Source organism: Oncorhynchus nerka, linkage group LG22 (genome assembly GCF_034236695.1).
Source record: "Oncorhynchus nerka isolate Pitt River linkage group LG22, Oner_Uvic_2.0, whole genome shotgun sequence".
NCBI lineage: Eukaryota > Metazoa > Chordata > Actinopteri > Salmoniformes > Salmonidae > Oncorhynchus > Oncorhynchus nerka.
The window spans coordinates 10352608-10413555 of NC_088417.1; the positions used below are offsets into that span (position 1 = coordinate 10352608).

The following is a 60948-nucleotide window of genomic DNA, read 5'->3' on the forward strand; positions in this document are numbered from 1 at the left end:
CTCACACGTACCAATTCAGGACACAACATGGAAATTGAGACGGGACAAACGAGTCGGCAACCTCCTCCCTTCCCGCAGCAGAGAAAGAACTAGGTCCAGTTCTATTGATGCAAAATCCAGATGACTCCACTTATTAGTCAGACATTGCGTAACGCATTGTCCCACATGTTTTAGTAGCTATGCAAAGACATCCACTTCCACACACTGTAATGACCGAGGACAAGGGGCCAAGCAGTAAAAAAAACAAGCTCAGACAACTCAGCCCGGTCATCATATCACAGGAACAAGGGGAGAGAGGATTGAGGGAGTGAAAAGGGAGGGGGAGATGAGAACAAGAGGGGGAGATGAAGGGAGAGGTGGGAGGAGAACAAGAGGGGGAGATGAAGGGAGAGGAGGGGGAGATGAAGGGAGAGGTGGGAGGAGAACAAGAGGGGAGATGAAGGGAGAGGTGGGAGGAGAACAAGAGGGGAGATGAAGGGAGAGGTGGGAGGAGAACAAGAGGGGGAGATGAAGGGAGAGGTGGGAGAACAAGAGGGGGAGATGAAGGGAGAGGTGGGAGAACAAGAGGGGAGATGAAGGGAGAGGTGGGAGAACAAGAGGGGGAGATGAAGGGAGAGGAGGGGGAGATGAAGGGAGAGGTGGGAGAACAAGAGGGGGAGGGGAGATTAAGGGAGGGGTGGGAGGAGAACAAGAGGGAGAAGGGAGAGGTGGGAGGAGAACAAGAGGGGAGGGGAGATGAGAAGGGAGAGGTGGGAGGAGAACAAGAGGGGGAGAGGAGATGAGAAGGGAGAGGTGGGAGGAGAACAAGAGGGGAGGGGAGATGAGAAGGGAGAGGTGGGAGGAGAACAATAGGGGAGGGGAGATGAGAAGGGAGAGGTGGGAGGAGAACAAGAGGTGGAGGGGAGATGAGAAGGGAGAGGTGGGAGGAGAACAAGAGGGGGAGATGAGGTGGGAGGAGAACAGGAGGGGAGGGAAACGTGGGAGGAGAACAAGAGGGGGAGGGAGAGTTGGGAGGGGGAGATGAGAAGGGAGGTGGGAGGAGAACAAGAGGGGAGATGAGAAGGGAGATGTGGGAGGAGAACAAGAGGGGAGGGGGAGATGAGAAGGGAGAGGAGAACAAGAGGGGGAGGGGGAGTTGAGAAGGGAGAGTTGGGAGGGGGAGATGAGAAGGGAGAGGTGGGAGGAGAACAAGAGGGGAGGGGGAGATGAGAAGGGGAGGTGGGAGGAGAACAAGAGGGAGAAGGGAGAGGTGGGAGGAGAACAAGAGGGAGAAGGGAGAGGTGGGAGGAGAACAGGAGGGGAGGGAAACGTGGGAGGAGAACAAGAGGGGGAGGGAGAGTTGGGAGGGGGAGATGAGAAGGAGAGGTGGGAGGAGGACAAGAAGGGGAGATGAGAAGGGAGAGGAGAACAAGAGGGAGAAGGGAAACGTGGGAGGAGAACAAGAGGGGAGATGAAGGGAGAGGAGGGGGAGATGAAGGGAGAGGTGGGAGGAGAACAAGAGGGGAGGGGAGATGAGAAGGGAGAGGTGGGAGGAGAACAAGAGGGAGAAGGGAGAGGTGGGAGGAGAACAAGAGGGGGAGATGAGAAGGGAGGTGGGAGGAGAACAAGAGGGGGAGATGAGAAGGGAGAGGTGGGAGGAGAACAAGAGGGGAGGGGAGATGAGAAGGGAGAGGTGGGAGGAGAACAAGAGGGAGAAGGGAGAGGTGGGAGGAGAACAAGAGGGGGAGATGAGAAGGGAGGTGGGAGGAGAACAAGAGGGGAGATGAGAAGGGAGAGGTGGGAGGAGAACAAGAGGGGAGATGAGAAGGGAGAGGTGGGAGGAGAACAAGAGGGGGAGGGGGAGATGAGAAGGGAGAGGAGAACAAGAGGGGGAGGGGGAGTTGAGAAGGGAGAGTTGGGAGGGGAGATGAGAAGGGAGAGTTGGGAGGGGGAGATGAGAAGGGAGAGGTGGGAGGAGACCAAGAGGGGAGATGAGAAGGGAGAGGAGAACAAGAGACTTAAATGTAAATGTAAATGTAAGAGGGAGAAGGGAGAGGTGAGAATGGAGAGGTGGGAGGAGACCAAGAGGGGGAGATGAGAAGGAGAGGAGAACAAGAGGGGGAGGGGGAGTTGAGAAGGGAGAGTTGGGAGGGGGAGATGAGAAGGGAGAGGTGGGAGGAGACCAAGAGGGGGAGATGAGAAGGAGAGGGAGAACAAGAGGGGGAGGGGGGTTGAGAAGGGAGAGTTGGGAGGAGAACAAGAGGGAGAAGGGAGAGGTGGGAGGAGAACAAGAGGGGGAGGGGAGGTGAGAAGGGAGAGGTGGGAGGAGAACAAGGGGGAGGGGGAGATGAGAAGGGAGAGGTGGGAGGAGAACAAGAGGGGGAGGGGAGATGAGAAGGGATAGGTGGGAGGAGAACAAGAGGGGGAGATGAGAAGGGAGAGGTGGGAGGAGAACAAGAGGGGAGGGGAGATGAGAAGGGAGAGGAGAACAAGAGGGGAGGGGGAGTTGAGAAGGGAGAGGTGGGAGGAGAACAAGAGGGGAGGGGAGTTGAGAAGGGAGAGGTGGGAGGAGAACAAGAGGGGGAGGGGAGATGAGAAGGGAGAGGTGGGAGGAGAACAAGAGGGGGAGATGAAGGGAGAGGAGGGGAGATGAAGGGAGAGGTGGGAGGAGAACAAGAGGGGAGGGGAGATGAGAAGGGAGAGGTGGGAGGAGAACAAGAGGGGGAGGGGAGATGAGAAGGGAGAGGAGGGGGAGATGAGAAGGGAGAGGTGGGAGGAGAACAAGAGGGGGAGGGAAAGGTGGGAGGAGAACAAGAGGGGGAGGGAAAGGTGGGAAGGAGAAGGAGGGAGAGATGGATGTACCCTCGCTCTCTCACAGACTCACAGAGCAGATAATGCTGTCGATGGCGGTCTTGTGTTGCCTGGCTGAAATAGTTGTGGAAAGTGTGAGTGTCGCGACGGGCATTTCCAGACCACATGATCAGAGCATCCCTGCCAATGGAAACTAAGAGCAGGGAATGAAACCTCATGTGAGACGTTAAGGGCCGTCGGAGCGGAGTGGTGCTGCTCAGTCACAGTAGAAGAGGCCTACTGATAGAGGACGCGGTGACACTGCAGGGTTCTGCCAACACTCAACACATGCTTAAAGTATACAGTACTCACTGCCAGCAGACAACAAAATATGGAAGCAGTGGGATTGTATTGTGCAATCAGAGGAGTCCAGTAAATGATTTTGCAAATATTTCAAGTCATTAGAACATGTATACAGTTGATTCCCGTTGAAGTGAACACTGGAGGACTTCCAACTCAGTACACTTAAGTTCAAAATGCATTTAGGCCTGCTACAGACCGTCCCAAGCTATTGAGTAAGGAGTCTACAGTGTTTTCCAGCAATCGTTAGAATGATAATTACTAAATGTAATAGAGATGAACTTTGGCCTTCATGTGAAGAGATGCATCTGCCTGGAAATTAGACAGCAGTATCAAACATTCCTATGTACTACACATGACACAACACTTCCCTCTCATATGTCTATAGTGTATTTTATACCATCTATTGCATAGGTCCAGTTCTTTGCCGCTCGCTCATCCATGTATTTATATGTATATATTCTTATTCCATCCCCTTTACATTTGTGTGTGTTAGGTAGTTGTTGTGGAATTGTTAGATTACATTCTTAGATATCACTGCACTTACTGTCGGAAACTAGAAGCACAAGCATTTCGCTACACTCGCAATAACATCTGCTAACCATGTGTACGTGACCAATAACATCTGCTAACCATGTGTACGTGACCAATAACATCTGCTAACCATGTGTACGTGACCAATAACATCTGCTAACCATGTGTACGTGACCAATAACATCTGCTAACCATGTGTACGTGACCAATAACATCTGCTAACCATGTGTACGTGACCAATAAAATTGGATGATTTGATTCCCAATGCGTTGGTAAGAGAATAAAAAATATGCAGACTGGATTGTGCCATGTCAGAGGCCAGAAGGGAGGGAGGAGAGCAGGGAGTATGGTACTCACAAAGAAATTATCCTGTTGCAGGGCAGGCTGGGATTAAAATGTTGTTACCTGGAGAGGTCTGGAGATAGTGGGAACAACCATCAGAGCTGCCTGGAGTGGGTCGCCTCAGGACAATCCTTCCCACCCTCCACGGGGTCTCTAAGTCCAGAGGTCGGTCCCGGAGCTCCTAAACGAAAGAACAGAACCCGGCTGTCTCAATGGATAGTTGCAGGGGTCATTTCCTCTAATAAAACCATTTGATACCATATAATAGAATACACAGATCACATTGGGTTTATTCATTAGTTGGATTCAGTTGCAAAACGTTTCGTGCCGCAACGGAAACAGTTTACTCTTGAAACGGGGCAGGATCTACCTGAATTTGTCCAATATAAACTCTGGTTTGTGTTACTAAATGTTTTACGTTTGAAGTAAACGGTTTCTGTTGAAAAACATTTTTATAAAAAAGCAGAAAAAACGTTTAGAGACGGAATCCGACTAATGAGATCACTCCAGGGCTTTATAATGTGACTAATGAGATCACTCCAGGGCTTTATAATGTGACTAATGAGATCACGCCAGGGCTTTATAATGTGACTAATGAGATCACGCCAGGGCTTTATAATGTGAATAATGAGATCACGCCAGGGCTTTATAATGTGACTAATGAGATCACGCCAGGGCTTTATGATGTGACTAATGAGATCACTCCAGGGCTTTATGATGTGATTAATGAGATCACTCCAGGGCTTTATAATGTGACTAATGAGATCACTCCAGGGCTTTATAATGTGACTAATGAGATCACTCCAGGGCTTTATAATGTGACTAATGAGATCACTCCAGGGCTTTATAATGTGACTAATGAGATCACTCCAGGGCTTTATAATGTGACTAATGAGATCACGCCAGGGCTTTATAATGTGACTAATGAGATCACGCCAGGGCTTTATAATGTGACTAATGAGATCACGCCAGGGCTTTATAATGTGACTAATGAGATCACTCCAGGGCTTTATAATGTGACTAATGAGATCACGCCAGGGCTTTATAATGTGACTAATGAGATCACTCCATGGCTTTATAATGTGACTAATGAGATCACTCCAGGGCTTTATAATGTGACTAATGAGATCACGCCAGGGCTGACTAATGAGATAAGGGCGTGACTAATGAGATCACGCCAGGGCTTTATAATGTGACTAATGAGATCACGCCAGGGCTTTATAATGTGACTAATGAGATCACTCCAGGGCTTTATAATGTGACTAATGAGATCACTCCAGGGCTTTATAACGTGACTAATGAGATCACTCCAGGGCTTTATAACGTGACTAATGAGATCACTCCAGGGCTTTATAATGTGACTAATGAGATCACTCCAGGGCTTTATAATGTGACTAATGAGATCACTCCAGGGCTTTATAATGTGACTAATGAGATCACTCCAGGGCTTTATAATGTGACTAATGAGATCACTCCAGGGCTTTATAATCACTCCAGGGCTTTATAATGTGACTAATGATATCACTCCAGGGCTTTATCACGAGATCCAGGGCTTTATAATGTGACTAATGAGATCACGCCAGGGCTTTATAATTGTGACTAATGAGATCACTCCAGGGCTTTATAACGTGACTAATGAGATCACTCCAGGGCTTTATAACGTGACTAATGAGATCACGCCAGGGCTTTATAATGTGACTAATGAGATCACGCCAGGGCTTTATAATATGACTAATGAGATCACTCCAGGGCTTTATAATGTGACTAATGAGATCACGCCAGGGCTTTATAATGTGACTAATGAGATCACGCCAGGGCTTTATAATGTGACTAATGAGATCACGCCAGGGCTTTATAATGTGACTAATGAGATCATGCCAGGGCTTTATGTGACTAATGAGATCACTCCAGGGCTTTATAACGTGACTAATGAGATCACGCCAGGGCTTTATAATGTGACTAATGAGATCACGCCAGGGCTTTATAATGTGACTAATGAGAGATCACGCCAGGGCTTTATAATGTGACTAATGAGATCACGCCAGGGCTTTATAATGTGACTAATGAGATCACGCCAGGGCTTTATAATGTGACTAATGAGATCACGCCAGGGCTTTATAATGTGACTAATGAGATCACGCCAGGGCTTTATAATGTGACTAATGAGATCACGCCAGGGCTTTATAATGTGACTAATGAGATCACGCCAGGCTTTATAATGTGACTAATGAGATCACGCCAGGGAGATCACGCCAGAGCTTTATAATGTGACTAATGAGATCACGCCAGGGCTTTATAACGTGACTAATGAGATCACGCCAGGGCTTTGTAATGTGACTAATGAGATCACGCCAGGGCTTTATAACGTGACTAATGAGATCATGCCAGGGCTTTATAATGTGACTAATGAGATCACGCCAGGGCTTTATAACGTGACTAATGAGATCACGCCAGGGCTTTATAATGTGACTAATGAGATCACGCCAGGGCTTTATAATGTGACTAATGACAGCGGGGGAGTTCCAGGACAGGACTTGTCTTTATGGTTTTATTAATCTACTACAAAGATCATCCATTTGGTTAGGCCAGCCATGTTCTCATAAAATACTAAAGAAGAGCCAGACTAATTCATAGTCCTGACGTAGCCTACCTTCGACCCAGAACACGTCCTTAGTGATGACATATCACAAAACAGTGGAACATTTTATGATCTATTCTAGCATCTCTTAGGACAAACACTTTGGCCGGGGCATAAGCCTCCTCTTCTGGACATTGTTGGAACACTTATTTCCACTGAAAATAAAAATTCCATTCATAATTTTATCATGTCAATTTATAGTCAGTGTCGTGGTATGGTCATTTCGCTAATTCGTGTTTTTTGCCAGTTAAGATGTTTCACTGATAAATTCATTTGGAAATTGAACTACAATTAAATACGTTTTTCAATTGCAAACGAATTGGGGAACGGAGTGGCGCGCGCTCAGTTATTCCCAAACGCAAACCCTTTGTGACGCCGTGAATAACGAACGTTGTTAACGTTCCTTCCGTACTGCTGACACAGGTCTACAAACACGCTCCCCAAAAGGTAGGATTTTCCTAAACTGTCTTATTTTAGTTCGTTTTGTATTTCATTTTCACCTCATGTAGTTTCTGTTCTGCGTGTTCTTGCGGAGTTCCAACAGGTGTCATCGGGGATGGTGACGAGGACAGACGTGTGAAGGGCGTGCTTAAAGGTAACGTTTTGGACGAGTGTTTCACTGCAACAGTAGTGTGCAACTGTAGCCCGCCATTCGGTTGTTCCTACGTGTGGGTATTCCCCATCCCTCGAGCATCCCATTGGTTCCAGCATGACACCCCATATAGAACTAATATTGATAGCCATATAGATGTCATCTTGATAGATACCCATTGATTAGATTGTATGAAGGGCAACAACACAATGCCCTCCGCTCTCGGTTGCCAAGCACTTATGTCCTGCAATGGCGTGTGAAGTAGCTAGTATCAGGTTGACAACCACAAGTCGTAGCATTATATATATATAAATCACAACTTTCTGATCCATCACATCTGTTAAGGGAGAATTTCATAAATGCCGACAAAGAATTTGTTCGTTCGTATGTTGGTGAAGTTAATTATGCGAGAAATTTGTGCAAATATTGAGAACCATATAGAAGTAATCTTGGAGTCACTCGATGATACGATGTGGTCGTCCCACTACGACTCAGGGAAACCATGCAGTTTATTAGGCTACAGGTTCAATACATTCTGATGAACTTCACGGGGTTATTTAACTCAAGTCAGTTAAGAACAAATTCTTATTTTCAATGAGGGAGCTTGATGCACTTTTCCAATAAATATTGAGTAGCTTATTCTAGTGACGTGATGATCGATGTGTGATTGCCGCTTGACAAATAGAAATATTCTCGCTCTTATCCATGAAAATCATCACTAGGCTGTATTTGAGAGTTGTTGGCTAGAGCTCACTGTCAAGACCAGATTAGGCACATTTGCTATTTAACCATTTTTTTTGTGACAAAACTATCGGTATGGTTTGAAAAATGTAATGTAAAAACACACTGAACTTAAGATTTAAATTCGGTACATAAAATTTAAGTGAAAGAGTACATTTTGTGCGCACTTCCTCATCACGGACTGATTGTTACCCTTTGGGAAAATTAGCATCAAAATCTGGTCGTCAATTGGATGAAAAACTAGGTAGTCACAACACTCGCGCATACATTCAAGATTTTATAGAAACCCTGGTTTGCGAATGCTATGTTTTGAACATGGAGAGTCTTTGAAGCCACCTATTGGCACTCCACAGAAAAGCAATACCCTACAGGAATTGTACAGTATTTCATCAATGTTTCAAGGACAAAATTACATATATTTAAGTATTTTTGTTGTTGTAGTGGGGACAGTAACATTAGTACTTTCGAAAAGTGATACTAAAGAAAATAAAAAAGGTTATTTGTATGTTTAGCTCACATCATATAAATGTAAAAGTATGCATTAAGGTGTCTGTAATAGAATAGACATGGCAACAACAAAAAAGATTAGTAAATGCATTTCTACAATATATATATTTTTACATCGGTGGGGTAGTGCCAAGATGGAGGGATGGCGGCTTCAAAATAGCACCCCAGCAGTCATCTATGTATAAATCATTACATAACAAACAGTACATCCATGAGTAGGCCTATTTTTTTTTTTTACGACAGACATCCTCTCACTTTTAAAACCAACTCTTGTGATATGGTAGCTCAAATGTCTGGTATGGTTAGAAACGGAAGATAACACAGCTCAATCAAAACCGTCTAACCCATAGCAGAGCACTTTCCACACGCCCACCACTTTCCTTTCCACACGCCCACCACTTTCCTTTCCACACGCCCACCACTTTCCTTTCCACACGCCCACCACTTTCCTTTCCACACGCCCACCACTTTCCTTTCCACACGCCCACCACTTTCCTTTCCACACGCCCCACCACTTTTCCACACGCCCACCACTTTCCACACGCCCACCACTTTCCTTTCCACACGCCCACCACTTTCCTTTCCACACGCCCACCACTTTCCTTTCCACACGCCCACCACTTTCCTTTCCACACGCCCACCACTTTCCTTTCCACACGCCCACCACTTTCCTTTCCACACGCCCACCACTTTCCTTTCCACACGCCCACCACTTTCCTTTCCACACGCCCACCACTTTCCTTTCCACACGCCCACCACTTTCCTTTCCACACGCCCACCACTTTCCTTTCCACACGCCCACCACTTTCCTTTCCACACGCCCACCACTTTCCTTTCCACACGCCCACCACTTTCCTTTCCACACGCCCACCACTTTCCTTTCGACACGCCCACTCACCGGTCGCCATATTGAGATGCAGCTACCCTCTGCTCATCTTTATCCAGGTGCATCAAATTATGCTGATTATGCGGATGTAAGAAAAATACCATATAAGGCCACCTTTTATAACTGTATATGCCTATTGGATCGATAGGCTACACAATTATTTGACCACAAATAATTATTCACCAATGTAATCATGTTGCAAGACTCATATTTGAAATATATTTGAAATGTTACAAGACTCCCTTCTACTTGAGTCCTGATGTAGCTAACATCAACACAAATGTAGCCTGCCCTGGGCATTAGAGAGAAATATAGTAATTCCAACGTGCATGACGCGTACACCACACACACCTTCCTTTGTCTAACAGTTGAAGCAGCCTACTGTCCTCCACCGTCCTCATGGCTGAAGAGATCAGGAGAATAGCTGCTCTGCTAGATCAGCCTCTGAGTGAGAGAGACCACGAACTCATCACTTACGTCAAGCACAAGTTTGCCACAGACTTCAAAAAAGGTGAGCGAGTGGACTACTGTACAACGTCACCTTACTTCATCAAAAGCCACTAAAGAGTGAAATGGAATGTAATGAATCACTACTGACTGCTACCACACTTTGCTTGGTGTTTTCCAAGAACACAGTTACTTCCCTGAGAAGGTTGTTACCCGCAGTGACACACAGTATGGCCTCGTACAAAATGGCCAGGCCAGGAAGAACTACTACAGGAGACAGGAGCTGCTCAGTAAAGGCTTTTTCTCCCCTGTCAACAAGTATGAAAAATAATACACTGAGTATACAAAACATTACAAACACCTTGGTATCCATGATGTGTGTGTTTGTGTGTATATATATATATATACACTAAACTTAAAGCATTGCCTTGTTCCTTGGATAGACCATACAAAACAGTGGGAAGGCTTTACTCTGACAACGTTGATCTCTTCTCAACCTGGCTCACATCAGAGGACCAAAAGTCACTGAAGGTGACACACATCTCAATGTGTTTTGTATAGTTGTTTAAAATGGCTTGTACTCACTCGGAGTCATTTTATGACAGACACAGTGGGACAAGAAGTTTGGAAAAAATACAGTCATCTCCAGCAAATTCACTCAGGAGAAGACTAAAAAGGTGAGGTGGGGAGGGGGGGACTTACCGTATAATTACGACCAAACATAATTCATTATCATGCAGTAAATCATTATTCCTTATCACATTCATTGATTTTGAATTGTATATATTTCAACTGTCCCCCCCCCAAAAAAAAAAAAAAAAATTCCCCCAGGAGGAGAACGTCAGAGCCCCTCCAGTGGAGAACCTGAATGGTTTCCTCCAGCTGAAGCAGTACATGAGAGAGATGGTCTCCATCAGACGTGCTCTCCACACTGGGCGCCCCCTCATATATTGCCTCAGAGACCAGGTAAAGCCGTCTCGCTGTGACAGGGTGTTGGAGCCCAGCTCCAGCTCTCAGAGACCAGGTAAAGAAAGCACTGTGGGGAAAACAGACCTCAGAAGAAACCCAGTTAAAAAAATAAAAAATAAATGTTTTAACTTCAAAATCCGTTTTTGTTTAGTAGATAGCCTGATTGTACTTCGGATGTGTGTACTTAACGGCACCGGAACATGTGGGCTTCCCGGCGATGCGGTTTTGATATAATTTCATCCTTCGGGTTTTATTCATACTTCTTGAAATGTACAGGGTGTTGGAGCCGTGACAGGGTGTTAGCGCCATCTCGCTGTGACAGGGTGTTGGAGCCGTGACAGGGTGTTGGAGCCGTGACAGGGTGTTGGAGCCGTGACAGGGTGTTGGAGCCGTTGGAGCCGTGACAGGGTGTTGGAGCCGTGACAGGGTGTTGGAACCGTGACAGGGTGTTGTAGCCGTCTCTCCGTGACAGGGTGTTGTAGCCGTCTCTCCGTGACAGGGTGTTGGAGCCGTCTCTCCGTGACAGGGTGTTGGAGCCGTCTCTCCGTGACAGGGTGTTGGAGCCGTCTCTCCGCGACAGGGTGTTGGAGCCGTCTCGCCGCAGGGTGTTGGACAGGGTGTTGGAGCCGACGACACAGGGTGTTGGAGCCGTCTGTTGGAGCGCAGGGTGTTGGAGCGCGACAGGGTGTTGGAGCCGTCTCGCCGCGACAGGGTGTTGGAGCCGCGACAGGGTGTTGGAGCCGCGACAGGGTGTTGGAGCCGCGACAGGGTGTTGGAGCCACGACAGGGTGTTGGAGCCGTCTCTCCGCGACAGGGTGTTGGAGCCGTCTCTCCGCGACAGGGTGTTGGAGCCGTCTCGCCGCGACAGGGTGTTGGAGCCGTCTCGCCGCGACAGGGTGTTGGAGCCGTCTCTCCGCGACAGGGTGTTGGAGCCGTCTCTCCGCGACAGGGTGTTGGAGCCGTCTCGCCGCGACAGGGTGTTGGAGCCGTCTCTCCGCGACAGGGTGTTGGAGCCGTGACAGGGTGTTGGAGCCGTCTCTCCGCGACGTCTCTCCGCGACAGGGTGTTGGAGCCGTCTCTCCGCGACAGGGTGTTGGAGCCGTCACTCCGTGACAGGGTGTTGGAGCCGTGACAGGGTGTTGGAGCCGGTTCGCTGTAACATGAAGAATTCATGTTGTCTCTATTTTCTCATTGTAAAGGATAAACCGTTATTGCTAATGAAGAAACCTGTGCCTCCCAAAACACCATGTGACCGAGCCATATCAGGTTGGTCACCTAAAGCACAATGCAGAATGAATTACAGTGCTCTACTACGGAGACATTCTACTATGCTGACCACATGCTCAACCTCCGATCCTTCTGTCTCCTCAGCTGATAAAGAGACTGTACCACCACTGTCCATGTCCATGAACCAACAGGCACTGGACCCAGAGGAAGAGGAGAACCTACAGTACGTTGTGTACGGTCTATTTATGTGACTTGGAAATCAAGTTATAACTCACACCCAATACTACAAAACATTTATACAACTACAGGAATCTATCCTACTCCCACACGATGCAGGATTACTTACTGATAGGAAAGTTGTCTGCCACTTGCTATAGGCCTTTGTATTTCCTGCTCTCTTCCTAGGAGGATACAGTACAGGAAGCAGAAGCTGTTCTCCGAGAAACTCCAGTGGATTTACATGGTCCTGTGTGGCATCTCTCACATGCGAAACAGAGATCTGAAGACACTGGTGAGCCTGAGATAGTGCAGTCATGCGTCATATTGCAGAGTCTACCGGACTACCTCTGGGATGTGTTGGAAGGGATTTAATAGTAACAGAAGCTTCCAGGTTCCTCTCAACAGCAGCTATGTGAACATCATCATGAAGGACACAGAGAAGACCAACATCCTGCTGAAGCAGTCGCACAGCTACAACCCTCCGTTGAATTACACCTGGCAGCTGGTGTCCCTGGCCCCAGAGGACTGTCACAGCATCAGCCGTGACGTGTGGGACACCTTCATCAGTCACCAGGACACCACAGGTGACAATATGACCTGGTCGATTGGAACAATCTATTGCGCGTCACCTGAATTGCAATATTCAATTATCAAAACAAACAATGATGCCCACTGTCTCACCCCACGTTGCCACTGTCTCACCCCACGATGCCACTGTCTCACCCCACGATGCCACTGTCTCACCCCACGATGCCACTGTCTCACCCCACGATGCCACTGTCTCACCCCACGATGCCACTGTCTCACCCCACGATGCCACTGTCTCACCCCACGATGCCACTGTCTCACCCCACGATGCCACTGTCTCACCCCACGTTGCCACTGTCTCACCCCACGATGCCACTGTCTCACCCCACGATGCCACTGTCTCACCCCACAATGCCACTGTCTCACCCCACAATGCCACTGTCTCACCCCACAATGCCACTGTCTCACCCCACAATGCCACTGTCTCACCCCACAATGCCACTGTCTCACCCCACAATGCCACTGTCTCACCCCACAATGCCACTGTCTCACCCCACGATGCCACTGTCTCACCCCACGATGCCACTGTCTCTCCTGTGAATCTCAGAGCCCTCGAAGTTAACCACCACCCGAACCACAGGGTAAGAAAATGACCAATAAAAACACATTACAGTCCTGTTCTCCCATACCGTAATACGTTGGTTTGTCTATAATCATAGATATAAAGCTCTGCAGTCGGGGCCCAGGCGCAAGGTGCCAGACGGAGATGGATACATGCCCCCATGGCTGCTACTGCTGCTGGATGAGAACAGTCAGTCCACACAATATCACACACACATGACTGAGAGTAGAGATCACACACTCAAACAGACCTGAGTGTATATATACACACACAGGACTGAGAGTAGAGATCACACACTCCAACAGACCCAAGTATATACACACACACAGGACTGAGAGTAGAGATCACACACTCCAACAGACCCAGTATATATATACACACACAAGACAGAGTAGAGATCACACACTCCAACAGACCCAAGTATATACACACACACAGGACTGAGAGTAGAGATCACACACTCCAACAGACCCAAGTATATACACACACACAGGACTGATATATCCAACAGACCCAAGTATATATACACACACAGGACTGAGTAGAGATCACACACTCCAACAGACCCAAGTATATATACACACACAAGACTGAGTAGAGATCACACACTCCAACAGACCCAAGTATATATATACACACACAAGACTGAGAGTAGAGATCACACACTCCAACAGACCCAAGTATATATATACACACACACACACACACACATCATGTCCTATGTTGTTCCCACTTGGACACATTGTGACTTGGTAACACTTCATTGTGTTACTAAAGGCTAAGGAAATACAGAAAGCCAACACTGAAAGCACAGCGCCACTGGTGTCACTGTTGGTTGTGGGCTTTTTGAATCCCTGAAGGATTGTGGGATTTTTATACCTCACCAACTACATTCCACCCATGGCCAGGCTGTGTTCATGTGTTGCCATTATTAAACACATCACTTCAGTACAAATCCTTTGAAATACCAAAATTATATGTTGTTCTAGGAATGGCAATCAATTCTACATTAGATAAATAAATTCACTGTTGTGTGTACAGTATGTTGTGTGTACAGTATGTTGTGTATACAGTATGTTGTGTGTACAGTATGTTGTGTATACAGTATGTTGTGTGTACAGTATATTGTGTGTACAGTATGTTGTGTGTACAGTATGTTGTGTGTACAGTATGTTGTGTGTACAGTATATTGTGTGTACAGTATGTTGTGTGTACAGTATGTTGTGTATACAGTATGTTGTGTGTACAGTATATTGTGTGTACAGTATGTTGTGTGTACAGTATGTTGTGTGTACAGTATATTGTGTATACAGTATGTTGTGTGTACAGTATGTTGTGTATACAGTATGTTGTGTGTACAGTATGTTGTGTATACAGTATGTTGTGAGTATCTCTCATTTTTGCTTCTATACTCACCTCATTTTGCCTTTTTCCGACAGCGTCCCTAGAGAAGAAAACAGTAAAGTGAGTTTAAAACAAAAACTAAATGTATTGATTTCTTATACGTAAAATGTATATTTTATTTCCATAATTGTGATGTAGAGATAAAACGAGTCTTTTCCATTCCCTCACCTAGGCCTGGTGTAGACCAGTCAGGCATGCTGGAGAGAGCCAAGGAGCATTACCGGGATGTGAAGAAGGTTCTGAACATCCCAATGGAGTCAGTAGTGTTTCAAAAGAGAAAGTGAGTAGGACACTGTCAATCTACAGCACCTGTCGCAGTCAGACAGTGTTTTTGTAGAGGATCGTTTGTTCTGGATGATCAACCTGTTATTTAAGCAATAAGGCACGGGGGGTGTGGTATATGGCCAATATACCACAGCTAAGGGCTGTTCTTATGAACAACGCAACGCTGCTCCATGGACACAGCCCTTAGCCGTGGTATATTGGCCATATCACAACCCCCCCGAGGTGCCTTATTGCCATTATAAACTGATTATCAACATAATTTGAGCAGTAAAAATACATGTTTTATCATACCCGTGGTATACAGTCTGATATATCACGGCTGTCAACCAATCAGCATTCAGTGCTCGAACCACCCAGTTTATAATATACTAATATATGCCATTTAGCAGACGCTTTTACCTTAAGCAATTTACAGTCATGCATACATTTTACGTATGGGTGTCCCCAGCGGGAATCGAACCCGCGCTCGATCGACTGAGCCACACAGGAACACGCCTGTTGAAGTAAATTATTAGAGGCGCAATCTGTAGGTTAACAGGAAGTACAAACACCAGCAATCTGTAGGTTAACAGGAAGTACAAACACCAGCAATCTGTAGGTTAACAGGAAGTACAAACACCAGCAATCTGTAGGTTAACAGAAAGTACAAACACCAGCAATCTGTAGGTTAACAGGAAGTACAAACACAGGAACACAAACACCAGCAATCTGTAGGTTAACAGAAAGTACAAACACCAGCAATCTGTAGGTTAACAGGAAGTACAAACACCAGCAATCTGTAGGTTAACAGGAAGTACAAACACCAGCAATCTGTAGGTTAACAGGAAGTACAAACACCAGCAATCTGTAGGTTCTCGGTCCCATATGGCAATAACAGGAAGTACAAACACCAGCAATCTGTAGGTTAACAGGAAGTACAAACACCAGCAATCTGTAGGTTCTCGGTCCCATATGGCAATAACAGGAAGTACAAACACCAGCAATCTGTAGGTTCTCGGTCCCATATGGCAATAACAGGAAGTACAAACACCAGCAATCTGTAGGTTAACAGGAAGTACAAACACCAGCAATCTGTAGGTTAACAGGAAGTACAAACACCAGCAATCTGTAGGTTAACAGGAAGTACAAACACCAGCAATCTGTAGGTTAACAGGAAGTACAAACACCAGCAATCTGTAGGTTAACAGGAAGTACAAACACCAGCAATCTGTAGGTTAACAGGAAGTACAAACACCAGCAGTCTGTAGGTTAACAGGAAGTACAAACACCAGCAATCTGAAATGACAAAAAAAGTTGGATTTTGGCCAAAATGCACTTGCAACCCCCCCCATGACCAAAAATTGTTACTTTGTCATCAAGATGTCCTCATTGTAGTCCCATTCTCTGTCCTCAGGAACCGAGAGGAGAGGATGAGAACTCTTTTCAATGCTCTAATGGCCTCAAAGTCCGACGCTGGTCTGTCCTCACTCCTTACCTCTCTGAAGAGTGGGCTGAAGGAGCCCAAATCCACCACTGGTCTCTGGTAAGGCCCCTTCTCGCCTCTCTCATATAAACATCATGTGGTGTAACTCAATACTTTCAAGTGGCTTGAAACGCTTTCCTTCATCCTCAGTTCGTGTCAGAAAGTTGGAACAGAATCAGAAATGTAAAATAATAAAATGTTAATCATATGAACAGGTTTGCGACACTGCAGAGTGATGCCACAGAATTGTCTGGAGACAGAGACTCCCAATACAACCTCATACTGCAAAAGATCTCAGAGTTTCAAAGCTTCTCCAACAAAAAGCTCCCCTACTCCAAGGTATAGAACGTGACCGAACGCTCAGGTAGAAATACAGTGTAGAACAGACCTTTGTCACAGAGAATAGGCAACCGTTTCGGATCTATGCGTGGCAATTCTATCTGCAGCATTCTGAAAGTTTCACCTGTCCTAGAAGACACAGAAACACACTCATTATGTACTCGTTTGGGCACACTAGCAAAACGATCTGAAACTAAAAAAACAAGCGGCTCTTACTGGACAAGATGAACCCTGTTTCAGTACTGTTTTCTTCTGTTTGATGCCTAATGAACATGACCCTGTCTCTCTCTCTCTCTGAAGGAGAAGTTCTGTCTCCTGGTCCTCTCCATGTCACCCAATCAGCTGCTTCGACCGGCCATGCAGGAAGCACTGCTCTTCCTCACGGAGAACGTGCTGCTGTTGTTGCCGCGGCAACTCAAACAGTGGTACCAGTACCTGAAGCTCCCCTTCCCCACCACGGCAACCGCCTCCTGAAAAAGAAAAGGGATCCGCCTACTTGCACTGGTGCTCTATCTGTTCTTCACTACCTGTCTACAATGTGGGCCTGGGACTTACAGGCCTGGGTCTGAAATGGTTCCTTATCCTCAACATAGACCTGTAATATTGGGGAATATAGTCATTTCAGACAGCCCTGGGTTCTTGGTGGGATAGCCAGTGTTGGGGGCTCAGGTCAAGACGATCTGTTAACTGGTTGAGACATTAAAACGTGAAAAACTAAACTGATTTTTTTTTTTTGTAATGTTTTTGAATGTTAAGTAGGGTTGTGAAGCCCCATCTTTTATTTATATATATACGAGAGAACTAGCCCAGTTCCTCTGGCTACAGACCATGAAAGTGGAACATAAATATTTAAGTACCTAGCAGAACATGGGAATAACCACAGAACCACTGGTATGTCTTCATCTACAATGCCTCAGGTGTTGCTGCTCTTACACACACACACACAAAACACAGAGGGGGAGCTTTCAGCTAGTGCCTCACTACCTGTCCATCTGAGTGTCACTCACAGTGATGAGAGAAGGTGGAGAGAGAGAGAGAGAAGGTGGAGAGAGACAGAGAGAGAAAGAGGGTGGAGAGGAGAGAGGTTGAGAGAAGAGCGATAGAGAGGGGGGAGGGAGAGAGGGTTGAGAAACAGCGTGAGGGTGGAGAGGGAGAGAGAGGGGGGGAGGGAGAGAGGGTTGAGAGAGAGAGGTTGTGATTCCCCTACAGAGAACCATGGCAGTGTTCTATATCCTCTCCCGCTTTGTCAAACTGTTTTAATATCTGCATCAATCTGGGTTAATCTCATCCTGTCATGGTGTTAGTAGATTCAGCTTCAATATGGAGATAATGATCTCCCATGGGGAGGGAGAGAGCGATTGGTAGAGAAAAAGGGGACAGAGGGGCACGAAAGTCCATCACACAACTTTGCAACCTGCAAAAAAAAATCATGTTTTTGATTGGTCTGGCCCCCCCTTGAACTCGTTATAAAGTACTACAGCAACACATTTCATTCAGTTTACAGCTGGTTTTCTCATGCATTGCACACACACTTGCCTCTGAGCTCTACTGTCTGCTTGTTGTTTGGTGGAACAGTGGTTGTGGACCTTAATTAATTCCTTTTGCTTCTTTCCTGTCGCATATTCTTCTGAGTTAAATGTGAGGGTTATCTGAGGTGAAACAAGAGAAGACAACTTTCATAAGAGATAGAATTAAGCAGGCCAAAACTGTTGAGTTTACACCGAGTCCATTGCTTACAGATGTCTGATTTAGCACCTGATTAGATGTAAAGAAGGAAACTCAGAGGCATCTTAGCCCTTAACACCAATAGTTGTGCATTATGTTAGTAGTGGGTGTTGAGAGGACAGGCAGTTTTCTGTTCTGGTCACTAGGTGGCAGCAGAGGATCTCGGTCAATGTCTCCATAAAGATGGTCTAACTGCTGTCAGGAGGTTAAAAAACACCAAATGGAAAACCAAGTCAGCTGTGAAATGTGTACAGTACCAGTCAAAAGTTTGTTCACACCTACTCATTCAAGTGTTTTTCTGTATTTTTACTGTTTTCTACATTGTTGAATACTAGTGAAGACATCCAAACTATGAAATAACACATATGGAATCATGTAGTAAACAAAGAAGTGTTAAACCAATCAATATATTTTAGATTCTTCAAAGTAGCCACCCTTCGCATTCTCTCAACCTGCTTCATGAGGTAGTCACCTGGAATGCATTTCAATTAACAGGTGTGCCTTGTTAAGTTACTTTGTGGAATTTCTTTCCTTAATGCGTTTGAGCAAATCCGTGGTGTTGTGACATGGTAGGGGTGGTATACAGAATATAGCCCTTATTTGGTAAAAGACCAAGTCCATATTAGGGCAAGAACAGCTCAACTACGCAAAGAGAAAAAGACAGTGCATCATCACTTTAAGACATGAAGGTCAGTCAATACGGAACATGATGGAGGGAGAGGATGAAAGTGTGAGTGGTAGAAGGACCCGAGCCGTCTTTCAGAATCACTACAGGTCATACTCTGCTAGCGGAGCAGCACAGTGCAACTCGCCAGAGCAAACCACTTCCTACACACTCAGATGGCCCATATATGCTACACACACACACACACAAGACTGCTCTCCCGGGTCCCGGGCAATAAGGCTGTGATGCAGCAGCGATAAGGCTGTGGTGATGCAGTGATAAGGCTGTGATGCATTGATAAGGCTGTGATGATGCAGCGATAAGGCTGTGGTGATGCAGTGATAAGGCTGTGATGATGCAGTGATAAGGCTGTGATGCATTGATAAGGCTGTGATGATGCAGCGATAAGGCTGTGATGCATTGATAAGGCTGTGATGATGCAGCGATAAGGCTGTGATGATGCAGCGATAAGGCTGTGATGCAGCGATAAGGCTGTGATGATGCAGCGATAAGGCTGTGTTGATGCAGGGATAAGGCTGTGATGATGCAGCGATAAGGCTGTGATGATGCAGCGATAAGGCTGTGATGATGCAGCGATAAGGCTGTGATGATGCAGCGATAAGGCTGTGATGATGCAGGGATAAGGCTGTGATGATGCAGCGATAAGGCTGTGATGATGCAGCAGTGATAAGGCTGTGATGCAGGGATAAGGCTGTGATGATGCAGTGATAAGGCTGTGATGCAGCAGTGATAAGGCTGTGATGCAGCAGTGATAAGGCTGTGATGCAGTGATAAGGCTGTGATGATGCAGCGATAAGGCTGTGATGCAGCGATAAGGCTGTGATGATGCAGCGATAAGGCTGTGATGATGCAGCGATAAGGCTGTGATGCAGCGATAAGGCTGTGATGCAGTGATAAGGCTGTGATGATGCAGTGATAAGGCTGTGATGATGCAGCAGTGATAAGGCTGTGAAGCAGCAGTGACGCAGCAGTGATAAGGCTGTGATGCAGCAGTGATAAGGCTGTGATGCAGGGATAAGGCTGTGATGATGCAGCAGCGATAAGGCTGTGATGATGCAGCAGCGATAAGGCTGTGATGCAGCAGCGATAAGGCTGTGATGCAGCAGTGATAAGGCTGTGATGCAGCAGTGATAAGGCTGTGATGATGCAGCGATAAGGCTGTGATGATGCAGCAGCGATAAGGCTGTGATGCAGCAGCGATAAGGCTGTGATGATGCAGCGATAAGGCTGTGATGCAGCAGCGATAAGGCTGTGATGCAGCAGCGATAAGGCTGTGAAGCAGCAGTGATAAGGCTGTGATGTAGCAGTTATAAGGCTGTGATGCAGTGATAAGGCTGTGAAGCAGCAGTGATAAGGCTGTGAAGCAGCAGTGATAAGGCTGTGATGCAGCAGTGATAAGGCTGTGATGCAGTGATAAGGCTGTGAAGCAGCAGTGATAAGGCTGTGATGATGCAGTGATAAGGCTGTGATGCAGCAGTGATAAGGCTGTGATGCAGTGATAAGGCTGTGATGCAGCAGTGATAAGGCTGTGAAGCAGCAGTGATAAGGCTGTGATGCAGCAGTGATAAGGCTGTGATGCAGCAGTGATAAGGCTGTGATGCAGCAGTGATAAGGCTGTGATGCAGTGATAAGGCTGTGAAGCAGCAGTGATAAGGCTGTGATGCAGAGATAAGGCTGTGATGCAGTGATAAGGCTGTGAAGCAGCAGTGATAAGGCTGTGAAGCAGCAGTGATAAGGCTGTGAAGCAGCAGTGATAAGGCTGTGAAGCAGCAGTGATAAGGCTGTGAAGCAGCAGTGATAAGGCTGTGATGCAGCAGTGATAAGGCTGTGAAGCAGCAGTGATACGGCTGTGAAGCAGCAGAGATAAGGCTGTGATGCAGTGATAAGGCTGTGAAGCAGCAGTGATAAGGCTGTGATGCAGAGATAAGGCTGTGATGCAGCAGTGATAAGGCTGTGAAGCAGCAGTGATAAGGCTGTGAAGCAGCAGTGATAAGGCTGTGATGCAGTAGTGATAAGGCTGTGAAGCAGCAGTGATAAGGCTGTGAAGCAGCAGTGATAAGGCTGTGAAGCAGCAGTGATAAGGCTGTGAAGCAGCAGAGATAAGGCTGTGATGCAGTGATAAGGCTGTGATGCAGTGATAAGGCTGTGAAGCAGCAGTGATAAGGCTGTGATGCAGTAGTGATAAGGCTGTGATGCAGTAGTGATAAGGCTGTGATGCAGCAGTGATAAGGCTGTGAAGCAGCAGCGATAAGGCTGTGAAGCAGCAGCGATAAGGCTGTGATGCAGTGATAAGGCTGTGATGCAGTCGTGATAAGGCTGTGATAAGGCTGTGATGCAGTAGTGATAAGGCTGTGATGCAGCAGTGATAAGGCTGTGATGCAGCAGTGATAAGGCTGTGATGCAGCAGTGATAAGGCTGTGATGCAGCAGTGATAAGGCTGTGATGCAGCAGTGATAAGGCTGTGATGCAGCAGCGATAAGGCTGTGATGCAGCAGCGATAAGGCTGTGATGCAGTAAAGAAAGGAAACCCATGACAAGGGGCAGGTAGGTATTTATTTTTTTAATCTTTAGAAACTGCAGCATCGGATAAGTTCTGAAGCGGTAAACCATGTTGTTGAACACCAGGACGATGGGGTCAGAACAAGACATTTCCCCCCAAGCAACACGCACACACTTTCTCTTACTAGTAACACACACACACACACAGTAGCGGTGCAAAGTACTGGAGCGGGGAGATCAAACAGTAGAACACTGACACAGAGCCAGGCTAAGGAATTAAGGGGGACTCCATTTACAGCCTTTCCAAATACAGCGAACTAAGAGGACAGATATTACTGACACCCACCCTCCCTCCCCGTCAACCCAACTCCCAAACCACAACGGTCATTTTCTGATATATAGAAAATAGATAATTCCTACAATACATTCTCTTGTTTAAGACTGATCAATATGAGCCGGTTGGTTCAATATATACCAAAAAGGTCCATGCGTCCACAATACACATACAGTACAATAAAGAGTCAACAAACGTCAATACAGTATCAAGATGGACATTACCTTCAGCAATTATATTTACTGTACCAGCATTTACAAACCTGTTGAGGGAGGGTTCCTGTGTGTGTGTGTGTGTGTTGCCCTTTTCAGCAGTCATCACCTCTGACCTCCTCCCAGGAAACGAAGGTGCCGGGAGTCTGGGACTATCGGGCCAAATAACTGCCACTCCAGCCTGTAGTCAAGGAAACAGACACTAGGGCAAGGAGTAGGGTTCAGCGTTTCCCCAGTGTGAAGGGTAAACGGTCACCCAGCAAACAGCTATTCTGACTCTAGTCTACTGCCATCATTGCCATTGGACATAAAATCTAAAATGACCATCATAATAAATCAACAACAATCATTATATTTTCATCAAAGGAAGGAGGCACAATGTAAGCTTCCTTGACCAGAGGTTGCTTCGTCTGTGCCATAATGAAAAGGGGCCACTGTATGGTGAGAGGAATGTGGGGGAAATCTATCAATATCATATTTCATCTTACAGTTTCAAAGGCAAAAAAAACAAAAACAATTGTGAGTGAACGGTGAGTTTAATGAATAAGCTATCAGGGGTCTGCAGAGGCACCAAGTCCATTTATCCTTCAGGCTGAGAGAGAGAACGAGGAGGGAGAGAGAGGGGGTAAGAGAGAATGAGAGACAAACAGAAAACAAGAGAGAATGAGAGAAAGTGGAGAGAAATCCAAGATGGCCGAGTGTTGGCACAGTGGATGCCACAGTTGCTAGGTGACGAACTGAGGGTGCACAAGAACCACCTTCTGAGGTTGCTTCTCATTATGAACAGAGTGACCCCCTTTAGGGTACCAAAGGCAGGGGGTCATGTATCCAAACCACATTCTAAAGTCTTTGTTTCCCAAAATCTATCTAATCTAGATCCCACTGAGCTAGACTACCATCTATATTAAATCAGGAACCCCCAATCGCCCTAAGTTGTTTGTAAAATGTTGGCACAGCACGGAGAAGATCAGCAAACAAAGCCGAACAAACAAACTTAACATATTAAACTAACATCTCCCCCCCCCCCCCCCCCCATGTTTACAGTGTCTTTTTTTTAAGCCAAGAGGATGCACCCTAAAAAGCCACAGGCAATGACAATAAGGAATTGGCAATATGACTCGTCTTTTCTTTTGTCATACCACAGTCCCGCAGAGAAGGGGGCGTACAGTCAAAGGAGAATCTACAGTGCGCTAAGGGTATCACCTTCGGGTACAGCTATAGACACACACACTACGATATTAAAATCTCAGTTGTTGCAGTTTGATGTGGTACAGCAGTTGTCCATTTTATCATAGAACTTAACCAACATTGGCTGTGACCTGAAACGTTCACTTTATAAAAAGCAAAAAAGCAAAATAATAAAATTGCATGAAGACATTAAATTAAAATGTACAAATGAGTCATGGGACACCAAATGCATGAAATCATCCACAACATTAATTTCTAATTTCACACATTAAATATTCAACCACTTAAATACCCAAACTCAATTTTCATCAACTGGCCTAAAAAATGTTGAAGGAAATGGCATCTAGAGCACCTCGTCAAAATGTAGGCTTACGGCTAAATACGCCGGTGTGCCAGATCAAACCGCTAAACTCTACTTGGATCCTTTCTGTCCTTCATAGATTCTGATAAGATGTCTGATTTAGCGCTGTCACGTTTAATGTGACGCGTTAGCGATCTTCACGGTCAAGTTCAACGGTTTGATTTGATCTAATAAAGCGAATCGGGCTCCATCCTGGACTGGAAGACTGGGGACTAAACCATAGTTCCTAACACCTCCTCCCTATAAGGCCTCAAAAGGGAATCCTCACAGACTTCTTCTCTGGGTGCAGCTTTAGAGGTGCATGGTTTGGAACAAGGCCATAGACCCGGCTTAGGAACAGAGGGGACTAACTGAGAATTGGATAAAGAATTAGGATGGTCAAGTACATAATACCAAGACTGGATCTTGAATCTCTCCTTCTCGCTTACTGACGATCGGAAAGGCCAACATGCAACAGGGCTTCAATACACTGAAGACCGCAACTCTTTATGAGACCAAGGCCCGTATTCACAATACATCTAGGATCAGTTTTACCTTTCAGATCATAACGAATAAGACAGGGATTGACCTGATCCTATATCAGCACTCTTACTCTGAGACACCCTGTGAATATAGGCCCTGGAATGTCCAGAACTGAGAACTTCGACCAAAATTCTAAATCAATATCACAGTTCCAGGTTTCATTGAATAGGCGAAGGCATCCCACTTGGCACGGATGTCAAGTCAATGTTGGTTCAACGTAATTTCATTGAAATAATTTGGAAACAACATTGATTCAACCAGTGTGTGCCCAATGGGTGACTGACTGGACAGATGAATAGCTACAAAGCGTGCTTGTTGAGCCCTAACAAAGCGTGCTTGTTGAGCCCTAACAAAGCGTGCTTGTTGAGCCCTAACAAAGTGTGCTTGTTGAGCCCTAACAAAGTGTGCTTGTTGAGCCCTAACAAAGTGTGCTTGTTGAGCCCTAAGGGAAGTTGATTTTCTGCACCTATCAAAAATGGAATACAAATGAGGACCACGTGTTTCAAAAAGGTTTCTATAACTCCAACCAAAATAGTCATTTTCCTCAGAGATCCCACAGACAGGACCAACGCACGTAGGAGCTGAACGCTCAAAGGCCTCTCTCACCTCACCTGTCTCCCACTAACTAGACACCCCCCCTCACCTGTCTCCCACTAACTAGACACGGATCAGTCCAAAACGCTCAAAGGCCTCTCTCACCTCACCTGTCTCCCACTAACTAGACACCCCCCGTACGGATCAGTCCAAAACACTCAAAGGCCTCTCTCACCTCACCTGTCTCCCACTAACTAGACACCCCCCGTACGGATCAGTCCAAAACACTCAAAGGCCTCTCTCACCTCACCTGTCTCCCACTAACTAGACACCCCCCCCGTACGGATCAGTCCAAAACGCTCAAAGGCCTCTCTCACCTCACCTGTCTCCCACTAACTAGACACCCCCCCCCGTACGGATCAGTCCAAAACGCTCAAAGGCCTCTCTCACCTCACCTGTCTCCCACTAACTAGACACACCCCCGTACGGATCAGTCCAAAACACTCAAAGGCCTCTCTCACCTCACCTGTCTCCCACTAACTAGACACCCCCCGTACAGATCAGTCCAAAACACTCAAAGGCCTCTCTCACCTCACCTGTCTCCCACTAACTAGACACCAAAACGCTCCCCTCTCACCTCACCTGTCTCCCACTAACTACGGATCAGTCCAAAACGCTCAAAGGCCTCTCTCACCTCACCTGTCTCCCACTAACTAGACACCCCCCCGTACGGATCAGTCCAAAACACTCAAAGGCCTCTCTCACCTCACCTGTCTCCCACTAACTAGACACCCCCCGTACGGATCAGTCCAAAACGCTCAAAGGCCTCTCTCACCTCACCTGTCTCCCACTAACTAGACACCCCCCCGTACGGATCAGTCCAAAACACTCAAAGGCCTCTCTCACCTCACCTGTCTCCCACTAACTAGACACCCCCCGTACGGATCAGTCCAAAACGCTCAAAGGCCTCTCTCACCTCACCTGTCTCCCACTAACTAGACACCCCCCAGTCCAAAACCTCAAAGGCCCCTCACCTCACCTGTCTCCCACGGATCAGTCCAAAACACAAAATGAATACTTTTATACTGAACAGTGCGTTCATCAAAACATGCTCCAGTCTTTTTGCACCGCAGTTTTAACAACAAATAAAATACAAAAAAACAGTACATTTATATCATGACTAATTTTAAACAATTCACTTTTTGTTTTATACAAGACTATAGACACAAGCCTACACAGCATAATCAACATTTGGGAAAACAACAAGATAGCGCTTGAATAAAATACAAAAATACGTTTTGGCTTGTAGGTCAATATGTGCTACTACCATTCTCTCCTGTAACCTGTGTGGATAGTGATGAGTAACATGACCATCAGTGCTCTTCTCTCAAAGAAAACTCATGTTCTTCAGGTAGCAGCACTAAGTTACACATTCACACAAACCGGTAGCCAAGCAAAGCGTTCCTAGTGGGAGTCTTAAAGGCTGTTTGTTCGGAGGCTTGATGCTTGCTAGTGTCCCATCCTTGCACTAACCCAGAGGTTAGTACTGATTGTTTTAACCTACATTGTCGCTATTGTGTAAGAAGCTTTAGCGCATGCAAAATGCTAACCTAGCTGGCTAGCTAAGCAACGGGAATGACCTTGAGATAGAAAAACACTTGGCTTTACTCACAGCATAGCACGGGATTGAGTCGCCATCCACAGGTCTGTCTATTGCATAAGGACGTTACTACAAAAACGAGAAGCAGGCAAAAAGGGTATCCCCTTTGATTCAGGCAGGATGACATAATTCCACGAGCCTGCAGCTCTGGCAGGATTTATTGCACACTTTACCAGAGGGGGAGACCCTCACTAAAAGCCCTACCAGCCAAACTATAGATTTATCAGGCGTTGCACTCTGGTTTCACACTCATACACAGCACACATACACAGCACTCATACACAGCACACATACACAGCACTCATACACAGCACTCATACACAGCACTCATACACAGCACTCATACACAGCACTCATACACAGCACTCATACACAGCACACATACACAGCACTCATACACAGCACTCATACACAGCACTCATACACAGCACTCATACACAGCACTCATACACAGCACTCATACACAGCACTCATACACAGACAGGGACTGAACCATTCAAGCCCCCTGTGGTTTAAACATTCACCTCTCTAGGAGGTACAATAAAACCCCTCTGTTGACCCGAGAGTCTAGCATCCATAGAAACGTCTTCCCTTTCTCAGACCCACAGTGTGAGGCTTATTCATCCAGAAAAGAGGACAGAGAGAGAGAGAGAGAGGAGTGTTCATCACTGTTCACATCATTTTGGGGACAAGCGAAACAGGACCCTTATCCCCTATTGGTCAGACAGCCAGCCAATGAGGGCACTCTCTCACCCCCAGTCTCTAGCACCAGTCGGCCATTTTGGTGACAGTGCTAGCAGTAGAGAGACATCCTGCTGCGCCGCATGGCCTCACTGATCAGGTAGGCCGGGCTCACCTCGGGCTCCTCTTTCATTACCTCAATGTTCTGCCATTCGCCGCACTGGTTGGACTTCTTTATGGTGTCCACCACGCACAGTGCATACAGGCAGTCCTCGAAGGTGGCCGCCATAGTCAGCGGCCTTCCATCCCATGTGCGCCGGTCATCCTGGTCCTCGAAGGCCTGCCGCACCGCCTGTACCATGCAAATAGTTCCTGTCAGGTAGGGTGAGGGGATGTCGCTGAAAGCCTTCTCCGGTAGGGAGGCCTTCTCCAGAGGGGTGCTGTCCTTCAGAAGTAGCTCCGGCCCTCCCTCCGTGGTGTTCTTCTGTCCGTACAGGTCCGTGCCGCTGACCGTCAGCCGGCCCACCGTGCCCACCACGATCACCTCCTGGCGGAAGTCACCGGGCACGTTGAAGTTGAGCGTGACGGTGCAGCAGGCGCCGCCCTCCAGCACCATCTGGAAGGTGCAGAAGTCGTCGCTGGTGATCTGGCGGATGCCACAGATGTGCGCCGTCTGCTTGACGAATGTCTTGAGGAAGCCGTGCACTTTGGCCGCCCGCTGGCCCGTCAGGAAGGTGAGCAGGTCGATGATGTAGGTACCCACCGAGTGCAGCCCCCCACCTCCCATCAGGTCGTCACAGCTCCAGTTGTACTTCTTACCCAACAGGCTGCTGCTGTGGACCTGGGCCTCGCAGACCAGCAGCTCCCCCACGTAGCCCTCCTCCACGAGCTCCTTCATCCGTACGAAGGCGGGCAGGAAGCGCAGCACGTTAGCCATGACGCTCAGCAGTTTGGGGTAGTACTGGGCGGCCGACATCATGCGGAAGGCATCCAGGGGAGTGGCGGTGCGGTCGCAGATCACGTTCTTACCAATACCTGCGGTAGGGGAAAGAGGGAGGGGAGTAGAGAGAGAGAGAGGTCAGTGTTACTCACACGCAGACATAATATCCTCCTCTCCATGAAAACACCCGGTGAAGAGACAATGAATCAATGCAAAAACAATAGCTGACACATATTTCAACATAGCTTCCCCAAAACTATTTTAAACCCTTAGGTCAACAAGGGAATCTGATAATGAAACATGAAAACACATTCCAGAAGCTTTGTCAATACGGTTGTTGTCATTGAGAGGAACGACTCGCTCTGTTTGACATGAGTGTGCAGACAGAGTTCACTTTAGACTGCGGGGACCAAAGGGATGAGGAGACGGGAGGAAAAAGGTGAGTGTGAGAGTCAAAGCACTTTGAAGTAACCTCATTAAAGCCCTTTCCTTTAATTCCACTACTTACTAAACCCCCAGTGGTGCTCTGCTCACAGCCTCATTACAGAGATCTCTGAGGAATGGTGCTCTGTTCACACAGCCTCATTACAGAGATCTCTGAGGAATGGTGCTCTGATCAAACAGCCTCATTACAGAGATCTCTGAGGAATGGTGCTCTGATCACAACCTCATTAGAGAGATCGCTGAGGAATGGTGCTCTGATCACACAGCCTCATTACAGAGATCTCTGAGGAATGGTGCTCTGCTCACAGCCTCATTACAGAGATCTCTGAGGAATGGTGCTCTGATCACACAGCCTCATTACAGAGATCTCTGAGGAATGGTGCTCTGATCACACAGCCTCATTACAGAGATCTCTGAGGAATGGTGCTCTGATCACATAGCCTCATTACAGAGATCTCTGAGGAATGGTGCTCTGATCACAGCCTCATTACAGAGATCTCTGGGGAATGGTGCTCTGATCACACAGCCTCATTACAGAGATCTCTGAGGAATGGTGCTCTGATCACACAGCCTCATTACAGAGATCTCTGAGGAATGGTGCTCTGATCACATAGCCTCATTACAGAGATCTCTGAGGAATGGTGCTCTGATCACAGCCTCATTACAGAGATCTCTGGGGAATGGTGCTCTGATCACACAGCCTCATTACAGAGATCTCTGAGGAATGGTGCTCTGATCACAGCCTCATTACAGAGATCTCTGAGGAATGAAACTGCTGCAGATAATAGCCTCTGACACATCTAACAGCAGAGCAGAGAGAGAGGCTATCCACCTACTGCCCTGTCCGTGCCACTAGAAAGGCTAAAACAATTAGCATAGAGACGCTAATAGCTCACCTCACCATTAACCTCATTACCCTGAGACGAGCAGTTAGCCTCTTCATAACGCTGAGTGACTTTTAGAAACATAATGGATACTTAACATCCACTAAAATAAAGGCAGTGTGGAGCGGCCAATCAAAAGACGCTAATCTAAGTACCTCCCAGTGGTAACAGAGTATTGATACCTCCCCCCTACACCACGGGATTCCTGGCCAGCCAGCCCTCTGTGAACCCTCAATGCCCACTGTAATTACCCCAGTCACATAGATGAACAACGGGGGTGGGAAAACACCCACCCCCCCATTTCTCTTCTACATCAACCTCCCCCCACACCAGAGACATTTTGGAATTCAACATTTCCCAGCTAATCTCCCATTAACTCCGAAAAGGCAAGATCCAGCCAGGCCAGGAAATGGATCACCATGACCCAGTTCTGTGGTGCCACAGGAAAAACCTTCCCCTTCTGATGAAGGCAGAGGCTGGCTACAGTGTCCCCTCCATCGAGGAGGCCTGGCCCTGGGTCTTCCCCACTGCGAAAAGTTGAATTATTATGACACATTTTTGACAGTTTTACTTTAGTGAAACTGCAAACAGGATGCAAGTTTTAGAATATTTGTATTCTGTACAGGCTTCCTTCTTTTCACTCTGTCATTTAGGTTAGTCAATTAGGTGAGTATGGTCGAGTAACTACAATGTTCATGATCCATCCTCAGCTTTCTCCAATCACAGCCATTAAACTCTGTAACTGTTTTAAAGTCACCATTCACAATCACCACTGAGAGTGTGGGTGACACCAGATTGGCATTTCAGAGAGTAGACCTGACACAGTTCTTATAGCCTTTAGCCGTACCCTTATCCTACTCCTCTCCTCTGTTCCTCTGGTGATGTAGAGGTTAACCCAGGCCCTGTGTGTCCCCAGGCGCTCTAATCTGTTGACTTCTGTAACCGTAATAGCCTTGGTTTCATGCGTGTTAACATTAGAAGCCTCCTGCCTAAGTTTGCTTTATTCACTGCTTTAGCACACTCCACCAACCCTGATGTCCTAACCATGTCTGAATCCTGGCTTAGGAAGGCCACTGAAAATTCTGAAATGTCCATCCCCAACTACAACATTTTCCGTCAAGATAGAACTGCTAAAGGGGGCGGAGTTGCAATATACTGTAGAGATAGCCTGCAGAGTTCTGTCCTCCAATCCAGATCCATTCCCAAACAGTTCGAGCTTCTACTTTTAAAAATCCATCTCTCTAGAAATAAGTCTCTCACTGTTGTCGCTTGTTTTCGACCTCCCTCAGCTCCCAGCTGTGGCCTGGACACCATATGTGAATTGATTGCCCCCCATCTATCATCAGAGTTCGTACTGTTAGATGACCTAAACTGGGATATACTTAACACCCCGGCCTTCCTACAATCTAAACTAGATGCCCTCAATCTCACACAAACGATCAAGTAACCTACCAGGTACAACCCCAAATCCGTAAACATGGTGTCATGACGTTGGCCTGTTGGTGAGGTTTATGACCCCCATAAATACCTTTTCCCCCTTTCCTCTCTCTCTAGTCTACAGAGTGACTATTGGAAAGCCCTTTGTTAACATAGAGAGAGTCTGGTGAACCAAACCATATTTCAGTAATCCAACCAGTTGAAAATATGCGTTGGTACTTAAAGAATATGTCAGATCAGTTGTCATCTGAGACATTATTACTGATGATAGGATGACAAACTGTACCTTGGAAAGTCTATACATCAGATTCACATGGTATTGTTGTGCAATTAAAATGTTAATATGAAACTATTTGTGAAAAGATTCAATGTAATTTTAGCTTCTAAATGAGAGAATTGTTTCCATAAGGTAAACTCTGTTCACTCAGTGGCCCCGCCCAAGTGAACAGACATTGGTTGTGAACTATGAAACACGCCCTTCTCTCCACCACTATATAAGCACTTTACGAATATGTAACAATTGTGTTCCCGAGGACGTGAGGACTGCTGTCCAGACGTTAAAGGGGCTAATATCAACTACAGAACCTCTCTTTCATATCGTCTGAGATCCCCAAGGATTGGAAAGCTGCCGCAGTCATCCCCCTCTTCAAAGGGGGAGACACCCTGGACCCAAACTGTTACAGACCTATACCCATCCTGCCCTGCCTATCTAAGGTCTTCGAAAGCCTAGTCAACAAACAGATCACTGACCATCTCGAATCCCACCGTACCTTCTCCGCTGTGCAATCTGGTTTCTGAGCCGGTCACGGGTGCACCTCAGCCACGCTCAAGGTACTAAACGATATCATAACCGCCATCGATAAAAGACAGTACACTGTGCAGCCGTCTTCATCGACCTGGCCAAGGCTTTCGACTCTGTCAATCACCACATTCTTAACGGCAGACTCAGTAGCCTCGGTTTTTCTAATGACTGCCTTGCCTGGTTTACCAACTACTTTGCAGACAGAGTTCAGTGTGTCAAATCGGGGGGCATGTTGTCCGGTCCTCTGGCAGTCTCTATGGGGGTGCCACAGGGTTCAACTCTCGGGCCGACTCTTTTCTCTGTATATATCAATGATGTTGCTCTTGCTGCGGGCGATTCCCTGATCCACCTCTATGCAGACGACACCATTCTGTATACTTCTGTCCCTTCCTTGGACACTGTGCTATCTAACCTCCAAACGAGCTTCAATGCCACACAACACTCCTTCCGTGGCCTCCAACTGCTCTTAAACGCTAGTAAAACCAAATGCATGCTTTTCAACCGGTCACTGCCTGCACCCGCCTGCCCGACTAGCATCACCACCCTGGATGGTTCCGACCTAGAATATGTGGACATCTATAAGTACCTAGGTGTCTGGCTAGACTGTAAACTCTCCTTCCAGACTCATATCAAACATCTTCAATCTAAAGTCGGCTTTCTATTCCGCAACAAAGCCTCCTTCACTCACGCCACCAAACTTACCCTAGTAAAACTGACTATCCTACCGATCCTCGACTTCGGCGATGTCATCTACAAAATAGTTTCCAATACTCTACTCAGCAAACTGGATGCATTTTATCACAGTGCCATCCGTTTTGTTACTAAAGCACCTTATACCACCCACCACTGCGACCTGTATGCTCTAGTCGGCTGGTCCTCGCTACATATTTGTCGCCAGACCCACTGGCTCCAGGTCATCTACAAGTCCATGCTAGGTAAAGCTCTGCCTTATCTCAGTTCACTGGTCACGATGGCAACACCCACCCGTAGCACGCGCTCCAGCAGGTGTATCTCACTGATCATCCCTAAAGCCAACACCTCATTAGGCCGCCTTTCCTTCCAGTTCTCTGCTGCCTGTGACTGGAACGAATTGCAAAAATCGCTGAAGTTGGAGATATTTCCCTCACCAACTTTAAACATCTGCTATCTGAGCAGCTAACCGATCGCTGCAGCTGTACATAGTCTATTGGTAAATAGCCCACCCAATTTACCTACCTCATCCCCATACTGTTTTTATTTATTTACTTTTCTGCTCTTTTGCACACCAGTAGCTCTACCTGCACATGACCATCTGATCATTTATCACTCCAGTGTTAATCTGCTAAATTGTAATTATTCACCTACCTCCTCATGCCTTTTTCACACAATGTATATAGACTTTTTTTCTACTGTGTTATTGACTTGTTAATTGTTTACTCCATGTGTAACTCTGTGTTGTCTGTTCACACTGCTATGCTTTATCTTGGCCAGGTCGCAGTTGTAAATGAGAACTTGTTCTCAACTGGCCTACCTGGTTAAATAAAGGTGAAATAAAATAAATTAAAAAACAACCTCTCTTCTTTAACCTCGCCTGGGTCTTTGTTGTTTTGGATGGAGAGAACATCAAATCAGTCTTAGTCATCAAGTGTCATGAGCACTGAGCAGTGTCCATGGGAGCTTCTGATTTGAGAATCATCTACAAGAGACAATGATTGTTATGTAGCCCATGATACCCAGCTACTCTGTGGCTTTGATTTATTCAAACCAGACATGGAGATACTGTAGGAATACATAAATCTCAACATTAATTTTCATTAAATGAGATTTTTTATATAGGATTCACCATAAATGTTGACGGTTTTAATGCCATGTTAAATCATACGGTCATGAGTCATTCTAGCTCTGGTTAAACTTCTTATGGCTGGGGGCAGTAGAGTAGTTTGGATGAATAAGGTGCCCAGAGTAAACTGCCTTCTACTCAGGCTCAGTTGCTAATATATGCATAGTATTAGTAGATTTGGATAGAAAACACTCTGAAGTTTCCAAAACTGTTTGAATGATGTATGTGAGTATAACATAACTCATATGGCAGGCAAAAACCTGAGAATAAATCCAACCAGGAAGTGGGAAATCTGAGGTTTGTAGTTTTTCAAGTCTTTGCCTATCGAATATACAGTGTCTATAGGGTTATATTGCACTTCCTAAGGCTTCCACTAGATGTCAACAGTCTTTAGAACCTTGTTTGAGGCTTCTACTGTGAAGGAGGGCGGAATGAGAGCCGATTGAGTCAGGGGTCTGCCAGAGTGACATGAGCTGATCACGCGCGCTCACGTGAGAGCGGCCTGCAATTCTTTGCAATTGCAATTCTAAAGACAAAGGAATTCTCCGGTTGGAACATTACTGAAGATTTATGTTAAAAACATCCTAAAGATTGATTCTATTCATCATTTGACATGTTTCTACGAACTGTAATATAACTCTGAACTTTTCGTCTGAACTTTCGCCTGGACTTGCCCGCGCCTCGTGAATTTGGATTTATTTACCAAACGCATGAACAAAAAGGAGGTATTTGGACAGAAACGGACTTTATCGAACAAAACAAACATTTATTGTGGAACTGGGATTCCTGGGAGTGCATTCTGATGAAGATCAAAGATCAAAGGTAAGTGAATATTTATAATGTTATTTCTGACTTCTGTTGACTCCACAACATGGCGGGTATCTGTTTGGCTTATTTTGTTGTCTGAGCGTTGTACTCAGATTATTGCATGGTGTGCTTTTTCCGTAAAGCCTTTTTGAACTCTGACACAGCGGTTACATTAAGGAGAAGTGGATCTAAAATTCCATGCATAACAGTTGTATCTTTTATTAATGTTAATTATGGGTATTTCTGTAAAATCACCGGATGTTTTGGAACTAGTGAACGTAACGCGCCTATGTAAACTGAGATTTTTGGATATAAATATGAACTTTATCGAACAAAACATACATGTATTGTGTAACATAAAGTCCTATTAGTGTCATCTGATGAAGATCATCAAAGGTTAGTGATTTAATTTTCTCCATTTCTGCTTTTTGTGACTCCTCTCTTAGGCTGGAAAAATGGCTGTGTTTTTCTGTGACTAGGCGGTGACCTAACATAGTTTGGTGTGCTTTCGCTGTAAAGCCTTTTTGAAATCAGACACTGTGGTGGGATTAACAACAAGTTCATCTTTAAAATGGTGTGAAATACTTGTATGTTTGAGGAATTTTAATTCTGAGATTTCTGTTGTTTGAATTTGGCGCCCTGCACATTCACTGGCTGTTGTCATATCGATCCCGGTTGCGGGATTTCAGTCTCCCATAGACATACGTTTTAACCAAAATGTAAACAGTAACCGAAATGACGCTAGATCGAATTCCAAAGCCGATAAGGCGAAAACTCTGCCAATATGCCCTTGAGCAATGCACTTAACCCTATTTGGTGCAGGGTAGCCATTCATAATGGCAGAATCTGGCCGTGTCGGCATCTGGTGTGACCCCCATAGGCATCACACAGCGCAACACATCTCCTTCACATAGAGTTGATCAGACTGTTGATTGTGGAATGTTGTCCCACTCTTCTTCAATGGCTGGATGAGTTTGCTGGATATAGGCAGGAACTGGAACACGCTGTCGTACACATCGATCCAGAGCATCCTAAACATGCTCAACGGGTGACATGTCTGGTGGGTATGCAGGCCATGGAAGAACTGGGACATTTTCAGCTTATGGGAATTGTGTACAGATCCTTGCATTATCATGCTGAAACGTGAGGTGATGTCAGTGGATGAATGGCACGACAATGGGCCTCCAGGAACTCGTCACAGTATCTCTGTGCATTCAAATTGCCATCTGTAATTGTGTTCGTTGTTCATAGCTTATGCCTGCCCATACCATAACGCACCCTGTTCACAACGTTGACGTCACCCTCACAACGCCATACACGCTATCTGCACGGTACAGTTGAAACCGGGATTCATCCGTGAAAAGCTTATCCAGCCAGTGGACATCAAAGCTGAGCATTTTCCCACTGATGTCAGTTACAAACTGTAGTCAGGTCAAGCTTTCCTGAGACAGTTTCTGACAGTTTAGTGCAGAAATTCTTTGGTTCTGCAAACCTACAGTTTCATCAGCTGTCCGGGTGGCTGGTCTTAGACAATCTCTCAGGTGAAGAAGCCGGATGTGGAGGTCCTGGGCTGGCGTGGATACACAACAACTTTGGAGGCGGCTAATGGTAGAGAAATTCACATTAAATTATCTGGTAACAACTCTAGTGGACATTCATGCAGTCAACATGCCAATTGCACGCTCCCTCAAAACTTGATACATCTGTTGCATTGTGTTGTGACAAAACTGCACATTTTAAGAGTGGCCTTATATTGTCCCCCAGCACAAGGTGCACCTGTGTAATGATCATACTGTTTCATCAGCATCTTGATATGCCACACCTGTCAAGTGGATGGATTATTTTGGCAAAGGAGAAAATGCTCACTAACAGAGATATAAACACATTTGTAAACGAAATTTGAAACAAATAAGCTTTGTGTGTGTATGGAAAAGATGAAAACATGGGACCAAGACTTGTTGCGTTCATATTTTTGTTCAGTATACTTCAACAAGTTAGAGGCACAGGACACACTGCTCAACCCGGACAAGGCCCTAATCACTGAGAGTAAGACCTACTGACCCCTCCTGTCTCAGCCTCCAGTATTTATGCTGCAGTAGTTTGTGTCGGGGGGCTAGGGTCAGTTTGTTATATCTGGAGTACTTCTCCTGTCCTATCTGGTGTCCTGTGTGAATGTAATTATGCTCTCTCTAATTCTCTCTCGGAGGAGGAGGACCTGAGCCCTAGGACCATGCCTCAGGACTACCTGACATGACGACTCCTTGCTGTCCCCAGTCCACCTGGCCGTGCTGCTGCTCCAGTTCCAACTGCTCTGCCTGTGATTATTATTATTTGACCATGCTGGTCATTTATGAACATTTGAACATCTTGGCCATGTTCTGTTATAATCTCCTCACGGCACAGCCAGAAGAGGACTGGCCACCCCTCATAGCCTGGTTTCTTCCTAGGTTTTGGCCTTTCTAAGCCACCGTGCTTCTACACCTGCATTGCTTGCTGTTTGGGGTATTAGGCTGGGTTTCTGTACAGCACTTTGAGATATCAGCTGATGTACGAAGGGCTATATAAATACATTTGATTTGATTTTGATTTAAGAAAAAGATGAGGCCAACGTGCAGGCACCCTGACCAAACTGCGTTAGCGAGTACATAAACCACCTCATCAAACTGGACGAGCTCCATTCAAGACTATCCTATTAAAGGGGACCTGAAGAACTGTAATATCCTATGATTCTCGGAGTCGAGGCTGAACAAGGACGTGGATTATATACATCTAGCTGTTTTTTCTATGCATCGACAGGACAGAATGGCAGCGTTGGATTAGCTCAAGGGGGGTGGTGTGTCTCTTTGCACACCAGCTGCTGTTAACAATCTCTAATTTTAAGGAAGTATCAACGTTCTGCTTGCCTGAGTTAGAATGTCTCGTGATAAGCTGTAGACCATGCTATTTACCAAGAGAGTTTAACTATTATTTTTCATTGCTGTCTATTTACTGTTCCTCGGTGTCCACATCACTAAAGGATCTATCATGGTCCACAAACACCAACACAGTCATGAAGAGGGCACGATAATTTAAATTGATTTCATGTGTGGCAATAGGCCTAGCTAATTATTGAGTTGCGTGTGTGAAGATGTGCTGAGTGTAATTTAAAATGTTGAGACAAGAAGAAGGGGAGGGGTGTGTGGCGAAGATATAGGCGAGTCTCTCGCCAGAATGTCTCATGGTGAATGGGAAGCGAGCTTCAATTACCAGTTGAGAAAAAAAATATTAGCATACCATCCCCATCCTCACACAGAACCAGATACACAGAGGGGCCAGGGTAGACATACCGCCCCATCCTCACACAGAGGGGCCAGGGTAGACATACCATCCCCATCCTCACACAAAACCAGATACACAGAGGGGCCAGGGTAGACATACCGCCCCATCCTCACACAGAGGGGCCAGGGTAGACATACCGCCCCATCCTCACACAGAGGGGCCAGGGTAGACATACCGCCCCATCCTCACACAGAGGGGCCAGGGTAGACATACCGCCCCACCCTCACACAAGAGGGGCCAGGGTAGACATACCGCCCCATCCTCACACAGAGGGGCCAGGGTAGACATACCGCCCCATCCTAGACGTGTTGGGAGCAACATAAGCCCTGGGAATAGAACTAATGATGGGGACCAGGGTAGACACATCCTAGACGTGTTGGGAGCAACATAAGCCCTGGGAATATAACTAATGATGGGGACCAGGTGACACACACGGCATATATTGCCAAAATATGTAGTGAAAATAAAAGATGCTAAACGCCCCAATAACACAAAAGCATACGTCTCCTGCATACAATGTCCATACACCAATACGTGCACCGAAATACATTAAAGTCCAACTACACACACATTATACCCCCAACAGGACACATAGGCTATCACAGCCCACCATGGATCCACACCCAGCTGCAGCAGCACACCCAGAGAGGAGTGCCCATATCCAGGCACACGTATCAGGTTAACCACCTCTCCTGGGATACTGGACAAGAGAGCCATGATGCTAATGTTAACGTGGATGGAGCTCAGCTGGTAGTTGTCTTTTCTACTCCACACAGGTAATAACCAGAGCTCGCAATTATGCTAACCATCTAGGGATAGCTTCCAAGGACTAGCCTACCTTTTTATTTGTATTTATTTTAATTTCACCTTTATTTAACCAGGTAGGCTAGTTGAGAACACCTTTATTTAACCAGGTAGGCTAGTTGAGAACACCTTTATTTAACCAGGTAGGCTAGTTGAGAACACCTTTATTTAACCAGGTAGGCTAGTTGAGAACACCTTTATTTAACCAGGTAGGCTAGTTGAGAACACCTTTATTTAACACATTTAACCAGGTAGGCTAGTTGAGAACACCTTTATTTAACCAGGTAGGCTAGTTGAGAACACCTTTATTTAACCAGGTAACACCTTTATTTAACCAGGTAGGTTAGTTGAGAACACCTTTATTTAACCAGGTAGGTTAGTTGAGAACAAGTTCTCATTTACAACTGCGACCTGGCCAAGATATAGCAGAGCAGTGCGACACAACAGCAACACAGAGTTACACATGGAATAAACAAGCGTACAGTCAATAACACAACAGAAAAAAAAGAATGTTTATATACAGTGTGTGCAAATGGCGTGAGGAGGTAAGGCAATAAATAGGCCATAGTAGCCAAGTAATTACTATTTAGCAAATTAACACTGGAGTGATAGATGTGCAGATGATGATGTGCAAGTAGAAATACTGTTGTGCAAAAGAGCAGAAAAGTAAATAAAAACAATGTGGGGATGAAGTAGGTAGATTGGATGGGCTATTTACAGATGGACTATGTACAGCTGCAGCGATCGGCCAGCTGCTCAGAAAGCTGATGTTTAAAGTTAGTGAGGGAAATATAAGTCTCCAGCTTCAGCGATTTTTGCAATTCGTTCCAGTCATTTGCAGCAGAGAACCAGAAGGAAAGGCGGCCAAAAAGGTGTTGGCTTTGGTGATGACCTGCTGGAGGGCGTGCTACGGGTGGGTGTCGTTATCGTGACCAGTGAGATATACCTGCTGGAGCGCGTGCTACGGGTGGATGTCGTTATCGTGACCAGAGAGATATACCTGCTGGAGGGCCTGCTCTCTCTCTCTCTCTGCTACGGGTGGGTGTCGTTATCGTGACCAGTGAGATATACCTGCTGGAGCACGTGCTACGGGTGGGTGTCATTATCGTGACCAGTGAGATATACCTGCTGGAGCGCGTGCTACGGGTGGGTTTCGTTATCGTGACCAGTGAGATATACCTGCTGGAGCGCGTGCTACTGGTGGGTGTTGTTATCGTGACCAGTGAGATATACCTGCTGGAGCGCGTGCTACGGGTGGGTGTCGTTATTGTGACCAGTGAGATATACCTGCTGGAGGGCCTGCTACGGGTGGGTGTCGTTATCGTGACCAGAGAGATATACCTGCTGGAGCGCGTGCTACGGGTGAGTGTCGTTATCGTGACCAGTGAGATATACCTGCTGGAGCGCGTGCTACGGCTGGGTGTCGTTATCGTGACCAGTGAGATATACCTGCTGGAGCGCGTGCTACGGATGGGTGTCGTTATCGTGACCAGTGAGATATACCTGCTGGAGCGCGTGCTACGGGTGGGTGTCGTTATCGTGACCAGTGAGCTGAGATAAGGCGGTGCTTTACCTAGCGAAGACCGGGTCTGGCGACGAATATGTAGCGAGGGCCAGCCGACGAGAGCATACAGGTCGCAGTGGTGGGTGGTGTATGGGGCTTTGGTGACAAAACGGATGGCACTGTGATAGACTGCATCCAGTTTGCTGAGTAGAGTGTTGGAAACTATTTTGTAAATTACATTGCCGAAGTCGAGGATAGTCAGTTTTACGAGGGTATGTTTGGCGGTGTGAGTGAAGGATACTTTGTTTTGCGAAATAGGAAGCCGATTCTAGATTTAATTTTGGATTGGAGATGTTTAATATGAGTCTGGAAGGAGAGTTTACAGTCTAGCCAGACAACTAGGTATTTGTAGTTCCCACATATTCTAAGTCAGAGCCGTCCAGAGTAGTGATGCTAGTTGGGCGGGCGGGTGCGGGCAGCGAACGGTTGAAAAGCATGCATTTAGTTTTACTAGCGTTTAAGAGCAGTTGGAGGCTACGGAAGGAGTGTTGTATGGCAGTGAAGCTCGTCTGGAGGGTTGTTAACACAGTGTCCAAAGAAGGGTCAGATGTTTACAGAATGGTATCATCTGCGTAGAGGTGGATCAAGGAATCGCCCGCAGCAAGAGCGACATCATTGCTATATACAGAGAAAAGAGTCGGCCCGAGAATTGAACCCGCCCCCATAGAGACAGCCAAAGGTCCAGACAGCAGGTCCTCCGATTTGACACACTGAACTCTGTCTGAGAAGTAGTTGGTGAACCAGGCGAGTCAGTCATTTGAGAAACCAAGGCTGTTGAGTCTGCCAATAAGAATACGGTGATTGACAGAGTCGAAAGCCTTGGCCAGGTCGATGAATACGGCTACACAGTACTGTCTTTTATCGATGGCGGTTATGATATCGTTTAGTACCTTGAGCGTGGCTGAGGTGCACCCGTAACCAGCTCGGAAACCGGATTGTATAGCGTAGAAGGTACAGTAGGATTTGGAACGGTCAGTGATCTGTTTATTAACTTGGCTTTCGAAGACTTTAGAAAGGCAGCTAAACACAATGGCCCTCCACTTTAGGATGACAAAAAATAGAACCGTCTGGGAAAAAAATGGGAACCAGTCGTTGTGATCTGCCATCTGGGACGCTATCAGCATGCTACTCTGAGGCTCCACAGTGTCAACAGATTTACAGCCAAGCCAGGACAGCCAGCCAGCCAGCCAGGACAAGACAGCCAGCCAGCCAGGACAAGACAGCCAGGCCAGGCCACAGGACAGCCCAGGCCAGCCAGGACAGGACAGCCCAGGCCAGCCAGCCAGGACAGGACAGCCCAGCCAGCCAGGACAAGACAGCCAGGACAGGCAGCCCAGGCCAACCAGGACAGCCCAGGCCAGCCAGGATAGCCCAGGCCAGCCAGGACAAGACAGCCAGGACAGGACAGGACAGCCCAGGCCAGCAGGACAGCCCAGGCCAGGACAGGACAGCCCAACCAGGACAGCCCAGGCCAGCCAGGACAAGTTTCATAGAGTGGAACAGGTAGTGGAATTCTACTGCCGTTGTACAGGAACTAAATAACCAGCTGTCACCATGCACTCGCGGGTGCTATGACTCAGTGTGTGAGTCTGTGTGCGCATGTAGTAAACAGGAAAATAAGGAGTGTTTGGGCTTCCAAAGTCATCTGCTAGCGACTCGGCGGAAAAGTAATTAGCCCAGCAGGCAATGAACTCAAGGAGGCTACAACGTTCTGTCCAATCAGTGTTTATTTATCCAAGGCTTTTTCAGAAGCTCAAAACACTAAATTGATTTACACTGATGGATGGGAGATAAAAATGGGCTGTTGTTTGGAGTGGACCGGTTAATAACGATAAAAATATGCATCCAGTTTTGATTGCATGAATGAGTAATAGATTGAGGCTTTCCAACTCAGAGAGAAGATACTTCTGAAGTAGTTCCAACCTTGAGTCAAAGTTGTGCTAACGCTCTCTATTGTAGCTCAGTAGAACAGAAAAAACTATTTTACTGAGCAAATGCTGACGTACAGTTGAGCTGAGAACCTCTCTAACCATCATGTTCATCACAAAAGGTTGAATGATGGCACACAGACCAGTCACTGTATCACATTGGAAGAGTGTAATACACTGGGCATCATACCACTACCGTTCTTCGGCTTTTACAAATGAAAAAGGACACATCCACAACGCAGCAGCAGACGAAGGAGAGAAGGATAGTGACAGACGAAAACCAGACACCTAGTAACAATCTCATCTTTAAGGCTGCTTGCCCAAACTGAATTAGTCCTAAAGTAACTAACAAGAGGGAGGAATCACTGAGCTAAGGAACACAAGTTAGTCTAGCTACAGCCTCTGCTTTCTAAATCGAACGAGAATCAAACTAAAAAGAGCTCTCTGCTTACTAATTTGCTCATTGTTCCACGGGGCTTGACTCCTCCAGTGTCCAGTCAGCAGCTAAATGGTCCCTCCAAACAGTGACGGACAGCCCCGTCTCCAGGGACAGACAGCCCCGTCTCCAGGGACAGACAGCCCCGTCTCCAGGGACAGACAGCCCCGTCTCCAGGGACAGACAGCCCCGTCTCCAGGGACAGACAGCCCCGTCTCCAGGGACAGACAGCCCCGTCTCCAGGGACAGACAGCCCCGTCTCCAGGGACAGACAGCCCCGTCTCCAGGGACAGACAGCCCCATCTCCAGGGACAGACAGCCCCATCTCCAGGGACAGACAGCCCCATCTCCAGGGACAGACAGCCCCATCTCCAGGGACAGACAGCCCCATCTCCAGGGACAGAACAATGTTTGCTTTACTCTCACTTAAGTACAAAACAACACAGAATGTAACTCTAATGTCAGTGGGGAAACATTACCTTCGCCAACTAACCACTTTCTCCCAGAGGCTCACCTCCTTCATGAACATCCTGCTGATCTTCAACATAACATAACCCTTTTAAAATGTCAGATGATATTACATGTCACACTGTTACTGAGAGATGTCAGAGATGTCAGAGCTGCAGAGATGTCAGAGACAGCCTTCCAGCCAAATACAGAAACTCGTGGTCATAAGTGCTGGCACACTAACTGACTTTTTCCCCACCTAAATTAACCAAACAAGAGACCTGTCCACATTTTGGTGGTTAAAATACATTTAGTAGAGAACAGTGTGGTTTAGTTTAAAATGTCAAAATCTGCATCAACCCTTTTGAAAAAAACATGAAAAAAAAACATGCTGAAGACGAATTACCACAAGACTAATTACTACAAGACTAATTACTACAAGACTAATTACCACAAGACTAATTACTACAAGACTAATTACTACAAGACTAATTACTACAAGACTAATTACTACAAGACTAATTACCACAAGACTAATTACCACAAGACTAATTACTACAAGACTAATTACTACAAGACTAATTACTACAAGACTAATTACCACAAGACTAATTACCACAAGACTAATTACCACAAGACTAATTACCACAAGACTAATTACCACAAGACTAATTACTACAAGACTAATTACTACAAGACTAATTACTACAAGACTAATTACCACAAGACTAATTACTACAAGACTAATTACCACAAGACTAATTACTACAAGACTATTTTCACACGTCACAGACAAGTCTTTACTGCGGTATGAAATGGGTCAAATGAAACAGCCTCGCATTTGAATGGGTTCGGGTCACTTTCTTTTAGAACAGAATATTCAAGTCGGGGGATTTGAAAATGAAAGACCATTTGCATCTGGGTCTGAATGACACTCGGGGCTCCATTAGCGAGCGGTGAATATCTCCATGATGATGGAAGGCATTAGCATCACTGAGCTGGGTTTTACTCCCGCTAACGCCCCGCGGAGTCATTAAACACAGCCTTCCCACATGCTCAGAGTGCAGCTATTACGTTGCATTAATATCATAGAAGGTGGATACCGACCCATTATTAAAAAGGACAGCGGAGTTGACGGTAGGTGCAGTGCTACCACAACATCTGGCTTAGCGTTTTAAAAAACAGCATACAGTGGTATATCTTTTAACCAAAAACAATCTGCAGGCCTGTGATTTCCTCCCTTTTAGAGGCTAACAAAAGATATTGATGTCGTGTCATGTGGCGATCAACCTTCCACTAGCCTCTAGTCCTGAGGGACCAATTAGCCACGCTAACCGCCACCGCCTACTTAAAATCAGCACACGTCCTTTCATACTATATATCACCTTTGTAACAACGTTACACGTGTACTGTAAAACATGGAACCGCACAAAGGAGAAGAATGATGGGGCATTATTATATTCTGTTCAGTCAGTCACTGGGTTCATTTTTCATGTTAATGAACGCATGTCGTATCAGACACACGCTGTGAAAATTAGCTGTGCATATTGGCCGTAAGCGCACTCAGTTTAATTAATCTGTCAGTATAAATGTCAAAACAATTACAGGCTACGTTGAAGCAGTAACGTGTTTGTTATGGCCTAGCGTAGAGTGAGTAATTGGCCACAACACTGGGGGAGAGGTGGGGGGGGTCAGCCTCATGCACAACCCCCTGTCGAAAATAATTAATTAAAAGGACAAACAAAAGTGACCTTTTTAGGACCCCCATCGTTCTCCTGAGACAACAGGCTGGTTTGGAGGGTGACTGTCATTAAAGAAGATGACATAGCAGTGGATAAGTAGGGAGGAGTAGAGGGAAAAACACATTCGGCTCCTGACCAATTGTATCATCCTATAAGACCGATCCACATGAAGGTTGACGAACAACACTACCCCTTACATTCATTCTCTTTCTCAGAGTGATACACTACATTATCAAAGGTATGTGGACACCTGCTCCTCAAACATCTCATTCCAAAATCATGGGCATTAATATGGAGTTGGTCCCCCCCAGCATTCTCCACTCTTCTGGGAAGGCTTTCCACCCTATTTTGGAACATTGCTGTGGGGACTTACTTCAATTCAGTCACAAGAGCACTAGTGGTCGGGCACTGACGTTGGGCGATTAGGCCTCTGGCTCGCAGTCGGCGTTCCAGTTCATCCAAAAGGTGTTGGACGGGGTTCAGCCAGGTCTGACTAATGGAGACAGACATCTGACTCACTGACTCCAAGGCAAAGGCATATAGAACAGCTATGGGCTTCCCTTGCATTGTACTCCTCACTGCCAGTCCTTTCTGTAAAGACGGGCTACAATTGAACTTCCTCTTGTTCAGTGGACGAGAGAAACACAATGAGCTGGCCCGGGTAAACTGGGAAAGAGGAGTCAGTTGGCGGCGAGAGAGAAGGGGGTGCACATTGTTGGCATGGTGATGACCTCTGTCATCCTCCCACTCAGGGTCGAGAGAGAGAGCGAGAGAGGAGGGTGAAAGCACGAGAGAGAGAGAGTGAGAGCACACTGATATCTCTCTAAAGGAAAGAGGGTCAACCATTTTCAGCCTCTTTATAGACAGTGCTGAGAACAGCCACCATCTCGGGTGCCGTTCCCACACAAAGACAGCACAGGTGTAAAGGTAACAAAAACATACAAGATCAGAGGTCAATGACCCCAGATAACCTCTTCAACACACGCAATATATATTGAGATACCATAGCGATGAGTTTAAATGGCTCTTTTTGCCATCTGGTAAACCTACAGCAACAACTGGATAATCCAGCCTTAAATTGCCTTGGCAGAGCATATTGGGTCCACTCGGCAGATACCTTGGCTGAGCATATTGGGTCCACTCAGCAGATACCTTGGCAGAGCTTATTGGGTCCACTCAGCAGATACCTTGGCAGAGCTTATTGGGTCCACTCGGCAGATACCTTGGCAGAGCATATTGGGTCCACTCAGCAGATAGTGGAGTGTTTGTGTGAAAGAAAAGCGTGGCTGACAGGAATGCCACAATGAATCATTTGTGCGATTCCTGCCTCAAGACGTCAGATAAACACGATGAAATATGCACAGCATGTTAAGAAGACGATTATTTACATGAGCAAACAGATGGTATGAGTTATAACCATTTCTCAGCACACAGGGTTCAACAGAGAAGCCTTTACCGTGCCGGTGTGCCAAAGGTCACAGAACAGAGGGACCTTTACCGTGCCGGTGTGCCAAAGGTCACAGAACAGAGGGACCTTTACCGTGCCGGTGTGCCAAAGGTCACAGAACAGAGGGACCTTTACCATGCCGGTGTGCCAAAGGTCACAGAGCAGAGGGGCCATAATAACCACCACACACTCCAACAAAACCTGACCATCTCTCTGCTCGGGTTCTCTATTCGAGGAAATGGCCTACCTCTTAAGCATCACTCATTTACTTCCTGTCCAAATTCTGCCATCCAACTTCAATGCAGACCAACCCAGAATACTGTAAGAAAAAAACATTTAAATTGACATTCTGCCACAGCCATCATTCTCCTAGAATTTTTATTTTATTTATTTATTTCACCTTTATTTAACCAGGTAGGCAAGTTGAGAACAAGTTCTCATTTACAATTGCTACCTGGCCAAGATAAAGCAAAGCAGTTCGACAGATGGCGTACAATTCATTCTGACCTAGAGCTATGCAGACAAAAACTCTGCAGACCATTCAGCGTACCCTCTGAATGACACAGTGACTTGCTGTGTACAGTATATTAGAGGACGAAGCGGAGGGTAGGACTGCTTCATTACTGAGCCCTTCATGGAGTAGGGCCCTCGTGCCTGCCATGTGTTGGTAGTACGGAGGATTGGAGATAAAAAAAATAGACATTGTAAAGTGAAGCAGCATCAACGGCTATGATGAATGTGGGAAATGTCAAGATGCAGTCCCTGAACACCATGAATAGAAAATGCCAATGCCATGATTATCATTGGGGCGGCAGGGTAGCCTAGTGGTTAGAGCGTTGGACTAGTAACCGTAAGGTTGCAAGTTCGAATCCCCGAGCTGACAAGGTACAAATCTGTCGTTCTGCCCCTGAACAGGCAGTTAACCCACTGTTCCTAGGCCGTCATTGAAAATAAGAATTTGTTCTTAACTGACTTGCCTAGAAAAATAAAGGTAAAATTAAAAAGGTTAATTTTTATTCAAGGTTTAGTTTATCGTCATGGTGTACAACATTGGCAGCTAAAGAGCTACATTTTCAGTGCAGTCCATGCCTAAATAAAGAAAGCTAATATTTAATGAAAATGAAGTGATAGATGTCCACAATGTCAGGAAATGAAAATCAGTATGCAAAAATGATCTTGGGAGTCTTTGTTCCTGTGAAGTCATTTTTCTTTGAGGGTGAAAACACGTCTGACTTCACCAGGAGGGAGATGCGTGTTTAAATTGTTGCTGGGAGGAAAACGTGTTGGAGGGATTAGAAGCAAGATAAAAGGGTATGCAACTACACATCACTCAGGAGGGACGTTTTGGGGTATGGCACTGAGGCATTGTTCTTAACTAAGCCTTCGGATGCTGCACCCTCAATAGGCTCTCATCGACAGCCGCCCATAGTGTCTGTGGCCATCATTAGCATCTCCATAGCAGGGAACTTCCTTTTCCCCTGTTGCTCATTGCTGCTTGCAAGACACTTGAATACTCTCAAATACTGGAGCGTGAACACACACACACACACACACACACACACACACACAGGAAGTGAGAAATGTCCTGCGGCTACATGGGATACAAATGTCCTTACCGTTTTTACAGTACAAGTCTCTTCTTTCAAACCCCGTTAACATTAAAACACAATAGCTGCATTATTAATAGCATGTTTTGAACTGATCATCTGGGTTACTGTTACTGTCAGCCCAAACCTTATGTTAAGAGACCCTTTCCTAATGCAGATGAATGATGGGGACCTTTGGGTAGTAGTGAAATCTGCTGTCCCCTCACGGGACTGCCTCAATGTGGGCCTGCCTCCCGTCTCTCGTCCCCATCGTCCAATTATGAAGCACGAGTGTGGCTGCTCCCTTACAAACTCACATAAAGGATATTTGAGAAGTCCCCCCCCCTTGGCAATGACGATAGGTAGGAAACCTAACACCGCACTAGCTTGGGTTTATAGCTACCAGCAATAAATCTTTTTTCAATAGGTTCTGTGTCAATAGCTTGTCACAATAGGTTCTGTGTCAATAGCTTGTCACAATAGGTTCTGTGTCAATAGCTTGTCACAATAGGTTCTGTGTCAATAGCTTGTCACAATAAGTTCTGTGTCAATAGCTTGTCACAATAAGTTCTGTGTCAATAGCTTGTCACAATAAGTTCTGTGTCAATAGCTTGTCACAATAGGTTCTGTGTCTATGAGTGTATGCAGAGAAATACTGTAATCCCTGGTTTCTTACTGACTGGTACAGTAGCTGCAAGTCTGTACTTTGTATAGACAAGACTAGCCCCGTTTAAAAACTCACCTGGAAGGAGTGGTTTAGGGAAAACGCCTACACTTCCCTTCTGCTTAAAAGGAACATCACGTTCCCACAAACAGTCAGCATATTCATTATTGGGCAACAACAAGGCAATCTTGTAGAAAATCCCTGGATGGATATTTGGATCAGTGACACAAGTACAGACGGTTAGCGCAGCGTATCTCAACATGAACAGCAGCAGCAAAATAAGGCTTCATGCATGGCCAAATGTAGCCATTCTGGCACTGTCAAAACAAACTTTAACAAGTGGGGCCACAGAACAGCAAAAGAACAGACCCTCATTTCATAGACATGGATGTGTTTCCATGAGTAAACTCTTCCCCCCTAACTTGAGCAATGCTCACTTTTCAGTACTGGGAGAAGGTAGGCTGGTAGAGCTCCTGTTCTGAGATTCAGTTTTTCCAACATAGACAACTTCACAGGACCGCAAGAGTAGGCCCTTTTTCTCCCACTCCAGCTTCTATTAGCACACAACAAATTCTCCAGTGTTACATGTTTCCCAGAATGCCTTTCTGGTGAATTGTGGAGTTACCACCCATGACTGTATTTGTTAGTGATAAGAGACATGGTTTTTGCAGTCTTTTTTGTCCTATGGCCTTCACACCAAGTGAGATCCTAAGTGCATATATTATCAGTAAACATTGAATTATTCAACATGTTACAAGCATTATTTTTTTTTAAAAGGCTTTATTTTGAGGGCTTTGGTTTGCCCTAATACAGTGGCCTGAAACACATGGATTTTAGGAACGCAGGTCACATTATGCTGCCCTGCAAAGTGAAATTCCTAATGGAATCCAGCTAGTTGGGATATCCAACATATGGTATTTTTATTCACCAATAACCTGAATTCAGAATGACTGCCGGGTTGGGAAGTCTAAGATAGGAGACTACCTAAACTGGAACAACAATTTCAGTAATGGGTGGAATAAAACAGATTGGATTAGTTTAGAAAAACTTGTGTTATATTTAAGTAGCATAAGATTAATTAATCCATGTATAAAAATATAGATATTGAAACAAAACCATTTTGAAAAAAAATCTACCTGCAATAGAGCATTTTGGGAAATATGATAATAATGGGTGTGGTTTTGGTTAAACACTGGTTATTAAACACCAACACTTGGGTTATTTTTACACCAGCAAGTGTTAATGTAACACCTGAATCAACACTAGAAATGTTAGGTAACACTGGCCAATCTGCTGTGCATGTAAATGGCTGTCCTGGAGGAGTAAACATGAAGGGCCGCCTGTAAACTCCCAACAAAAGAAACAAGCTTTGCCATTCAAGGAAGTAAGGGAATGACACTGTCATTCTGTCTCCTATACGCCTGGCTAACCAGACAACTGTGAACACAACAACAGCCAGAGTCTCAACAGGGACCTTAGAACAGAGGGATGGAAGACTAGTAGATCATCTAGACCAGGGGTGTCAAAGTCAAATGGACGGAGGGCCAAATAAAAAAATCAGCTACAAGACGAGGGCCGGACTGTTCGAATGTTCATTGAAAAAGAGATTTAAATGACGCATATAGTCTAGTGAACCTAATTGAACCTACTGAAAACCTAACAAATATATTACAATATGATCAGATAAATAAAGCAATATTTTCTTATGGCTCTGTCAGTAATCTTTAATTTTCAACAGACACAAAAGACAAATTTCCTTTATATAAATATCCCCATAACATGAACATTAAATGAAAGAAACCGCTTCAAGGCACCATCAGTAGACTATATTTTCTATTTTAGCAAAAGTGGGCTAAATTTACTTCAAAGAAAAAACAATAATAGCAATTTTCTATCATCCACTCAACTGAAATATTTTTAAAATATAATTGGATTGAAATACAAAAAAATAAAGTGCAAAAATCTATTAATCAAAAACAACACTTTGTTTAAGGAGAAGTAACATGCAGTGAAAACAAATATTAAATTTTAACTTTTAAACTTGAACTGAGTAAAAACTCTAAATATGTGATTGCACAGTAATGTTCACTTGTTTGAGGTTGAGGGTGATACCAAGGTGTCCCATCTTTTCCACAAGTTCATCAATGTTCAGACTAGGCTCTGAGCTGAAGAAATCCTCAGAATTGAGTGGAGGTGTTCAGAGTAGTCCTGTGTGATGTTTTGTTCCCATCAAAGAAAACAGTTGTTCACACTATGTGCATAAACATAGACAACCTTTGAGCAGCCTGGATGCCAGCTGGGGCATTGTGCCGGGAGGAAACGGGCGTCTCCGCAGCACCCACTGCCGCATATTTTGCCCTCAGTGCATCATTGCATTGGAGGTCAATCAACTCCATTTGGAGGTTTGGTGGTGAGCTTTCCAAAGTCAACAGCAAATGGGTTACCAGAGTTCCAACCTGCTTTTTTGTGCTTCAAAGTCAGCAAATCGTGAAGCAACTCAGCGGCAAGCATACCTATTTTATCAGCCAACTGTGTGCTCGGGAACGCACTGGTAGAGAGCTTCTCTTTCATGGTCTGGCAGCTGGGAAAGTGGCTCAAATTTTCTTTCCGCATCTGCGTCTCCCACAGAGTCAGTTTGGTTTTAAATGCCTTCACTGTACTGTACATATCAGAGATGACACGATCCCTCCCTGCAGCTGCAAGTTTATTGCATTCAGATGACTCCTAATGTCACACAGAAAAGCCATTTCACACAGAAACATTCAGCTCTCGGAGTTGTGTTGTGTCTTTCCCTTTGCTGTCCAAGAACAGACAAATCTCCTCACTGATGTCAGAAACATCTTTGAAGCACCTTTCCCTGGCTTAGCCATCGCACCTCTGTGTGATAAGGCAAATCACCATGCTCCGTTTCTAACTCCGAGAAATGCCTTGAACTGGCGGTGATTCAAACCTTTGGCTCTGATAAAGTTAACTGTGCGCGTGATGATGCTCATTACATGCTCCATTTTCAAGGCTTTACCGTGAACGTCCTGGTGTATGATACAAAAATAAGCTGTCAGCTCACCTGTGAGTTTTCCTCTTGCATCTTTTCCCGATCTTCGCCACCAGTCCGCTCCTGTGTCCACACATCGCAGGTGCTCCGTCTCGGTTGTCAAACCCACGAGTTTTTCCCAAGGCAGCTCCATCTCATTTACACATCTTGACACCTCTTCAAAAATCATGCCCCGTAGTTGTGTCATGCATTCGTAAAGCCAAAAACTCCTCTGTCACGCTTTAGGTTGAGTCCACTCGATGAAAATAGGCTGACAACTGGGCAATGTCAGAAATGTCGGTGCTCTCATCCACAGCCAAAATATGCAATAAAATCTTTTCCCTTTTTCACAAGCTGCTCTTTTAGATTGATGGACAACTGGTCTATTCTCTCGGCAATGGTGTTTCTGCTCAGACTCACATTTAAAAAGAGTTGCCTTTTTCTGGGCAAACTTCACAAACTTTAATCATGCTGTTTTTGATGAAATCCCCTCCGTAAATGGCCGGGCTGATTTAGCGATCTCTTCTGCCAAAATAAAACTGGCCTTGACAGCAGCCTGGCCTGAGTTTGGCTTTTTGAACAGAGCCTGTCGAGATTTGAGGCCTCAATTCCTCTGCCTTTTGTAGCCTTTGTTCCATGTCCAAATTCTTGTTTTTGTCCGGTGAGTCTTTCATAATGTCGTCAAGATTATACTCTTTCAGTGACACTTTCTCCACACAGAAGACAACAGGTTTTCCAGCTACCTTCGTGAACATATACTCCGACTCCCACCTTGTTTGAAACCCCGGTTCTCAGTATCCACCTTCCGTTTTGCCATTTTTGATGGGTATCTGAAAGTTAATTTTACTGTGATGCTGAGTCTGCTGTGCAATAAATATTGAAATGAAGCAGCCTACTGCTCAACAAAATTGCATTGTGGGAAATGTAGTATTGGTGCAAAAAGATCTGTAGGGCTGCAACAAAATAGACTTGCTGCGGGTGAGTTCTAATAATAAATCAAGATCATCCCAGGGGTCCGTAAAAAATTCTTGCTGGCGGATGTGGCCTCAATTGACTCTGACAAATGTGATCTGACCAACATGTTCTGGCTGCCCTGAAGCAATCACACCAGATTTACATTCTGGTCATCATCATTCTCAAGAGTAAGAGATCAAAATACGGCTGCTCTAGTGGACGGGTGAGTCTCAACCACCTTCAGACTAAAACCAGCTCCCTAGACAGACCACCTTCAGACTAGTCTAAAAAGCTCCCTAGACAGACTCACCTTCAACTAGTCTAAACCAAGCTCCCTAGACAGACCACCTTCAGACTGAGTCTATAACAAAATAGACAGACCACCTTCAGACTAGTCTATAACCAAGCTCCCTAGACAGACCACCTTCAGACTAGTCTATAACCAAGCTCCCTAGACAGACCACCTTCAGACTAGTCCATAACCAAGCTCCCTAGACAGACCACCTTCAGACTAGTCTATAAACAAGCTCCTAGACAGACCACCTTCAGACTAGTCCATAACCAAGCTCCCTAGAAAGACCACCTTCAGACAAAACCAAGCTCCCTAGACAGACCACCTTCAGAGTCTCTAACAGCCTGATAGGTATGAGATCCACCAGAGGAAAGCTTTAGGCATGGAAAGGACAGCATTCAACAAAGTGTCACAGAGGTTAGCCAGATGCAGCTAGAACAAAATGAAGCAACTGCAGGGGCATGAGATCTCAATCAGGCAAAGTTGGGTGAGTCCAGGTGTATCAGAAGTCTAGCGTGTGGGTGTCATGTCAACAAAATAGGGGGGACTCTCCCCTTTTCAACAAAATGATTAGTACCGGTGTAGCTCCTCCTTCTTCAAAATTTAGCGCTCCTACAGTCAGCGGGGATCAGTCTCATTCAGCAAAATGACCCTATTACCTGATAGCCCGGCCACTGATGTCAGGGCCAGGCAACAAAATAGACTGTAGGCTGTAAAGTGAGTCATCATTCTGACAAAAGCAGAGGCTGTAGGGTGAGTCTCATTCAACAAAATAGACTGTAGGGTGAGTCTCATTAGACAAAATAGGCTGTAGGGTGAGTCTCATTAGACAAAATAGGCTGTAGGGTGAGTCTCATTCGACAAAATAGGCTGTAGGGTGAGTCTCATTAGACAAAATAGGCTGTAGGGTGAGTCTCATTCACAAAATAGACTGTAGGGTGAGTCTCATTCGACAAAAGAGGCTGTAGGGTGAGTCTCATTAGACAAAATAGACTGTAGGGTGAGTCTCATTCGACAAAATAGGCTGTAGGGTGAGTCTCATTCGACAAAATAGGCTGTAGGGTGAGTCTCATTCGACAAAATAGGCTGTAGGGTGAGTCTCATTCGACAAAATAGGCTGTAGGGTGATCTCATTAGACAAAATAGGCTGTAGGGTGAGTCTCATTAGACAAAATAGGCTGTAGGGTGAGTCTCATTCAACAAAATAGGCTGTAGGGTGAGTCTCATTCGACAAAATAGACTGTAGGGTGAGTCTCATTCACAAAATAGGCTGTAGGGTGAGTCTCATTCAACAAAATAGGCTGTAGGGTGAGTCTCATTCAACAAAATAGGCTGTAGGGTGAGTCTCATTCAACAAAATAGGCTGTAGGGTGAGTCTCATTCAACAAAATAGGCTGTAGGGTGAGTCTCATTCAACAAAATAGGCTGTAGGGTGAGTCTCATTCAACAAAATAGGCTGTAGGGTGAGTCTCATTCAACAAAATAGGCTGTAGGGTGAGTCTCATTCGACAAAATAGGCTGTAGGGTGAGTCTCATTCAACAAAATAGGCTGTAGGGTGAGTCTCATTCAACAAAATAGACTGTAGGGTGAGTCTCATTCAACAAAATAGACTGTAGGGTGAGTCTCATTCAACAAAATAGGCTGTAGGGTGAGTCTCAATAGACAAAATAGACTGTAGGGTGAGTCTCAATAGACAAAATAGACTGTAGGGTGAGTCTCATTCAACAAAATAGACAAAATAGACTGTAGGGTGAGTCTCAATAGACAAAATAGACTGTAGGGTGAGTCTCAATCAACAAAATAGGCTGTAGGGTGAGTCTCATTCAACAAAATAGACTGTAGGGTGAGTCTCATTCAACAAAATAGACTGTAGGGTGAGTCTCATTCAACAAAATAGGCTGTAGGGTGAGTCTCATTCAACAAAATAGACTGTAGGGTGAGTCTCATTCAACAAAATAGACTGTAGGGTGAGTCTCATTCAACAAAATAGACTGTAGGGTGAGTCTCATTCAACAAAATAGACTGTAGGGTGAGTCTCAATAGACAAAATAGGCTGTAGGGTGCATCTCAATAGACAAAAGAGGCTGTAGGGTGCATCTCAATAGACAAAAGAGGCTGTAGGGTGAGTCTCATTCAACAAAATAGACTGTAGGGTGAGTCTCATTAGACAAAAGAGGCTGTAGGGTGCATCTCAATAGACAAAAGAGGCTGTAGGGTGCATCTCAATAGACAAAATAGACTGTAGGGTGCATCTCATTAGACAAAAGAGGCTGTAGGGTGCATCTCAATAGACAAAATAGACTAGGGTGCATCTCATTAGACAAAAGAGGCTGTAGGGTGCATCTCAATAGACAAAAGAGGCTGTAGGGTGCATCTCATTAGACAAAAGAGGCTGTAGGGTGCATCTCAATAGACAAAATAGACTGTAGGGTGCATCTCATTAGACAAAAGAGGCTGTAGGGTGCATCTCAATAGACAAAAGAGGCTGTAGGGTGCATCTCAATAGACAAAAGAGGCTGTAGGGTGCATCTCAATAGACAAAAGAGGCTGTAGGGTGCATCTCAATAGACAAAATAGGCTGTAGGGTGCATCTCATTAGTCTAAAGTGGCTTCTTCTCCTCGTCTCCTCTCCTTTGCATGCACTGATATGAAAAGTGTGAATAGGTTTAAAGGAAAACGAAATGTGGAGAAGACTAGGTTTTTAACCTCCCTCTCAGGTCCAACTAATTCACCTCACCGATCACATCTCCACAAGGTTTCTGTTCCCCTGAACCAACTTCATAGTGGGTGTGAGCAGTCTATAAAAACAGACACTGATAAAGCCACTGATTGACATGCCATAGTTAGAAGAGACTGACAGACCGATAGCAGACAAATGTTGTCTGTAGTCTAATTATTGACCAGCGTTCACACACTGTGGTTTCACTACTTGGCTTTGTGTTCTGGCTGCTCATTGTTCTCCCAGAATGACATGTGTGAACCTCTGAAAGAGTCTCTGATTGTATGAATGTAGTAGGCCAGACGCTAGAAGGAATCTGCTCTTTTTCCTCTAGTGCCTCTATTGCCTCGCTCGAACATCACAGAAGCTAAATGGGATGTTATTTGGGCCGGAGTGGATCAGAAACGCTAAATGTATTCGGGTAAAAAAAAATGGAATGAGCAAAAGGAGCTTCTAATCCTCAACAGCCTGAAAACGCACTTTCATATGGTCGTCGGCCAAGAAATGCTAGTCGCTCGCACGAGTCCTTCTTTAAAAAAACGCAGACTGGGAGACAAGATACTAATTGCAACAGGCACACTTGCTTGCCAAAGAGCCAATTCCCTGAGAAATGTATCAGACTCTCTGCGTCAACAGAATGCTATATAGTAGGAAGGAGGAGGGTGAAAACCCTAACAATAAAAATCACTATTGAAGAAGCGATGTGGCCTGGCTGGATATACCAGTTGGCTGTAATGTGACTAAGATTGTCACACTGAAAGGTAAAACCCGCATAACAATAGCAGTTGCTAGGGGGAAAAACACTGGGCTCATGCTAATGTTTTAGCCTGGTTTACTTGGTTTGGTTCAATGCCCAAAGTCAGGCCCTCCGGTTTGGGTTGGACTGTGTTGGCAAATGCCTTCCAAGTGCACATTCCCAAAGGGGAAATAGTTTTGTATTCCACTGCCAACTATTCCAAGCCAGCACTTTCCTGAGCCATAATGGGCCGCTGTCACAGTACCAGTATCTTCACCCTTGCCCTCCTCACGTCAGAGAGTGAGAGAGTGAGCTAAAAAGAATGCTTCTGACACACAACGGAGAGGCGGGGCTACAGCGTTCCAGGTTGACATCCTAAACTATGTAGCCAGCTCCAACATTTCCATACAGGCCTGCAACCCAACTCGAGACACGACAATGTAAAATAATGCAAAGTGTCTGTACCTGTTCAGATGGAGAGATAACGTGTGAGGACAGTCACCACAGATATAAATGGAACAAATTCCTAGAAGTTGTGCGCGCACACATTCCGATTCATTCACATTAGTCCAGTCATGAAATAAACGGAGGCTTTCCTTTCTCGTCTGATAACACCATCACTACATGAACCAAAACAAAGCAGGAACAGGGAAATGAACAGTCTTCTAAAGACAACTGTGTAAGATTAGAAGCTAGAGGACATGTTGACTCTGAGGGAACGGTCACTGTTGGGGACATTACACTGTACGTCAGGCCAGAGTAAAATTCAAGTTATGACAGAGATCATCGCCATGCATACCGACACTCCTGTAACAAAAATCAGCACTATGAATTTACTCAAAAGTCACAGTGATGACGCATTGACCTCTCAGCTCCGTAGCGTCCGTGCTGTGGTTATTCTTGTCAAACAGGGTCTGGTATGACTTTAGGTCAACGAACCTCCACGACCCCATCCAGCTCTACCACTGCGGTGTCCTTGAGGCTGATGTTATCTGGTGTTGCTGTCAGCTGCTGCCGCTGATTGGGCAACAGTGCAAAGAAAGATCAATTAAAAAGTCAAAATGTAAATCGGCACTCATCAATGATAACCAAATATATTGGTCTGGGCCCTTTCCCAAGCCTTCCCGATTAGGAAGAGTTGACATCCCATTACCATTTGAGTCATTTAGCAGACACTCTTATCCAGAGAGATTTACAGTGGAAAGAAAGATAAATTAAACGTGTCAGGAACACACACACTGGCCCACCTGTGCAGTAAACCTGTCAGAAGTACAATAACAACATAGTAGTACCAGTGAGAGTACCCTGTTGAACTCCTCCTTTAAGGCCATGACTTCCCATCTGCTGAGTCTGACCCATATGCTAACTATACTCCGTCTCTGCTGATGTAACAAGGCCACAGCTCCCAGCAACCCAGAGAGTAAGGCTACTTATTACGAGGGTGTCATCTTCTGTAATGTTGCCATAGTGACGCATCTTTCCCCTCTCTGCTGGGTCAGCCAACTCGGGGTCCTCCTTGAGACTCCCTGTGCCAGGTCCCGTGTCAGGATATGAACCATGACTACTACTCAGGGTTATTTCCTATATGATCTTCGCCACTGGACATATGCGTGTGTGTCAGTCCGTCCGTCTGACGTATCCATTATCACATCTAGAGAGGTCGATAGTCAGACAGGGATCAGTGTCAGAATGATGTAACAATTCAATTGTCAAAAGTTCCTGCTCTAGTAGATGTTCTGGTTCATGTTGTGTGGGATGGTCTCGATGAGCTACTCATCTTCCCATTCCTCTGTTCTACTTCCCTGTTGAGACTCGGGCTGTGTTGTGTGTTCCCAAGGCAGCAGCCAATGACAATCCTTCATAAAAATACATTTGGATCCAGGGGTGTAATGGCTACTGGACAGTGTGGTGTAGCCCACCCAACCCTTCGATGTAGGCCAACATGAAACCCTGACTATCTGGGTTAGTGATGGAGAAAGCCTTCTGTATGGAAGGGGTGGATTACACAGAAGTAGCAGCTGTGCGTTTTCATTTTCATTCAGATTGCAGCTGTTTGTTTTTTTTGTTTTTTTACAGCATTAGAGAATCAATAGAGAATACTTAAATCACAGTTTATAACAACATTGAACTGTATTATTCTCAATGAACAGGGGTGTAAGTAAGGTAGGCTATTTGCAAAGAAGAGTTGGCCTGTTTGATGTGAACATAGACAGGTGTGGCATTCTTTCCCAATCAACTGCAATATATATATATTTATTTTACACCACACTGCCTGCCCCCCCCCCCCAAATACAAAATATTGCAGTTGATTGGGAAAGAATGCCACACCTGTCCATATGTTCACATCAAACAGGCCAGCTCTTCTACGCAAATGGTCTACCTTACTACACCCCTGTTCATTGAGAATAATACATTTCAATTTTGTAATAAACTGTGATTTAAGTATTTATTGATTTCCCAAAGGCAATATCGCGCATGTCACATCATCCCATTTCTTCACCACGACTCACCTAATGTTTTGACAGCAATCTGCCGCGTTAAAGGTGGAGGTAGGTTGATACACACCAAATCCACATCCTGATGCAGCAAAACGTCGTCGATTCTATTGGTATAAAACGGTACGTTCATTTCTTTGGCCAGCTCCTCGGCTTCCTCCTGAGTCCGTCCCCATAGAGCCTTGACCGCGAATCCTTCGTTCTTCAAAAGCGGGATAATCACCCGCGTGGTCAAGCTGGTGCCAAACACGCCGACCCCGGGAAGCATGACTCGAGTCCCGGTATTCACAACCAGCTTCACAGCATACCGACCCGGCAGACGCGGGGAGAAACGCGATTGTTAACATCAGGTTGGTGATCCACCTGCGCAAATAGACCGGGCACCTCGCATTTTAGCATCTGTTCTACTCCATTTGTCATAGATATTTTCCTATACACCGTTATTCCAACTATAACACGATAAGCCGTGTGTTATATCAAAATTAAAATGCACCGTTCTTTATCATCTGCGTCGCGCACCGCACTCACCGATGGACAAGGCATCTTTCCTGTAACGCCCTCGTTACAGATAACGAAACCACGAATATGAGTCAGAATTTCCTCTTTGCAGTGTTCTACTAGGGTTGTGAAAATGCATACCAATCGCATTCAATAAGCCTGCGGGATTCCTGTATTTAAACGCATGCAACGCCGATGATCCAGCTGTATTATACCGATTGTTATTGATGTTGCAACCCAGTTATCCACTGACTGTGCTCGATACGTCAGCCTCCCAGCATGATCCCCTCCCCGTTTTAACCCTCTCGTTCCTGGCATGAATGTAACGCTCACCATAGTGCAGCCCTTACAAAACTAGGGGTCGCGACCCCATGTGGGTACGCCTGATATGAAAATGGGGTCGAGGGAGAATTTTCAAAATCCTGGTAATTTATTTTGAAATAAAAATAAATTATATCGTATTTCTCTCAATCATTGTAATATGCTTAACCTTAAATCTAAATAAAAATTATTCAAATCTAAAAGTTACATTTCAACCAGAGAGCGTCCTTAGATCAAGGGAAAAGCCGCACTTGAATCATTCCCACCGTGAATGGCTAAGCCCGCTGCGCTCTGAAATCACTCTATTGCAGAGATTTTAATATTACCGGCCTCAATTGATATCATGAAACTAATGTGTGGGGTGGCAGAGACACAACAACTCGCATCAATACCGTTGTCAGATAACTCTGAGAAACAAAACATGTATGTTATAGCTAGCAATCAAGAGGAAACTGACTGAACGACTCAAACTCACCACCGAATGCTCACCAAATGGACGTTAGCTGTGAGGGCCGAGATGTATTGACTTTTGTTCGCTACATGTTGTGGTATGCTATTCAAGAGGACATATTGTTCTGTCTCACGATTCCCGAGCATGAAACGGCACAGTGGATGTTCAGTGTGCTGCGTGGCTATATTGACGAAAAACAGATTCCATGGTATCAAAAGGTGGGCTTTGGCACAGATAGGGCTCCATCCATCTATTGCAGGACGGCGCGCAGGCCTCTACACTCTAGTTATGAATGTGTCTCCCTCTGCCATACAGACCTATTGTTTGATTCACCCACTGAGCTAGAATGGATACACAGAGACCAACGGGCCAGCGCTGAACTCGGGTATAGATATATATACTATGCCTATGTAGCAGACATATTTGGGAAACTGAACTAAACGCATGCAATACAAATACAAAAGAAATCTACAGATGAGTGACCAAATGATCTTTGCCCCCAGATAGATGAACACGTCATAAGCCACTAAATAAATGTTTAGAATGGCATGAAATTAGCTTTAAAACGGCAAAAACAGAATCAGCCTCATGGCAAAATGTGTAGCGTATCGGGAATTTAGGTCAGATATTTTATTTGCACATTTCGGGGAATTTTACGAGGGAAAATATTTGTTGTGTAAATATTATTTATTTACATGTCTGCTCTTGTGCAGATGAAAGGAACCAAATTTCAAACTATTCAAAAAAAGTGTATAACCAATAATGGATATTAACTGAACAATTATATTGTGTAGCCCTCGGTGACATTAAAGAGCATTTCTCTCAAAACTGTGATTCCTAAAAGATGTGTAAGGAGAAGTGGTCAACACTGTAATTTTTGTCTAAAATCCTAAATTAATCAGGAATGAGCAAAGTCAGCTATACCATACTAATACTGTTGATAGATTTAAACAAACAATATTGGAATCACCATGACTACAACCATAAACTCCATCGGCCTCATATAATATTAATTTGGGTTCACATGTTACATTTAATTAGGTTTTCGAGTCATAAACGGAGGAAAAATGAAATTGTTACTGTGTATACATACCACTTTAATGAAGAAT

General features: G+C 45.5%; 2 protein-coding genes across 3 annotated transcripts; one reads left to right on the plus strand and one right to left on the minus strand.

Moving 5' to 3' along the window:
* The first annotated feature begins 6995 nt into the window (after positions 1-6995).
* On the plus strand, positions 6996-17571 carry LOC115104480 (uncharacterized). 2 transcript variants are annotated; one of them, XM_065007722.1, is made up of 17 exons: positions 6996-7238; positions 9738-9880; positions 9999-10134; positions 10260-10347; positions 10422-10493; positions 10648-10782; positions 11985-12051; positions 12157-12235; positions 12418-12523; positions 12623-12815; positions 13367-13400; positions 13479-13570; positions 14821-14845; positions 14958-15065; positions 16464-16592; positions 16748-16871; positions 17172-17571. In XM_065007722.1, the coding sequence occupies exons 2-17, from the start codon at positions 9769-9771 to the stop codon at positions 17343-17345; spliced, it is 1674 nt and encodes a 557-aa protein (XP_064863794.1). In that variant the 5' UTR covers positions 6996-7238; positions 9738-9768; the 3' UTR covers positions 17346-17571. The 2 variants fall into 2 exon arrangements, with proteins under 2 accessions (XP_064863794.1, XP_064863795.1); XM_065007723.1 differs by lacking the exon at positions 16748-16871.
* Positions 17572-26712: 9141 nt separating this feature from the next.
* On the minus strand, positions 26713-59337 carry LOC115104844 (glucose-fructose oxidoreductase domain-containing protein 1-like). Its single transcript, XM_029626172.2, has 2 exons — positions 58585-59337; positions 26713-28307 (listed from the first exon to the last, which is right to left on the minus strand). The coding sequence occupies exons 1-2, from the start codon at positions 58835-58837 to the stop codon at positions 27385-27387; spliced, it is 1176 nt and encodes a 391-aa protein (XP_029482032.1). The 5' UTR covers positions 58838-59337; the 3' UTR covers positions 26713-27384.
* Between the last annotated feature and the right edge of the window lie 1611 nt (positions 59338-60948).

What these genes read in the sequence shown, in the direction of transcription:
- LOC115104480 (XM_065007722.1), top strand. Translation starts at nt 9,769, where the DNA reads ATGGCTGAAGAGATCAGGAGAATAGCTGCTCTGCTAGATCAGCCTCTG. An exon ending in ATGTGACCGAGCCATATCAG is followed by an intron (nt 12,052 to 12,156) that starts GTTGGTCACCTA and finishes CTGTCTCCTCAG; the next exon opens with CTGATAAAGAGACTGTACCA. An exon ending in ACAGAGATCTGAAGACACTG is followed by an intron (nt 12,524 to 12,622) that starts GTGAGCCTGAGA and finishes AGAAGCTTCCAG; the next exon opens with GTTCCTCTCAACAGCAGCTA.
- LOC115104844 (XM_029626172.2), bottom strand. Translation starts at nt 58,837, where the DNA reads ATGCTTCCCGGGGTCGGCGTGTTTGGCACCAGCTTGACCACGCGGGTG. An exon ending in GATTGCTGTCAAAACATTAG is followed by an intron (nt 28,308 to 58,584) that starts GTGAGTCGTGGT and finishes CCCCTACCGCAG; the next exon opens with GTATTGGTAAGAACGTGATC.